Here is a 72,089-nt window from a genome sequence, read left to right as displayed (position 1 = left end):
TGCGCTCCTGGTCGCCTCCGCCATGCCGGAGCCCGTGAACAATACCTTCTATCCCTTCTTCCTGCACAGCCTCTGCTCGGGGCTAATTCCCCCTTCTCCCGCTTCTTCTATGTCGTCCTCCACCATTACGGCCTCCAGGCGCTCCACATCTATCCCAACTCTGTCCTCCTCTTATCCATCTTCGCCTTCTACTATGAGGCATTTGTGGGGGTGGTGCCCTTTGTCGCCATGCTCCGTCACTTCTGCTACCTCCGCCTGACTGGCGACCGGCCTGCAGGGTGTGTCGGCTTCGTTGGGACCCGGGGCGGTAACGCGATCTCCCGCGCCAGCAAGAAGGTAGAGGACGCCCGGAACAAGTGGGTCCCGATGGACGCCAAGTGCTCCCATGACCAGCTAGAGCTGCCAGCCGGGCTCTGATAACCCACAAGTATAGGGGATCGCAACAGTTTTCGAGGGTATTCAACTCAAATTTATTGATTCGACACAAGGGGAGCCAAAGGATATTCTCAAGTATTAGCAGTTGAGTTGTCAATTCAACCAAACTTGGATAACTTAGTATCTACAGCAAAGTATTTAGTTGCAAACTAGTATGATAGTAATGGTAACAGCGGCAAAAGTAAAGATAGCAGTTTTATAGTAATTGTAACAGTAGCAATGGAAAAGTAAATAAGCAGAGCACAATATGTGAAAAGCTCGTAAGCATTGGATCAGTGATGGATAATTATGTCGGATGCGATTTCACATGTAATAGCTATAACATAGGGTGACACAGAACTAGCTCCAGTTCATCTATGTAATGTAGGCATGTATTCCAAATATAGTCATACGTGCTTATGGAAAAGAACTTGCATGACATCTTTTGTCCTACCCTCCCGTGGCATCGGGGTCCTAATGGAAACTAAGAGATATTAAGGCCTCCTTTTAATAGAGTACCGGACCAAAGCATTAACACACAGTGAATACATGAACTCCTCAAACTATGGTCATCACCGAGAAGTATCCCGATTATTGTCACTTCGGGGTTGTCGGATCATAACACATAATAGGTGACCATAGACTTGCAAGATAGGATCAAGAACTCACATATATTCATGAAAACATAATAGGTTCAGATCTGAAATCATGGCACTCGGGCCCTAGTGACAAGCATTAAGCATAGCAAAGTCATAGCAACATCAATCTCAGAACATAGTGGATACTAGGGATCAAACCCTAACAAAACTAACTTGATTACATGGTAAATCTCATCCAACCCATCACCGTCCAGCAAGCCTACGATGGAATTACTCATGCATAGTGGTGAGCATCATGAAATTTGTGATGGAGGATGGCTGCTGATGACGACGGTGACGAATCCCCCGCTCTGGAGCCCGGAACGGACTCCAGATCAGCCCTCCCGAGAGAGATTAGGGCTTGGCAGCGGCTCCATATCGTAAAACGCGATGAAACTTTCTCTCTGATTTTTTCTCCGCGAAACGGAATATATGGAGTTGGAGTTGAGGTCGGTGGAGCATCAGGGGGCCCATGAGATAGGGGGGCGCGCCCAGGGGGGCGCGGCCCCCACCCTCGTGGACAGGGTGTGGGCCCCCTGGCCTTGATTCTTTCGCCAATATTTTTTATATTTTCCAAAAGTTATCTCCGTTGATTTTCAGGTCATTCCGAGAACTTTTGTTTCCTGCACAATAAACAACACCATGGCAGTTATGCTGAAAACAGCGTTAGTCCGGGTTAGTTTCATTCAAATCATGCAAGTTAGAGTCCAAAACAAGGGCAAAAGTGTTTGGAAAAGTAGATACGTTGGAGACATATCAACTCCCCCAAGCTTAAACCTTTGCTTGTGCTCAAGCAATTCAATTGTTAAATTGGAAGTGATAAAGAAAAACTTTTACAAACTCTGTTTGCTCTTGTTGTTGTAAATATGTAAAGCCAGCATTCAAGTTTTCAGCAAAGATTATGAACTAACCATATTCACAATAACACTTAGGTCTCATGTTTACTCATATCAATGGCATAATCAACTAGCGAGCAATAATAATAAAACTCGGATGACAATAGTTTCTCAAAACAATCATAATATGATATAACAAGATGGTATCTCGCTAGCCCTTTCTGAGACCGCAAAACATAAATGCAGAGCACCTTTAAAGATCAAGGACTGACTAAACATTGTAATTCATGGTAAAAGAGATCCAGTCAAATCATACCCAATATAAACTAATAGTAATGAATGCAAATGACAGTGTGCTCTCCAGCAGGTGCTTTTTAATAAGAAGGTGATGACTAAACATAAAAGTAAATAGGTAGGCCCTTCGCAGAGGGAAGCGGGATTTGTAGAGGTGCCATAGCTCGATTTTGAAATAGAGATAAATAACATTTTGAGCAGCATACTTTCACTGTGAACGCAAGAACTATGAGATCTCAATATCTTCCATGCTACATACATTATAGGCAGTTCCCAAACAGAATGGTAAAAGTTTATGCTCCCCACCACCAACAAGCACACTCCACGGCCATCCGAAACAACGGGGTACCTCCATACCAACAACAGTCCTGGGGGAGTTTTGTTTTAATTATTTTGATTTGCTTTAATCTTTTTGATCATTAGACTGGGCATCCTAGCTACCAGCCATTTTCTCGTGAATGTGGAGTGGAGTCCACTCCTCTTGAGAATAACCCACCTAGCATGGAAGATACAGACAGCCCTAGTTGAAACATGAGCTGCTCGAGCATACAAAACAGAATTTCATTCAAAGGTTTGGAGTTTGACACATACAAATTTATTTGGAACGGCAGGTAAATACCGCATATAGGAAGGTATGGTGGACTCATATGGAATAACTTTGGGGTTTATGGAGTTCGGATGCACAAGCAGTATTCCTGCTTAGTACAGGTGAAGGCTAGCAAAAGACTGGAAAGCGACCAACTAAGAGAGCGACAACAGTCATGAACATGCATTAAAATTAATCTACACCAAGTGCAAGCATGAGTAGGATATAATCCACCATGAACATAAATATCGTGAAGGCTATGTTCATTTGTTTCAACTACATGCGTGAACATGTGCCAAGTCAAGTCACTTGAATCATTCAAAGGAGGATACCACCCTATCATACCACATCACAACCATTTTAATAGCATGTTGGCATGAAAGGTAAACCATTATAAGCTCCTAGCTAATTAAGCATGGCATAAGCAACTATAATCTCTAATTGTCATTGCAAACATGTTTATTCATAATAGGCTGAATCAGGAACGATGAACTCATCATATTTACAAAAACAAAAGGGGTCAAGTTCATATCAGCTTCTCTCATCTCAATCAGTCCATCATATATCTTCATTATTGCCTTTCACTTGCACGACCGAACGGTGTGTATAATAATAATAGTGCACGTGCATTGGACTAAGCTGGAATCTGCAAGCATTCAATTCAAGGGAGAATACAACATAATGTGGGCTCTAGGTTAAATCAACAATCATGCATATTAGAGCCACTAAACATTTTCATTATGTTCTTCTACTCTTGACCCCCAAAGGAAATAAAAGAAATAAAACTATTTACACGGGAAAGCTCCCAACAAGCAAAATAAGAACGGGAAATATTTTTGCGTTATCATTTTAATTACTACTACAAGCACGGAAATTAAGCCAACTATTTTTTTTGTTTTTCATAAGGTTTATCAAACACACAAGAAGAAAGCTAGAAGAAGAAATTAAACTAGCATGGAAAGTACAATGGAAAAGTATGAACACCGACAACTAGAATAAGTGTGTGAACATGAATGCAATGTCGGTGAGAAATACGTACTCCCCCAAGCTTAGGCTTTTGGCCTAAGATGGTCTATTGTCATGGATAGCCTGGCTAATATTCGAAATCATAATTGGGGTCATACTGAGATGCAGCAGCCATTGCCTCCTGAGCTCTGGCATGGTGGCGAGCTGCCTCCGCTCTCCTCTTGTGTTCGGATGCCTGGGTGCTTCCTTTCTTGAAGAACCACCTTGGTACATTTTCCTATACATATTTCTTCCTCTGAAAAATTTCTGAAATTTTTAATAACTCAGAATAAAAGTGAATCAAACTTAATAAAACTAATAGCAACTACTCCCACAAGTGCCTAGAGCCTATATCATGCATTAGAATTACTTAGGACCTCATCAATTTGACATGCAAGCTCAAGAATGGGGTCACCTATGTAGCAAAAATTTGCAAGGAATAAAGCACTAGAACAAAAACTAATTGGACCATTGGAGGAGTCACATACCAAGCAACAATCTCCCAAAGCAGTTTTGCGAATGGAGCTTTGAGCAAGGAGATTGAAAATCGCAGCAAAATGAGCTAGAACTCGTGCTTCAGCTGGATGGGGATTTTTTTGAGAGGAAGATGAAGTGTGTGGGTGCAGGAATAAGTGGAGGGGGACCACCGTGGGCACACGAGGCAGGGGGGCGCGCCCAGGGGGAGTGGGCGCGCCCTCCACCCTCGTGGCCAGGTGCTTGCCCCCCTGCTGTGTTCTCAGTGCCTAAAATCCTCAAATATTCCATAAAGAATCATACTAAATTTGCAGGGCATTTGGAGCACTTTTATTTTCGGGATATTTTTTTATTGCATGGATAATTCAGAAAACAGACAGATAATACTATTTTTGCTTTATTTATTCTAAATAAGAGAAAGTAAAAAAAGAGTACAAAAGGTTGTGCCTTCTAGTTTCATCCATCTCATGATCATCAAAATGAATCCACTAACAAGGTTGATCAAGTCCTGTTAAAAACTCATTCCGAATAACATGGAACCGGAGAAATTTCGAATAACACTAGGTTACCTCAACGGCGATATGAACATCCCCAACAATAATAATATCATATTTTTTATTGACAGTAGGGCGGGGAAATTCAAAACCTCCAATAATGATAGTTGGAATTTTTCCAATAGAATGGATGTTATGAACTTGAGGTTGTTTCCTCGGAAAGTGTACCGTATGCTCATTACCATTAACATGAAAAGTGACATTGCCTTTGTTGCAATCAATAACAGCCACTGCAGTATTCAAAAAGGGTCTACCAAGGATAATCGACATACTATCGTCCGCAGGAATATCAAGAATAACAAAGTCCGTTAAGATAGTGACATTTGCAACCAGAACAGGCACATCCTCACAAATACCAACAGGTATAGCAGTTGATTTATCAGCCATTTGCAAAGATATTTCAGTAGGTGTCAACTTATTCAATTCAAGTCTACGATATAAAGAGAGACGCATAACACTAACACCGGCTCCAAGATCACACAAAGTAGTTTTAACATAATTTCTTTTAATGGAGCATGGTATAGTTGGTACTCCTGGATCTCCAAGTTTTTTTGGTATCTCACCTTTAAAAGTGTAATTATCAAGCATGGTGGAAATTTCAGCTTCTGGTATCTTTCTTTTATTTGTAATGATATCCTTCGTATATTTAGCTTAAGGATTTACTTTAAGCATATCAGTTAAGCGCATACGTAAGAAGATAGGTCTAATCATTTCAGCAAAGCGCTCAAAATCCTCATCATCCTTTGTCTCGGATGGTTTAGGAGGAAAAGGCATGGGTTTCTGAACCCACGGTTCTCTTTCCCTACCGTGCTTTCTAGCGACAAAGTCTCTCTTATCATAACGTTGATTCTTTGATTGTGGGTTATCAAGATCAGTAGCAGGTTCAATCTCTACATCATTATTATTGCTAGGTTGAGCATCAACATGAACATTATCATTAACATTATCACTAGGTTCATGTTCATCACCTGATTGTGTTTCAGCATCAGAAATAGAAATATCATTGGGATTCTCAGGTGTGTCTACAACAGGTTCACTAGAAGCATGCAAAGTCCTATCATTTTTTTTCTTTTTAGAAGGACTAGGTGCATCTAAATTATTTCTCTGAGAATCCTGCTCGATTCTCTTAGGGTGGCCTTCAGGATACAAAGGTTCCTGAGTCATTCTACTAGTTCTAGTAGCCACTCTGAGAGCAAAGTCATGTTTATTATTTAATTCATCGAGCAAATCACTTTGATAAGTACTTGTTCAGCTTGAGTGGTAACCATAGAAGCATATCTGCTAATGAGTTTAAATTCACCTCTAACTCTAGCCATATAATCACTCAGGCATCCTATCATGAAAGCATTATTCTTTAATTCTCTACCAACATAAGCATTAAAACTTTCTTGTCTAGCCATAAAGTCATCAAATTCATCTAAACATGGGCTATGAAATTTAGTGGACGAGATTTCAACTTTATCATATCTATAGAGAGAATTTACATTTACTACCTGTGTCAGGTTATCAAGTCAATGTGTTTCTTCAATAAGCGGTATATTAAGACCATGTATTTCTTCAATAGGAGGTAAATTCTTAACATCTTCAGCTTTAATACCCTTTTCTTTCACTGATTTCTTTACCTCTTGCATATCTTTAGGACTGAGAAATAGAACACCTCTCTTCTTCGGAGTTGGTTTAGGAATAGGCTCAGGAGCTGGCTCAGGAGTTGGCTCAATTGGCTCAGGAAGTGTCCAATTATTTTCATTAGTCAACATATTAGTCAATAGAAATTCAGCTTGGTCGACTGTTCTTTCCCTGAAAACACAACCAGCACAACTATCCAAGTAGTCCTTGGAAGCATCGGTTAGTCCATTATAAAAGATATCAAGTATTTCATTTTTCTTAAGAGGATGATCAGGAAAAGCATTAAGTAATCGGAGAAGCCTCCCCCAAGCTTGTGGGAGAATCTCTTCTTTGATTTGCACAAAATTATATATTTCCCGCAAGGCAGCTTGTTTCTTATGAGCAGGAAAATATTTAGCAGAGAAGTAATAAATCATATCATGGGGACTACGCACACAACCAGGATCAAGAGAATTAAACCAAGTTTTAGCATCACCCTTTAATGCGAACGGAAATATCTTAAGGATATAATAGTAGCGAGACTTCTCATCATTAGTGAATAGGGTGTCTATATCATTCAACTTGGCAAGATGTGCCACAACAGTTCCAGATTCATTGCCATAAAAAGGATCAGACTCAACCAAAGTAATGATCTCAAGATCAACAGAGAATTCATAATCCTTATCAGTAACAAAGATAGGTGAAGTAGTAAAAGCAGGGTCATATTTCATTCTAGCATTTAAAGTTTTATGTTTAAGTTTAGCTAGTAACTTCTTAAGATCAGATCTATCATTACAAGCAAAAAGATCTCTAGCAGTTTCTTCATCCATAACATAACCCTCAAGAACAACAGGCAATTCATACTTAGGGGGAGAACCTTCAACATCACTATCATCAATAATTTCATCTTCAATAATTTCATTCTCTCTAACCCTAGCAAGTTGTTCATCAAGAAATTCACCTAATGGCAACGTAGTATCAAGCACAGAAGTAGTTTCATCCTAAGTATCATGCATTGCAGAAGTGGCATCATCAATAACATGCGACATATCAGAATTCATAGCAGTAGCAGGTTTAGGTGTCGCAAGCTTTCTCAAAATAGAAGGAGAATCTAGTGCAGAGCTAGATGGCAGTTCCTTACCTCCCCTCGTAGTTGAGTGAAAAATCTTAGTTCTTTCGTCTTTCAAGTTCCTCATAGTGATCAGTAGATATAAATCCCAAGTGACTCAAAAATAGAGCTATGCTCCTCGGCAACGGTGCCAGAAAATAGTATTGATAACCCACAAGTATAGGGGATCGCAATAGTTTTCGAGGGTAGAGTATTCAACCCAAATTTATTGATTCGACACAAGGGGAGCCAAAGAATATTCTCATGTATTAGCAGTTGAGTTGTAAATTCAACCACACCTAGATAACTTAGTATCTGCAGCAAAGTATTTAGTAGCAAAGTAGTATGAGAGTAGTGTTAATAGTGGCAAAAGTAAAGATAGCAATTTTGTAGTAATTGTAACAGCAGCAACGGAAAAGTAAATAAGCAGAGCACAATATGTGAAAAGCTCGTAGGCATTGGATCAGTGATGGATAATTATGTCGGATGCGATTCCTCATGTAATAGCTATAACATAGGGTGACACAGAATTAGCTCCAGTTCATCAATGTAATGTAGGCATGTATTCCGAATATAGTCATACATGCTTATGGAAAAGAACTTGCATGACATCTTTTGTCCTACCCTCCCGTGGCAGTGGGGTCCTAATGGAAACTAAGGGATATTAAGGCCTCCTTTTAATAGAGTACCGGACAAAAGAATTAACACATAGTGAATACATGAACTCCTCAAACTACGGTCATCACCGAGAAGTATCCCGATTATTGTCACTTCGGGGTTGTCGGATCATAACACATAATAGGTGACTATAGACTTGAAAGATAGGATCAAGAACTCACATATATTCATGAAAACGAATAAGTTCAGATCTGAAATCAAGGCACTCAGGCCCTAGTGACAAGCATTAAGCATAGAAACTCATAGCAACATCAATCTCGGTACATAGTGGATACTAGGGATCAAACTCTAACAAAACTAACTTGATTACATGGTAAATCTCGTCCAACCCATCACCGTCCAGCAAGCCTACGATGGAATTACTCACGCACGACGGTGAGCATCATGAAATTGGTGATGGAGGATGGTTGATGATGACGACGGCGATGAATCCCCCTCTCCGGAGCCCCGAACGGACTCCAGATCAGCCCTCCCGAGAGAGATTAGGGCTTGCCGGCGGCTCCGTATCGCAAAACGCGGTGAAACTTTCTCTCTGATTTTTTTCTCCACGAAACAGAATATATGGAGTTGGAGCTGAGGTCGGTGGAGCATCAGGGGGCCCACGAGATAGGGCGCGCGCCCAGGGGGAGGGGGCGCGCCCCCCACCCTCGTGGACAGGGTGTGGGCCCCCTGGCCTTGATTCTTTCGCTAGTATTTTTATATTTTCCAAAAGTTATCTCTGTGGATTTTCAGGTTCGAGAACTTTTGTTTTCTGCACAATAAACAACACCATGGCAGTTCTACTGAAAACAATGTCAGTCCGGGTTAGTTTCATTCAAATCATGCAAGTTAGAGTCCAAAACAAGGGCAAAAGTGTTCGGAAAAGTAGATGCGTTGGAGACGTATCAGGCTCCCGACCTACGAGAAGGGGTGGTTTTCTGAGAAGATCACCGACCCCCATCTGAGGCCGTTGATGAGGAAGATGGAGGCCGACCTGAAGGCCGAGAAGCTGATGGGGGCCATGATCATCAAGGAGTTCCTGACGCAGTGCCTGGAGCTACTCCAGGATCGCTCCCGCCCCTTGTGGATGCTCGGGGGCACCGACGACATGATCCACCTGCATAAGGATGGCCTTCCTGAGGAGGAGCTGAGCAAGGTGCTGCTTTCCTTGACTAGGAAGGACTCGGGCATCCCTCCAAATGATTTTCCTCCCGCTATACCGCCGAGACGATGGAGAGAAATCGCCGCCGCCATGCCTGTCTTCGACGAGTTTGGGCCCGTGCCGATGGGGCCTCCCCCACCGGTCGCCTCCTTGGTGAACCTGTCCTGCGGTAACCGCTCCTCTGAGGCCACTAAGGAGGAGGAGAGGGGAGGAACCCTCCGCCCCGAAGCAGGGAGAGATCCTCCGCAACTTCTCTGACGATGATGATGAGGACGCGCATCTAGTGGTGGAGCTGGCTCGTCCTACCGGGGTCACCACGAGATCCAGGGTGGCCTCCTCGAGGCAGCCGAAGCGGACGATGGTGAGGAGGGGCAGGACTGCGCTGATACCTCTAGGGAGCACTCAACCTTCGCCGGCAGCATCCCTCGTGCTCTCTTGCTCCCAAGAGTGCAGCTCCATCTACCCCGGTGAAGCCCCCGCTGATGAGCCTAAAGAGGATCTATGTCGCTTCAGAATAGTAAGTGTTCTTTCTTGGCCTTGCTCTTCAATCTTGATGCGATGCTTAGTGTCTTCATTTGACGTTAGGCAGCAATCGTCATCAAAGAAGAAGAAGGAGAGCGCTGAGGTTGCCGTGGTCGAGCGTGCCGAGGTGGCTGCCGCAGCTTTGGTGAAGAGGGGCGCTCCGGCTCCTGCAACTCCAGCAGCGGCTTCGTCTTCTCAGGACTCGGAGGCCCAGCCTCAGGAGGAGCCAACGTCAGTGGCAGGGCTGACTCTGGCAGCGTCCGCCTCCGTCGCGGCTGCCAAGATCAGAAGGCCTCCGGAGCCCCCAGTCCTTCCTGTCACTGTAGCTTCACCTATCTTGGTGCCGAGAACATCTCCACCTCCACCCACCGTGCTGCTGGGTCGTGGCGCCCCTGCCACCTCTGGAGCCCTAGAGGAGGCCCGGGCCGCGCTGGACCATCTCCAGGGTGATCTTCATGCTCCGGACTGGCGCGCTGCATTGGGGTGCCTCGGGCTGATCTCAGGGTGGCTCCAGGGCGACGCATCTGTCCGGGCGGCCTCAAGTTCCGCGGAGGAGGCCTAGAAGGTGGCTAGAGTAGCTGCTGCCGAGCGTGACTTGGTGTAGAAGGAAGCCAAGGACACCCAGGAGTGGTGCCGCACAGTGGAAGCCGAGCTAAAGGCCCTCTAGGATCAGCAGGCTGCCCAGGCCAGTGAGCTCCATGAACGAGAGGAGAAGCTGAAGGCCCAGGAGGCTGACATCGTCAGTCGCGACGCCGAGCTGAACCAGGCAGCCCAGGAGCAGGCCACGGAGCATGACCGCTTGAAGAAGATGAAGGAGGAAGTGGAAGCAGCCCATGCGTCACTTATTGAGGCCAAGGTGGCGGCTGGCATGGAGCGCAGCACCCTCGGCTCCCTCGAGGCGAGGTTTCACAAGGCTCGGCAGGCACTCTTTGGGAGCGATCCCCTGGGGACAGTGGTGACCCCAAAGGAGAGCCCTGCAGCCCTGCTTCATGAGGTCGTCGATGGGCTCGAGGACGTCGTCGATGGGTTTGGCTCCATGGTGGAAGTTGAGGCTCGCTCGCTTTCTTCCTCGGCCCTGACGCGCGCCTTCAGCCATCTCTATCTTCGGGACACCAGCTTCGACTTCGCTACCTTCCTTGAGCCCGTGGACCCCGACTCCTGTGACACCGTTACTGGCGCCGTGGAGAGTTCGGTGAATGCCCTGCTGGACAAATTCCTCATCGTCGGCCCTGCGGCTGGAGCCGAGGGGAAGGGCAATGTTGCTGTTGACAAGGCTCCGTAGGCGGGCGACAGCGGCAGCCAGGGCTGAAGAGGTGGCTGAGCGGTGCTGCTCCTTCCTGTTTTTATCCTGTAGCATGTAGCATGCCTCGTGGAGGTGTTAAAATTGATGCTTGGAACAATATGTTTTGTGATAACTAGCTTTTGGTTCCCCGACCTTTTCCGTTTGCTTTGTTGTTCTGCGTCGGCAGGGCCCGACCCCGCGCGTGCCTCAGCCGCCACTGGGTCGTCCGGATTGCCAGGACGAGGCCAGGGGGTGAGGGGCTACGCAGCCATCTAGGCTCCTGAGATGTGATGCTCAGGAGTCCCCCTTGACGTGCGAACAACTCAGGAAAAGAGGAGTGAGGGCAAGCTTTGGTGTTCTGCGTCGGTAGGGCCCCACCCCGCGCGTACCTCATCCTCCGCTGGGTCATCCAGATCACCAGGACGAGCCCAAGGGGTGAGGGGCTATGTGGTCACTTAGGCTCCTGAGACGCGATGCTCAGGAGTCCCCCTTAACGTACAAATGGCTTGGGAAGGTGAGGGAGTCCCGGATTAGGAGGTCCTTGTATATCCGGAATATATACTTTGGCCGGACTGTTGGACTATGAAGATACAAGATTGAAGACTTCGTCTCGTGTCCAGGTGGGACTCTCCTTTGCTTAAAAGGCAAGGTTGGCAATTCGGATATGTAGATCTCCTTCTCTGTAACCGACTTCGTGTAACCCTAGCCCCCTCCGGTGTCTATATAAACCGGAGGGTTTAGTCCGTAGGACAAGAACAATGATAATCATAGGCTAGCTTCTAGGGTTTAGCCTCTACAATCTCGTGGTAGATCAACTCTTGTAATACTCATATCATCAAGAACAATCAAGCAGGAAGTAGGGTATTACCTCCATCGAGAGGGCCGAACCTGGGTAAACATCGTGTCCCCTGATGTCTACTACACAACCTTCTTATTGTAGACGTTGTTGGGCCTGCAAGTGCACAGGTTTGTAGGACAGTAGCAAATTTCCCTCAAGTGGATGACCTAAGGTTTATCAATCCGTGGGAGGCGTAGGAAGAAGATGGTCTCTCTCAAACAACCCTGCAACCAAATAACAAAGAGTCTCTTGTGTCCCCAACACACCCAATACAATGGTCAATTGTATAGGTGCACTAGTTCGGCGAAGAGATGGTGATACAAGTGCAATATTGATGTGTAACGCCCCAAGACCGTCAGCCTCCTCCCGATCACCTCACACCCGAGCACCCGAGGAGAGGAGCTCCTCAAGTGCATGAACCTGCCACCAGCAACCGAAGCCTCCTCCGCCACCTCCTCTGCTCCCGAGGCCCAAGCGTCCTGTCGTCCAGGAGCACGAGCCCCTCGTCACCATGGCCGTCCGGGGCCTTCTTCTGCCTCCATCCAGCTCCATCCACCGTGCCCGACGAGGTCTGCACCGCCGCGCGCCTACATCCGTGAGGGAGACGACGCCGATGCCTCCATGCTTTCTCTGCAATGTACCCCACTGTCCTGCGCCGTCATCGTTGACCACCAGATGAGCCTCGCGTCCATCTCTTCTCTTCTCCCTCCTTCCCTTCTTCCTTCTCCATCTCTTCCTCTAACCTGCAGTCTCTCTCCTTGTCCCAGACGCAGGTCGACCTCGCCGCCGTTCTGCTACCTCCGTCGCCTGGATCCCCTTGTCCATGTCCGGATCTGGCCTTGCCTGCGCCGCCACACCGGAGCTCCTTCCTCGACGCCCGTGCCCGAGCTCCTCGCTATCCTCACGTGCCTCTCGACCGACGGACCTCCTCAGCTCGCCGGAGGCCACCAGCGCCATCGCAGTCCCGTGCCTCTGCTTCCCCCTTCATCCCCTGCTTCGTCTGGATAGCGCGCCCAGCCTCCCGCTCGCGTTGACCGCGCCGTTGTCTCCCGATCAGCCCAGCCGCGCCCCTTCAGCCACCCCAGCCCACCAGATCCGATGGCCCAAGGCCCTCTGGTGAGCCTCAGCCCAGCCACTATTGCCCTGTGCATTGTTGGGCCAACTAGTTTTGGCCCGACTCATGTTTTTTCCCGCGGAGCGATTAACTAATTATCCAGAGATGTGCAGTTTGGCAGAAAAACCCCTAGGGTTCTTGCATATAATAACTAATTAATCATGCATCATATGTAAATATTTTATATATGTTAAATGCTTAGAATTTCATCTAGTTTCATAATATGCTGCTTTCATACATGTTTAAAATGTTTAACTTGTTGTTTGCTATTATTTTGCATAAATGCAATGTGAAAATGATTTATTTCATAACTAATTAACTGTAGCTCCGAATTTAATAAACTTTACATGTAAATGGGGTGGAAAAATGCATAGATTAACATGGTGCACTTTGCTTTATTGTATAACAACATTAAAATATGGTTTAGGGCAGAACAGTACCAAATTCATAATAAGCACATGAGGTTTTTCGGGAATTGTTGTTTGTTGTTCCCGGTCTCATTTAAACTTGCCTAGATAGGTAGTTTAATTATGCTTCACCTCTTGCCATGTTTAACAACATTTAATATTGTTTGGTAGCTTAAACGAGATTAAACTAAATATGTCAATGTGGTGTTTTGTCAATATGCAACTCGTTGCATATTGAGCTCCACTTAACTTGTAGTATTGTTTGTTGTACTTTGCCATGCCATGAATCATTAAACCGGACATGCATCATACTTGAATGTGCATCATGCCATGTTTATGCTTGTGCATTTACCATGTTGTTTGTTTCTTTCCGGTTTGCTTCTCTCGTTAGCTTCGGTTTCGTTCTGGAGTTGTGAGGATTCTTTCGACTATGTCTGTTTATCTTCTTCATGGACTCGTTCTTCTTCCTTGCAGGATCTCATGCAAGATGACCATTACCCTCGATATCACTTCTATCTTTGCTTGCTAGTTGCTTCGTTCTATCGCTATGTTGCGCTATCTATCACTTGTTTACCATGCCTCCCGTATTGCCATGTCACCCTCTAACCTTTTCACCCTTCCTAGCAACCGTTGTTTGGCTATGTTACCGCTTTGCTCAGCCCCTCTTACAGCGTTGTTAGTTGCAGGTGAAGTTGAAGATTGCTCCATGATGGACCGGATTATGTTGGGATATCACAATATCTCTTATTTAATTAATGCATCCATATACTTGGGAAAGGGTGGAAGGCTCGGCCTTATGCCTGGTGTTTTGTTCCACTCTTTGCGCCTTAGTTTTTGTCATACCGGTGTTATGGTCCTTGATTTTGCGTTCCTTACGCGGTTGGGTGATTTATGGGACCCCCTTGACAGTTCGCTTTGAATAAAACTCCTCCAGCAAGGCCCAACCTTGGTTTTAACATTTTCCACCTAAGCATTTTTCCCTTGGGTTCTGCAGACTCAAGGGTAATCTTTATCCCCCCCCCCGGGGGCCAGTGCTGCTCCAAGTGTTGGTCCGAACTAGAGCCACTTGCAGCGCCACCTCGGGGAAACTTGAGGGCTTGTTTTAGTTGTACGTAGTGTTCATCCGGTGTGCCCTGAGAACGAGATATGTGCAGCTCCTATCGGGATTTGTCGGCACATCGGGCGGCTTTGCTGGTCTTGTTTTACCATTGTCGAAATGTCTTGTAAACCGGGATTCCGAGACTGATCGGGTCTTCCTGGGAGAAGGAATATCCTTCGTTGACCGTGAGAGCTTGTGATGGGCTAAGTTAGGACACCCCTGCAGGGTATAAACTTTTGAGAGCCATGCCCGCGGTTAGGCGACAGATGGGAATTTGTTAATATCCGGTTGTAGAGAACTTGACACCAGATTCTATTTAAAACGCATCAATCGCGTATGTAGCCATGATGGTCTCTTCTCGGCGGAGTCCGGGAAGTGAACACGGTCTTGGTGTTATGATTGTGCGTATGCAGTTTCAGGATCACTTCTTGATCACTTCTAGCTTCACGACCGTTGTGTTGCTTCTCTTCTCGCTCTTATTTGCATATGTTAGCCACCATATTTGCTTGGTGCTTGCTGCAACTCCACCTCATTACCACTTCCTACCCTTAAGCCTAAATAGTCTTAATCTCGCGGGTTTTGAGATTGATGAGTCCTCGTGACTCAGCAGATACTATCACAATAGTTGCAGGTGCCTATGATACCAGTGCAGTTGATGCAACTGAGCTCAGATGGGAGCTCAACAAAGATCTTGGTCATTTCTATGTATCGTTTCATGTTGATGAGTAGTGGAGCCCAGTTGGGACGATCGGGGATCTCGCAGTTGGGATATCTTCTTTTCTTTTGGCTTCGTCCGTAGTCGGACTATGTGTGTACTCTGAATGATGTATAAATTATATGTTCATTGTGTGAAGTGGTGATTGTAAGCCAACTCTTTATCCCAATCTTGTTCATTACATGGGATTGTGTGAAGATGACCCTTCTTGCGACAAAACCACAATGCAGTTATGCGTCTAAGTCGTGCTTCGACACGTGGGAGATATAGCCGCATCGTGGGTGTTACAAGTTATGCGGTTATACCGGTGTTGTCATATTCTTTTGGTTCTTGAAGCTCTTATTTCATGTCTTTCAACCTACAAGGTTCTCGAATGTTCCTTGTTCCTCTTTGCTAACGGAGTTTTGGCAATCTCATTCACCTCCATTGTATTCTTTTTTTCGATTTGTTCAACCTTTCAAGGTTCGTGGTTTCACTCGTTTGTCAAAGAAGCAACTTAGTTTTACATCTACTCCCCATATTCCGATTTCCCTCCGGTGCCATCCTAGATCTCGGGACGAGATCCTCTTGTAGTGGTGGAGTGTTGTAACGCCCCAAGACTGGCACTCCAGATGCCTTCCATGTTTTCCGTGTCAGCTCTGTTATCTATTTGTTTGTTGCATTCATCATGTCATCATCTTCATTGCATTGGCACACCGTTGTCGTCATTTTTTTTCAAAACATGCATCCGCTCGTAGTTGTCGCTTCTTTCTTGTCTCTGTTGACCTTCTCTTCATTCAACCGGACCACTCTCTTCTTCTCCTCTCAGCCCATCAAACCCCTTTATCGCTATGACCTTTTGTCCGACCCCATCTTCCGTGCGTCCGAAAACTTCTCCGAACCCGACCCGTACTTTCTTTACCGATGGGTTCATATCATCCCCAAACATCTATAAAACATCTCTGTTTTCTTATTTGGACTTCCTAAGCCTATTTTTTCTCAGACCGTCTGATTTCGATCCGAGGGTCGAGATAGCCACTATCCTAAACCCACTGGATATATATATATATATATATATATATATATATATATATATATATATATATAGGGAAAATCCATCCTACCACCCGGTGGTAGTTACCCCACATGTCTCATATACTAGGATGTGGTACAATATATACTATTTTATTATTTTAAATATGTTAGTATACTATATCTAAGATATTTCAAAACAAGTTACATGAAAAAATTGCATATGAGCCCATAGTTTTTGTTATATTTGTGAAATACGTATATATTTGTACGTAAAAAGAGCATACTCAAAAAATGGTATATACTACCTAAAAATTTGTATATATACTACCTAATCATTGTTATATACTACATACTACACGTACATACTCTCGGTTTCGACAGGTACTACATACAACATACAAAACGCAAGTGGTGGTAACTACCACTGCTTGTAGCAAACATTTGTCCTATATATATATATATATATATATATATATATATATATATATATTGGTCCAACCCTAGCCCTAACAATCTATCCCATCCGTCCATTCCTCCCCGCCGCCATTTCCTCCACCCGGTCTCCCTCTCCCTCGGGATCTTCCCAGATCCTTCTCACAACCAGCCGACCAGCCTCCTTCCTCCTCGGATCAGCCGCAGCCGCCACCCATCAAATCCATCCATCCACATCGCCACCCCACTGTTGGGGAACGTTGCAGAAAATTAAAATTTTTCCTACGGTTTCACCAAGATCCATCTATGAGTTCATCTAAGCAACGAGTCAAGGGAGTGAGTTTGCATCTACATACCACTTGTAGATCACGAGCGGAAGCTTGCACGGTGATGGTGATGATGGAGTCGTACTCGACGTGATTCGGATCACCGATGACCAAGTGTTGAACGGACAGCACCTCCGCGTTCAACACACGTACGGGACGGACGACGTCTCCTCCTTCTTGATCCAGCAAGGGGAAGGAGAGGTTGAGGAAGATGGCTCCAGCAGCAGCACGACGGCGTGATGATGGTGGAGTGACAGTTCTCCGGCAGGGCTTCGCCAAGCACACGCGGAGGAGGAGAGGTGTTGGGGAGGGGAGGGGCTGCGCCTTCAATTGTGTGTTGCAGCCCTCCCCCCGCCCCTCTATTTATAGGGGGAAAGGGCAAGGGGGCCGGCCCATCTAGATGGGAATCTAGGAGGGCGGCGGCCAAGGGGAGGGGGGCTTGCCCCCCAAGCAAGGGGGGCGCCCCCTCTAGGGTTCCCCCCCAAACCCTAGGCGCAAGGGCCCAAGGAGGGGGGGGGCGCACCCAGCCAACTAGGGGCTGGCTCCTGCCCCGCGCAGCCCATGTGGTTCCCCGGGAGGGGTGGCCCCTCCCGGTGGACCTCCGGAACCCTTCCGGTGGCCCCGGTACAATACCGGTATGCCCCCGAAACTTTCCGGTGTCCATTTGACAACTTCCCATATATAAAACTTCACCTCCGGACCATTCCGGAACTCCTCGTGACGTCCGGGATCTCATCCGGGACTCCGAACAACATTCGGTAGTCACATACTAGTCTTCCTAATAACCCTAGCGTCACCGAACCTTAAGTGTGTAGACCCTACGGGTTCGGGAGACATGCAGACATGACCGAGACCACTCTCCGGTCAATAACCAACAGCGGGGTCTAGATACCCATGTCGGATCCCACATGCTACTCGATGATTTCATCGGTTGAACCACAATGTCGAGGATTCGATCAAACCCTGTATACAATTCCCTTTGTTAATCGGTACGTTACTTGCCCGAGACTCGATCGTCGGTATCCCAATACCTTGTTCAGTCTCGTTACCGGCAAGTCACTTTACTCATACCGTAATGCATGATCCCATGGGCAACACCTTGGTCACCTTGAGCTCATTATGATGATGCATTACCGAGTGGGCCCAGAGATACCTCTCCATCATACAGAGTGACAAATCCCAGTCTCGATCCGTGTCAACCCAACAGATACTTTCGGAGATACCTGTAGTGCACCTTTATAATCACCCAGTTACGTTGTGACGTTTGGTACACCCAAAGCACTCTTACGGTATCCGGGAGTTACATGATCTCATGGTCTAAGGAAGAGATACTTGACATTGGCAAAGCTCTAGCAAACGAACTACACGATCTTTGTGCTATGCTTAGGATTGGGTCTTGTCCATCACATCATTCTCCTAATGATGTGATCCCATTATCAACGACATCCAATGTCCATAGCCAAGAAACCATGACTATCTGTTGATCACAACGAGCTAGTCAACTAGAGGCTCACTAGGGACATATTGTGGTCTATGTGTTCACACGTGTATTACGATTTCCGGATAATACAGTTATAGCATGAACAAAAGACAATTATCATGAACAATGAAATATAATAATACTCTTATTATTGCCTCTAGGGCATATTTCCAACAGTCTCCCACTTGCACTAGAGTCACCAATCTAGTTACATTGTGATGAATCGAACACCCATAGAGTTCTTGTGTTGATCATGTTTTTCTCGCGAGAGAGGTTTAGTCAACGGATCTGCGACATTCAGATCCGTATGTACTTTGCAAATTTCTATGTCTCCATCTTGAACATTTTCACGGATGGAGTTGAAACGACGCTTGATGTGCCTGGTCTTCTTGTGAAACCTGGGCTCCTTGGCAAGGGCAATAGCTCCAGTGTTGTCACAGAAGAGTTTGATTGGCCCCGACGCATTGGGTATGACTCCTAGGTCGGTGATGAACTCCTTCACCCAAATCGCTTCATGCGCTGCCTCCGAGGCTGCCATGTACTCCGCCTCACACGTAGATCCCGCCACGACGCTCTGCTTGCAGCTGCACCAGCTTACTGCTCCACCATTCAACATATACATGTATCCGGTTTGTGACTTAGAGTCATCCAGATCTGAGTCGAAGCTAGCGTCGACGTAACCCTTTACGACGAGCTCTTCATCTCCTCCATAAACGAGAAACATGTCCTTTGTCCTTTTCAGGTACTTCAGGATATTCTTGACCGCTGTCCAGTGTTCATTGCCGGGATTACTTTATTATCTTGCTACCAAACTTACGGCAAGGTTTACATCAGGTCTGGTACACAGCATGGCATACATAATAGATCCTATGGATGAAGCATAGGGGATGACACTCATCTCTTCTTTATCTTTTGTCGTGGTCGGTGACTAAGCCGAGCTCAATCTCACACCTTGTAACATAGGCAAGAACCCTTTCTTGGACTGATCCATTTTGAACCTTTTCAAAATCTTATCAAGGTATGTGCTTTGTGAAAGACCTATGAGGCGTCTCGATCTATCTCTATAGATCTTGATGCCTAATATATAAGCAGCTTCTCCAAGGTCCTTCATTGAAAAACATTTGTTCAAGTAGGCCTTAATGCTGTCCAGAAATTCTATATTATTTCCCATCAAGAGTATGTCATCTACATATAATATGAGAAATGCTACAGAGCTCCCACTAACTTTCTTGTAAACGCAGGCTTCTCCATAAGTCTGCATAAACCCAAACGCTTTGATCATCTCATCAAAGCGAATATTCCAACTCCGAGATGCTTGCACCAGCCCATAAATGGATCGCTGGAGCTTGCATACTTTGTTAGCGTTCTTAGGACCGACAAAACCTTCCGGCTGCATCATATATAGTTCTTCCTTAAGATACCCGTTAAGGAATGCCGTTTTGACGTCCATCTTCCATATCTCATAATCATAGTATGCGGCAGTTGCTAACATGATTCGGACGGACTTCAGCTTCGCTACGGGAGAGAATGTCTCGTCGTAGTCAATCCCTTGAACTTGTCGATAACCCTTAGCGACAAGTCGAGCTTTGTAAATGGTAACATTGCCATCCGCATCCGTCTTCTTCTTAAAGATCCATTTGTTTTCTATCGCTCGCCGATCATCGGGCAAGTCTATCAAAGTCCATACTTTGTTTTCATACATGGATTCTATCTCGGATTTCATGGCTTCAAGCCATTTGTTGGAATCTGGGCCCGCCATTGCTTCTTCATAGTTCGAAGGTTCACCGTTGTCTAACAACATGATTTCCAGGACGGGGTTGTCGTACCACTCCGGTGCGGAACGTGTCCTTGTGGACCTACGAAGTTCAGTAGCAACTTGATCCGAAGTACCTTGATCATCATCATTGGTTTCCTCTTCAGTTGGTGTGGGCATCACAGGAACATTTTCCTGAGCTGCACCACTTTCCCGTTCGAGAGGTAGTACTTCATCGAGTTCTACTTTCCTCCCACTTACTTCTTTCGAGAGAAACTCTTTTTCCAGAAAGCATCCATTCTTGGCAACAAAGATCTTGCCCTCGGATCTTAAGTAGAAGGTATAGCCGACAGTTTCCTTAGGGTATCCTATGAAGACGCATTTTTCCGACTTGGGTTCGAGCTTTTCAGGTTGAAGTTTCTTGACATAACCATCGCATCCCCAAACTTTTAGAAACGACAGCTTAGGTTTCTTCCCAAACCATAATTCATACGGTGTCGTCTCAACGGATTTAGACGGTGCCCTATTTAAAGTGAATGTAGCTGTCTCTAGAGCGTATCCCCAAAATGATAGCGGTAAATCGGTAAGAGACATCATAGACCGCACCATATCCAATAGAGTGCGATTACGACGTTCGGACACACTGTTTCGCTGAGGTGTTCCAGGCGGCGTGAGTTGTGAAATGATTCCACATTTCCTTAAGTGTGTGCCAAATTCGTGACTTAAATATTCTCCTCCACGATCTGATCGTAGGAACTTTATTTTTCGGTCACGTTGATTCTCTACTTCATTCTGAAATTCCTTGAACTTTTCAAAGGTCTCAAACTTGTGTTTCATTAAGTAGACATACCCATATCTACTCAAGTCATCAGTGAGAGTGAGAACATAACGATATCCTCCGCGAGCCTCAACGCTCATTGGACCGCACACATCGGTATGTATGATTTCCAACAAGTTGGTTGCTCGCTCCATTGTTCCGGAGAACGGAGTCTTGGTCATTTTGCCCATGAGGCATGGTTCGCATGTGTCAAACGATTCATAATCAAGAGACTCCAAAAGTCCATCAGCATGGAGCTTCTTCATGCGCTTGACACCAATGTGACCAAGGCGGTAGTGCCACAAGTATGTGGGACTATCGTTATCAACTTTACATCTTTTGGCATCCACACTATGGACATGTGTAATATTACGCTCGAGATTCATTAAGAATAAACCATTGACCATCGGAGCATGACCATAAAACATATCTCTCATATAAATCGAACAACCATTATTCTCAGACTTAAATGAGTAGCCATCTCGTATCAAACAAGATCCAGATACAATGTTCATGCTCAAACTTGGCACCAAATAACAATTATTAAGGTTCAAAACTAATCCCGTAGGTAAATGTAGAGGTAGCGTGCCGACGGCGATCACATCGACTCTGGAACCATTCCCGACGCGCATCGTCACCTCGTCCTTCGCCAGTCTCCGCTTATTCCGCAGCTCCTGCTGTGAGTTACCAATATGAGCAACGGCACCAGTATCAAATACCCAGGAGTTACTACGAGTACGGGTAAGGTACACATCAATTACATGTATATCAAATATACCTTTGGTGTTGCCGGCCTTCTTATCCGCTAAGTATTTGGGGCAGTTCCGCTTCCAATGACCCTTCCCCTTGCAATAAAAGCACTCAGTCTCAGGCTTGGGTCCATTCTTTGACTTCTTCCCGGTAACTGGCTTACCGGGCACGGCAACATCCTTGCCGTCCTTCTTGAAGTTCTTCTTGCCCTTGCCCTTCTTGAACTTAGTGGTCTTATTGACCATCAACACTTGATGTTCTTTCTTGATTTCAGCCTTTGCTGACTTCAGCATAGAGAACAATTCAGGAATGGTCTTTTCCATCCCCTGCATGTTGTAGTTCATCACAAAGCTCTTGTAGCTTGGTGGGAGTGACTGGAGGATTCTGTCAATGACCGCCTCATCTGGGAGGTTAATATTCAGCTGGGTCATACGGTTGTGCAACCCAGACATCTTGAGTATGTGCTCACTGACAGAACTATTTTCCTCCATCTTACAACTGCAGAACTTGTCGGAGACATCATATCTGTCGACCCGGGCGTGAGCTTGAAAAACTAGTCTCAGCTCCTCAAACATCTCATATGCTCCGTGATGCTCAAAACGCTTTTGGATCCCCGGTTCTAAGTTGTAAAGCATGCCGCACTGAACGAGGGAGTAATCATCAGCACGAGTTTGCCAAGCATTCATAATGTCTTGGTTCTCTGGGACGGGAGCGTCACCTAGCGGTCCTTCTAGGACATATTATTTCCTAGCAGCTATGAGGATGATCCTCAGGTTCCGGACCCAGTCCGTATAGTTGCTGCCATCATCTTTCAGCTTGGTTTTCTCTAGGAACGCGTTGAAGTTCATGTTGACATGAACGTTGGCCATTTGATCTACAAGACATATTTGCAAAGGTTTTAGACTAAGTTCATGATAATTAAGTTCTAATCAAATTACGAACTCCCACTCAGATTAGACATCCCTCTAGTCATCTAAGTGTTACACGATCCGAGTCGACTAGCCCGTGTCCGATCATCACGTGAGACGGACTAGTCATCGTCGGTGAACATCTTCATGTTGATCGTATCTTTCATACGACTCGTGTTCGACCTTTCGGTCTCCATGTTCCGAGGCCATGTCTGCACATGCTAGGCTCGTCAAGTTAACCCTAAGTGTTTTTGCTGTGTAAAACTGTCTTACACCCGTTGTATGTGAACGTAAGGATCCATCCCACCCGATCATCACGTGGTGCTTAGAAACGACGAACTGTAGCAACGGTGCACAGTTAGGGGAGAACACTTCTTGAAATTTTTGTAAGGGATCATCTTATTTACTGCCGTCGTCCTAAGTAAACAAGATGCATAAACATAATAAACATCACATGCAATTATATAGTTGTGACATGATATGGCCAATATCATATTGCTCCATTGATCTCCATCTTCGGGCCTCCATGATCATCTTGTCACCGGCTTGACACCATGATCTCCATCATCGTGTCTTCATGAAGTTGTCACGCCAACGACTACTTCTACTTCTATGGCTAACGCGTTTAGCAATAAAGTAAAGTAAGTTACATGGCGTTCTTCAATGACACGCAGGTCATACAAAAAATAAAGAAAACTCCTATGGCTCCTGCCGGTTGTCATACTCATCGACATGTAAGTCGTGAATCCTATTACAAGAACATGATCTCATACATCACAATTCATCATTCATCACAACTTCTGGCCATATCACATCACATGATCAATTGCTGCAAAAACAAGTTAGACGTCCTCTAATTGTTGTTGCATCTTTTACGTGGCTGCAATTGGGTTCTAGCAAGAACGTTTTCTTACCTACGAATAACCACAACGTGATTTTGTGAACTTCTATTTACCCTTCATAAGGGCCCTTTTCATCGAATCCGCTCCAACTAAAGTGGGAGAGACAGACACCCGCCAGCCACCTTATGCAACTAGTGCATGCCAGTCGGTGGAACCGGTCTCACGTAAGCGTACGTGTAAGGTTGGTCCGGGCCGCTTCATCCCACAATACTGCTGAAGCAAGAAAAGACTAGTAGAGGCAAGCAAGTTGACAAGATCCACACCCACAACAAAATTGTGTTCTACTCGTGCAAAGAGAACTACGCATAGACCTAGCTCATGATGCCACTGTTGGGGAACGTTGCAGAAAATTAAAATTTTTCCTACGGTTTCACCAAGATCCATCTATGAGTTCATCTAAGCTATGAGTCAAGGGAGTGAGTTCGCATCTACATACCACTTGTAGATCACGAGCGGAAGCTTGCACGGTGATGGTGATGATGGAGTCGTACTCGACGTGATTCGGATCACCGATGACCAAGTGCTGAACGGACAGCACCTCCGCGTTCAACACGCGTACGGGACGGATGACGTCTCCTCCTTCTTGATCCAGCAAGGGGAAGGAGAGGTTGAGGAAGATGGCTCCAGCAGCAGCACGATGGCGTGATGATGGTGGAGTGACAGTTCTCCGGCAGGGCTTCGCCAAGCACACGCGGAGGAGGAGAGGTGTTGGGGAGGGGAGGGGCTGCGCCTTCAATTGTGTGTTGCAGCCCTCCCCTCGCCCCTCTATTTATAGGGGGAAAGGGCAAGGGGGCCGGCCCCTCTAGATGGGAATCTAGGGGGGGCGGCGGCCAAGGGGAGGGGGGCTTGCCCCCCAAGCAAGGGGGGCGCCCCCTCTAGGGTTCCCCCCCCCAAACCCTAGGTGCAAGGGCCCAAGGAGGGGGGGCGCACCCATCCCACTAGGGGCTGGCTCCTGCCCCACGCAGCCCATGTGGTCCCCCGGGAGGGGTGGCCCCTCCCGGTGGACCTCCGGAACCCTTCCGGTGGCCCCGGTACAATACCGGTATGCCCCCGAAACTTTCCGGTGTCCGTTTGACAACTTCCCATATATAAAACTTCACCTCCAAACCATTCCGGAACTCCTCATGACGTCCGGGATCTCATCCGGGACTCCGAACAACATTCGGTAGTCACATACTAGTCTTCCTAATAACCCTAGCGTCACCAAACCTTAAGTGTGTAGACCCTACGGGTTCGGGAGACATGCAGACATGACCGAGACCACTCTCCGGTCAATAACCAACAGCGGGGTCTGGATACCCATGTTGGCTCCCACATGCTCCTCGATGATTTCATCGGTTGAACCACGACGTCGAGGATTCGATCAAACCCTGTATACAATTCCCTTTGTTAATCGATACGTTACTTGCCCGAGACTCGATCGTCGGTATCCCAATACCTTGTTCAGTCTCGTTACCGGCAAGTCACTTTACTCGTACCGTAATGCATGATCCCATGGCCAACACCTTGGTCACCTTGAGCTCATTATGATGATGCATTACCGAGTGGGCCCAGAGATACCTCTCCATCATACGGAGTGACAAATCCCAGTCTCGATCCGTGTCAACCCAACAGATACTTTCGGAGATACCTGTAGTGCACCTTTATAATCACCCAGTTACGTTGTGACGTTTGGTACACCCAAAGCACTCTTACGGTATCCGGGAGTTACACGATCTCATGGTCTAAGGAAGAGATACTTGACATTGGCAAAGCTCTAGCAAACAAACTACACGATCTTTGTGCTATGCTTAGGATTGGGTCTTGTCCATCACATCATTCTCCTAATGATGTGATCCCGTTATCAACGACATCCAATGTCCATAGCCAGGAAACCATGACTATCTGTTGATCACAACAAGCTAGTCAACTAGAGGCTCACTAGGGACATATTGTGGTCTATGTGTTCACACGTGTATTACGATTTCCGGATAATACAGTTATAGCATGAACAAAAGACAATTATCATGAACAATGAAATATAATAATACTTTTATTATTGCCTCTAGGGCATATTTCCAACACCCACCTCCCTTGTTTTCTTCACCACCCCAACCGTCAGCCTCCTCCCGATCACCTCACACCCGAGCGCCCGAGGAAAAGAGCTCCTCGAGTGCATGAACCTGCCACTAGCAACCGAAGCCTCCTCCGCCACCTCCTCTGCTCCCGAGGCCCGAGCGTCCTCTCGTCCAAGAGCACGAGCCCCTCGTCACCATGGCCGCCCGGGGCCTTCTTCTGCCTCAATCCAGCTACATCCTTCGTGCCCGACGAGGTCTGCACCGCCGTGCGCCTGCATCCGCGGGGGAGACGACGCCGATGCCTCCATGCTTTCTCTGCAACGAACCCCGTGCCTGACGCTGTCCTGCGCTGTCGTCGTTGACCACCAGATGAGCCTCACGTCCATCTCTTCTGTTCTCACTCCTTCCCTTCTTCCTTCTCCATCTCTCCCTCTAACCTACAGTCTCTCTCCTTGTCCCGGACGCAGGCCGACCTCGCTGCCGTTATGCTACCTCCGCCGCCTGGATCCCCCTCCCCATGTCCGGATCTGGCCTTGCATGCGCTGCCACACCGGAGCTCCTTCCTCGACGCCCGTTCCCGAGCTCCTCGCTATCCTCACGCGCCTCTCAACCGCCGGACCTCCTCAGCTCGCCGAAGGCCACTAGTGCCATCGCAGTCCCACGCCTCTGCTTCCCCCTTCGTCCCCTGCTTCATCTGGACAGCACGCCCAGCCTCCCGCTCGCGTTGACCGCGCCATTGTCTCCAGATCAGGCCCAGCCGCGCCCCTTCAACCACCCCAGCCTGCCAGATCCGCTGGCCCAAGGCCGTCTTGTGAGCCTCAGCCCAGCCACTGTTGCCCTTTGCATTGTTGGGCCAACCAGTTTCGGCCCGACTCATCTTTTTTTCCCGCGGAGCGATTTACTAATTATCCAAAGATGTGCAGTTTGGCAGAATAACCCCTAGTGTTCTTGCATACAATAACTAATTAATCATGCATCATATGTAAATAATTTATACATGTTAAGTGCTTAGAATTTCATGTAGTTTCATAATATGTTGCTTTCATACATGTTTAAAATGTTTAACTTGTTGTTTGCTATTATTTTGCATAAATGCCATGTTAAAATGATTTATTTCATAACTAATTAACTGTAGCTCCGAATTTAATAAACTTTACATGTATATGGGGTGGAAAAATGCATAGATTAAAATGGTGCACTTTGCTTTATTGTTTAACAAAATTAAAATATGGTTTAGGGCAGAACAGTACCAAATTCATAATAAGCACATGAGGTTTTTCCGAAATTGTTGTTTGTTGTTGCCGGTCTCATTTAAACTTGCCTAGGTAGGTAGTTTAATTATGCTTCACCTCTTGCCATGTTTCACAACATTTGATATTGTTTGGTAGCTTAAACGAGATTAAACTAAATATGTCAATGTGGTGTTTTGTCAATATGCAACTCGTTGCATATTGAGCTCCACTTAACTTGTAGTATTGTTTGTTGTACTTTGCCATGCCATGAATCATTAAACCGAACATGCATCATGCCATGTTTATGCTTGTGCATTTACCATGTTGTTTGTTTCTTTCCGGTTTGCTGCTCTCATTAGCTTCGGTTTCGTTCTAGAGTTGTGAGGATTCTTTCGAGTACGTCTGTTTGTCTTCTTCATGGACTCGTTCTTCTTCCTTGTGGGATCTAAGGCAAGATGACCATTACCCTTGATGTCACTTCTATCTTTGCTTGCTAGTTGCTTCGTTCTATTGCTATGCTGTGCTATCTATCACTTGTTTACCATGCCTCCCATATTGCCATGTCAGCCTCTAACCTTTTCACCCTTCCTAGCAACCGTTGTTTGGCTATCTTACCGCTTTGCTCAGCCCCTCTTATAGCGTTATTAGTTGCAGGTGAAGTTGAAGATTGCTCCATGATGGACATGATTCTGTTGGGATATCACAATATCTCTAATTTAATTAATGCATCTATATACTTGGTAAAGGGTGGAAGGCTCGGCCTTATGCCTGGTGTTTTGTTCCACTCTTGTCGCCTTAGTTTTCATCATACCGGTGTTATGTTCCTTGATTTTGCGTTCCTTACGCGGTTGGGTGATTTATGGGACCCCCTTGATAGTTCGCTTTGAATAAAACTCCTCCAGCAAGGCCCAACCTTGGTTTTAACATTTGCCACCTAAGCCTTTTTCCCTTGGGTTCTGCAGACTCAAGGGTCATTTTTATTTACCCCCCCCCCACCGGGCCAGTGCTCCTCCGAGTGTTGGTCTGAAATAAAGCCACTTGCAGCGCCACCTCGGGGACACTTGAGGGCTGGTTTTAGTTGTATGTAGTGTTCATCCGGTGTGCCCTGAGAACGAGATATGTGCAGCTCCTATCGGGATTTGTCGGCACATCGGGCGGCTTTGCTGGTCTTGTTTTACCATTGCCGAAATGTCTTTTAAACCGGGATTCTGAAACTGATCGGGTCTTCCTGGGAGAAGGAATATCCTTCGTTGACCATGAGAGCTTGTGATGGGCTAAGTTGGGACACCCTGTAGGGTATAAACTTTCGAGAGCCGTGCCCGCAGTTATGTGACATATGGGAATTTGTTAATATCCGGTTGTAGAGAACTTGACACCAGATTCGATCATCAACTACGTGTGTAGCCGTAATGGTCTCTTCTCGGCGGAGTCCGGGAAGAGAACATGATCTAGGTGTTATGATTGTGCGTAAGCAGTTTCAGGATCACTTCTTGATCACTTCTAGCTACACGATCGTTCCATTGCTTCTCTTCTCGCTCTTTTTTGTGTATGTTAGCCACCATATTTGCTTAGTGCTTGCTGCAACTCCACCTCATTACCACTTCCAACCCTTAAGCTTAAATAGTCTTGATCTCGCGGGTTTTGAGATTGCTGAGTCCTCGTGACTCATCAGATACTATCACAACAGTTGCTGGTGCCGATGATACTAGTGCAGTTGATGCAACTAAGCTCAAATGGGAGCTCAACAAAGATCTTGGTCGTTGCTATGTTTCATTTCATGTTGATCAGTAGTGGAGCCCAGTTGGGACGATCGGGGATCTAGCAGTTGGGTTATCTTCTTTTCTTTTGGCTTCGTCTATACTCGGACTATGTGTGTACTCTGAATGATGTATAAATTATATGTTCATTGTGTGAAGTGCCGATTGTAAGCCAACTCTTTATCCCATTCTTGTTCATTACATGGGATTGTGTGAAGATGACCCTTCTTGCGACAAAACCACAATGCGGTTATGCCTCTAAGTCCTGCTTCGACACGTGGGAGATATAGCCGCATCGTGGGTGTTACGGGATGGTAGATAATGATTTTTGTAATCTGAAATAAGAAAAATAGCAAGGTACCTAATGACAAAAGTGAGCGTAAACGGTATTGCAATGATAGGAAACAAGGCATAAGATTCATACTTTCACTATTGCAAGTTCTCTCAACAATAATAACATAGATAGATCATATAACAATCCCTCAACATGCAACAAAGAGTCACTCCAAAGCCACCAATAGCGGAGAACAAACGAAGAGATTATGGTAGGGTACGAAACCACCTCAAAGTTATTCTTTCGGATCAATCTATTCAAGAGTTCATACTAGAATAACACCTTAAGACACAAATCAACCAAAACCCTAATGTCACCTAGATACTCCATTCTCACCTCAAGTATCCGTGGGCATGATTATACGATATGCATCACGCATTCTTAGATTCATCTATTCAACCAACACAAAGTACTTCAAAGAGCGCCCCAAAGTTTCTACCAGAGAGTCAAGACGAAAATGTGTGCCAACCCCTATGCATAGGTTCATGGGTGGAACCCGCAAGTTGATCAACAAAACATACATCAAGTGGCACGTGATATCCCATTGTCACCAGAGATAAGCACGACAAGACATACATCAAGTGTTCTCAAATCCTTAAAGACTAAATTCGATAAGATAACTTCAAGAGGAAAACTCAATTCATCACAAGAGAGTAGAGGGGGGAGAAACATCATAAGATCCAACTATAATAGCAAAGCTCGCAATACATCAAGATCGTGCCATAGAGAGAACACGAGAGAGAGAGATCAAACACATAGCTACTGGTACATACCCTCAGCCCCGAGGGTGAACTACTCCCTCCTCGTCATGGATAGCGTCGAGATGATGAAGATGGCCACCGGTGAGGGATTCCCCATCCGGAAGGGTGCCGGAACGGGCTCCCGAGAGGTTTTTGGTGGCTACAGAGGCTTGCGGCGGCGGAACTCCCGATCTATCTTGATATTCGATGTTTTCAGGGTATGTAGGCTTATATAGCCGAAAGAAGTCGGTCAGGGGAGCCTCGAGGGGCCCATGAGAGGGTAGGGCCTGCCCAGGGGGGTGGGCGCGCCCCCTGTCTCGTGGCTTCCATGATGCTCCCTTTACTTCAACTCCAAGTCTCCTGGGTCATAATCTTCCCAAAAATCACGATGTAGAAGGTTTCATTCCGTTTGGACTCCGTTTGATATTCCTTTTCTTCGAAATACGGAGAGAGGCAATAAAACAACAATATGGGCTGGGCCTCCGGTTAATAGGTTAGTCCCAAAAGTAATATAAAAGTGTATAATAAAGCCCGTAATCGTTCAAAACAGATAATAAAATAGCATGAATGCTTCATAAATTATAGATGCATTGGAGACGTATCAGCATCCCCAAGCTTAATTCCTGCTCGTCCTCGAGTAGGTAAATGATAAAAGAAAGATTTTATGAAGTGTGAATGCTAGAAGGTGCACACATTTGATCAATGATAATTTCAATCACCTTTTCTAGCATGATAATATGTCATAACAGTAGTTCATCTCATAAAACTTCTCACGAACAAGTAACAAGCAATTCACATGTCAAAGCATAGACCATAAACTTTCTTGAAAACTAGCAAACTTCATTCTTAGTCATCAAACAATTGCAATTCATCTTATTTTCAGGAATAGCAAACTCCACATACTCAACTATCATATAGTCTTCTACAATTGCTAACACTCACGCAATACTAATGGTTATGGAGTTTTAATCGGACACTGAGAATGATAGGGGCTTATAGTGTTGCCTCCCAATGTATTCACCTTTGGGTGATGTCAACAATAATAGTTCATGCTAACTTACATCCAATTGGATATATATATATATATATATATATATATATATATATCAGGATCTTTCCAACACGAGGTGCTTGCCAAAGGATAAAATGAAAAAGGGAAAGGTGAAGATCACCTTGACTCTTGCATAAAGTAAAAGACATAAAGTAAAAGATAGGCCCTTCGCAGAGGGAAGCAGAGGTTGTCATGCGCTTTTAGGGTTGGATGCACAAAGTCTTAATGCGAATGAACGTCACTTTATATTGCCACTTGTATATGGACCTTTATTATGCAGTCCGTCGCTTTTATTACTTCTATAACAAGATCGTATAAAGCTATTTTCTTCACACCAAAAGATCATACTTGAAGGATCTTACTCAATCCATAGGTAGGTATGGTGGACTCTCATGGAAAAACTGGGTTTAAGGATATTTGGAAGCACAAGTAGTATCTCTACTTGGTGCAAGAAATTTTGGCTAGCATGAGGGGGAAAGGTAAGCTCAACATGTTTGAATGATCCATGACAATATACTTTAACTGAGATGTCGGAAAACATAAACCATTACATTGTCTTCCTTGTCCAAGATCAACTCTTTAGCATGTCATACTTAATGAGTTCTCACAATTCTAAAAGATGTCTAGGATAGTATATTTATATGTGAAATCTCTCTTCCTTCAATATTCTTTCATGAATTGTTCAAATGACCAATACAATGCTTGCTAACCTTCAATAAATTTACAACCTCAACTTCTTAGATGTGAAGTCATTACTCCCCATGGGATAAGCAAATGAGACATAAAATTTCAGATTTATGACATTCAACTCATTCAACCATTTACTCATAGTATATAACTGAAGCACACGAGTAAATGACAAACTACTCCAAAAAGATATAAGTGAAGAACAATGAGTAGCTAAATAATTATGTAGCTATCTGAAGACTCTCTCTCATTTAAGAATTTCAGATCTTAAGTACTTTATTCAAGCATCAAGCAAAGCAAGATAAAATGACAATGCAAGGATAGCACAACTCATTTGAAGAAGCAAAAATTTAGGCTCAACCGATACTAACCGATAGTTGTTGAAGAAGAAAGGTGGGATGCCTACCGGGGCATCCCCAAGCTTAGATGCTTGAGACTTCCTGAAATATTATCTTGGGGTGCCTTGGGCATCCCCAAGCTTGAACTTTTGTGTCTCCTTAATTCCTCTCATATCATGGTTTCTCTCTTTCTCAAAAGCTTCATCCACAAGAAACTCAACAAGAACTCGTGAGATAGGTTAGTATAAACCAATGCAAAACTTATCATGTTCTACTGCAACAAATCACTAAAATTATTATTCAACATTACATACTAAATGCCTCTGCATATTTATTACTCCTATTCTCAAATAGAATCATTAAACAAGCAAACATATGCAAACAATGCAAACATAACAACAATCTGTCAAAACAGTACAGTCTGTAAACAATGCAAGAGTATCAATACTTCCCTAACTCTAAAAATCATGATAAAAATACTACGATGTAGAAGATTTATCAGATCTCAGTATGCAAAAAGTTTCAACATTATATCGTTCTCTGAATTTTCTAGGGAATTTTTGCAACAGCGGTAAACTTTCTGTTTTCAAACAGCAACATGTATACTAGCAAAATAAGCATGGCAAAGGCTATCCTTGACTTTTTTTTATTGAAACTAAAGATGCAAAACATTATTCTAAATAACATCAAGAAAATACTAACAAAAGAAAATGAAGCTCCAAGAAAAACACATATCATGTGGCGAATAAAAATATAGCTCCAAGTAAAGTTACCGATGAACGAAGACGAAAGAGAGGATGCCATCCGGGGCATCCCCAAGCTTAGGCTCTTGCTTGTCCTTGAATATTACCTTGGGGTGCCTTGGGCATTCCCAAGCTTAGGATCTTGCTACTCCTTATTCCATAGTCCATCAAATCTTTACCGAAAACTTGAAAACTTCAACCACACAAAACTGAACACAAAACTCGTAAGCTCCGTTAGTATAAGAAAATAAAACCACCACTTAGGTACTGTAATGAACTCATTATAAATTCATATGGATGTAATATCTACTGTATTCCAACTTCTCTATGGTTCATACCTTCCGATACTACTCATAGATTCATCAAAATAAGCAAACAACACATAGAAAACAGAATCTGTCAAAAACAGAACAGTCTGTAGTAATCTGTATCAAACGTATACTTATGTAACTCCAAAAATTATACCAAATTATGAAGTCCTAAGAAATTTGTGTACAAATACTGATCAAAAAGAATAAGATCAGAAGCAGGTCACTGTGAAGTAACAAAACTAATTTACTGGATGCAAAAGTTTCTGATTTTTAGCAGGATCAACACAACTATCACTATAAGCTATCCTAAAGGTCTTACTTGGAACTTTATTGAAACAAAAGCTATAAAACATGATTACAACAGTAGCATAATCATTTGGAAACACAAAAATAATAAGGGTAAATATTTGTTTGTCTCCCAGCAAGCGTTTTTCTTTAATGCCTTTCTAGCTAGGCATGATGATGACAATGATGGTCACATAAAAGATAAGAATTGAAACATAACGAGAGCATCATCAAGCATATGACTAGCACATTTAAGCCTAACCCACTTCCTATGCATAGGGATTTTGTGAGCAAACAACTTATGGGAACAATAATCAACTAGCATAGGAAGGTAAAACAAGCATAGCTTCAAAATTTTCAACGCAAAGAGAGGAAACTTGATATTATTGCAATTCCTACAAGCATATATTCCTCCCTCATAATAATTTTCATTAGCATAATGAATGAATTAAACAATATAACCATCACCTAAAGCATTCTTTTAATGATCTATAAGCATAGAAAATTTACTACTCTCCACATAAGCAAAATTCTTCTCATTCGGAATAGTGGGAGTATCATAAGAGACTTGAACACTAAAAATTGTTTCCACATTAAAAGAGTAATGTTCAGAAAAAAGGGTAATCATAATGATGACAAGTTTTATAAATATAATCATCACTACTTTTTATAGCATTAGTTTCATCACAATAATCATCATAAGTAGCAACTTCGTTGTCATCATAATCGATTGAAACCTCTTCCAAATAGTGGAGTCATCACTAAATAAAGTTGACACTCTTCCAAATCCACTTTCATAAATATTATAAGATTCCACATCCTCCAAAATAGTGGGATCACTACTTCCTAAAGTTGACACTCTTCCAAACCCACTTTCATCAATGTAATCATCATAGGTAAGAGGCATGCTATTATAACAACTTTGCATATCAAAACTTGGGATGCTAAAAATATCATCTTCATTAAACATAGCTTCCCCAAGCTTGGGCCCTTTCAGCAAATATATTCTCATATATTTCAGAAAATATATTCTCAGCAAATATATTCTCATATATTTCATCCTCATCAAACATAGCTTCCCCAAGCTTGGGCCCTTTCATATCATAAGCATAATGACTCTCATCGTTAAAAATATGGATAGCACCAATAGTAAAGCAATTATCATCATCACAATGATTAGTAGGAGCAACATGATTTGGGAGGGATAACTTTCTACCTTTGTTGCTCCTTCTTTTCTTTTTCTTCTTCACATTATGTGTGGGTTTAACCTTCCTTTTTGAGCTCCTTATAGATGAGATTGGTTGAATAGAAAGCTCCTCCTCGATACCTGATTCATCATAAAAAATAATAGGAGGATATTGGGAAGTCTCTTCCCTTTCATTAGTATTCTCTTCATCTTCAATTTGCTTTCTTTTCTTTAGGTAATTGGCAATATAAGGATTTTCAATGCAATTCACCGCACAATACAAATAAATCTTCTCTAGATCAATATCAAGGAATTTCTTATGGGCAAATTCTGGAAGGTCCTTAATTAAACGTTTCAATTCTTCATAACCAAAAAGCAAACTAAGTTCATTGTAATGAGCAAGGGAGATAAAATCATCACAATTTTTGGACACGATTCGATCATGAAACAATTTGCATCGAAGATGTAAATGACCACGTTCATTCTAAAGTTCACAAGTATGGCAAAGGAAATTTAAATTTTCAGCACTCACATTTAGCATTTCTTGCAACCATTTAGTTTCTAAATGCTTATGCCTCTTGCAATATCTATCTTCCCTATTTGGTGTCTACTTGCAAACCCAATCTACTCCACAAAAATCGACATGCTTATAGGAGACATTTTCATCATAACAAGTGCAATCATCATTAGTTCTATGGATATTAAAAGAGTTCATACTAACAACATTGCAATCATGCTCATCATTCAAAGATTTAGTACCAAGAACTTTAATGCATTGTTCTTCTAGCACTTGAGCACAATTTTCCTTTTCATCATTCTCACGAAAGATATTAAAAAGATGAAGCGTATGAGACAAACTCAATTCCATTTTTTGTAGTTTTCTTTTATAAACTAAACTAGTGATAAAACAAGAAACAAAAAAGATTCGATTGCAAGATCTAAAGATATACCTTCAAGCACTAACCTCCCCGGCAACAGCGCCAGAAAAGAGCTTGATATCTACTACACAACCTTCTTCTTGTAGACGTTGTTGGGCCTACAAGTGCACAGGTTTGTAGGACAGTAGCAAATTTCCCTCAAGTGGATGACCTAAGGTTTATCAATCCATGGGAGGCGTAGGATGAAGATGGTCTCTCTCAAACAACCCTACAACCAAATAACAAAGTGTAGCGACCAGACCTCAAACAGTCTAATCTCTGTGCTCAGTGTCATCCCTGGATCAGTAATGCTGACACCACGCAGTACTTGGAGGATTTATAACAGAGTAGCAATCACACACTTATTACATCGAATGTCTCAAAAGAGAACTTATTGAAATAAATATGGCTTAAGGCCATCTAATATCGATAACAGTGGAAGGCTTGGAAGATAAGTGAGTCCATCAACTCCAACGGCATCACTGAGTATAGAACCACGACCTAAAAGCATCTTACTCGTCGTCTGAAAAGTCTGCAACATGAAACGTTGCAGCCCGAAAACGGGTCAGAACATGGAATATGCTGGCAATGTAACACATAGAGAATAACAATGGAATAAGCTATACTACATGCATATTTGGCTGGTGGAAAAGCTCTATGGTTATAGTTTTTGCATAAAGCCAATTTTCCCTACTGCAAAGGAATAAAGTTATTTAACTATCATGGTGGTTGTTAAACATTGAGAATGGTTGACAGCATTCTCAATCCCAATTAAAAGTACTCATTAAAACCCAACAATATTGATTATAGTAACATGATGAGATTCACATGATATCCAGGTACTGGATACTCAAGATGTCCATAACCGGGGACACAACTAACCATGATTAGTTTATACACTCTGCAGAGGTTTGCGCACTTTTCCCCACATGACTCGATCGCCTCCGCTTGGTTTCTCGCACTACATGGTGTTTGAGAAACGGATGACCGAGACATAGTCTTTCAGAAGCACTTGCACCTTACATAAGGGGTAGACCATACCAACCTACATCCCCTACATCTGCTAGTCCACCCCTTAAGAGTTCGCACAACTTAGTCAAGTATGCTAGAGCCCATAATAGCATGTGGCTGCACACGGGAGTTTCTAGTTTGAATAATCTCATGATCCCTTTGAGCCTGGATGGCGGTCCGAAGAAATACAGGCAAGTCCTGATAGAAACCAGGTGCCTCAATCCACCCAGATGTGTATTCAAGTTGCCACCTTAAATAACCATTAATTTAACAATCTCACATCTGTCATGGATACACTCACCCAATCCACGTCTACTAGCATAGCCTGGCATAATAAGCAAACATAGAAGTAACTCCCAAAGGTTTGATAATAAAACAGGTAATAGGTACTACCTCATCTACTTCCCATCCCACAATTTACTTAGATCCTAATCATGCAATGTTTGAGGATTAATCTAATGCATAAAAACTGGGTAGTAGAAAGGTATGATCAAGTGTTACTTGCCTTGCTGATGATCCGCGAGACCTAGAGACTCGAAGTAACAGGCGGCACACTCCGGGTATTCTATCGCAGACAAACAAACAAGCATACAATAAGTACTCATCTAATGCACAGGTAAAACTCGAGTAAAAGACCTAACCAGAATGTTCAACTTAAGAACTCCGGTTTGAAAAAAGAATCAAATCAAATAAAGCAACGAAAGTCAAACGGCGAAAGAAAACAGCTTCGTTTTACTAATCTGGATCTAAGTCAAATTTTACAGAAGCAAGAACTTGTTTAAGTAGATTATTCGGAAAGAGGGTTTCGAGACGAAACTCCAGGCGCTTGAATCGCCTGATTTCGATAAACGAGTGAAAAGTTAAACTAAAACAAAAATCGGATCAGGAATCGTGATCAGAAAAATCGCGGATTAAATCCGAGAAAAAGAAAAACGATGAACGGGTCAACGAACGAACGTTCGTTAACTAAACTAATCTGACGAACACGTTTGTTGAAACGAATGAACGAGCGAACGCTCGCTAATTAAACTAAACCGAAAATAAAACCGATGTAACGAAAAAACCGAAAAAAAAACCGAAGAAAAACCAGCTCGGTTTTCTAAAAAAACGGCACGGAAAATGAGGCGGCGGCGAACCTCAGCGAGCGTGCGGTCGGCGGGGTCCGGCGACGGCGGCGGCAGCGGCGGCTGGCGGCTAGGGTTAGGGTTTGCGCGGGTGGGTCGGCGGTGGCTGGCGGGCTGGCGGGGCGGGGCGGCTGGGCCTGGGGCGCCGGGGCGGCGCTATATATAGTGCCCCCGAGCGGAGTCCCGCTCGGGCACGGCCCGTAGGTCGGTTGCGGTTTTTTTAAATAATTTCGCGCAGAAGAAAAATAAAAAGAAATACTAAACGGACTCCAAAATTTCCGAAATAAATTTCCCCGGCTTCTAAAATCAAGCTGGACAAGATGAACATTTATTTGGGGCCTAAATGCAATTTTGAAAAACGCGCATTTTTCCTAAATTCAAATAAACGGCGAAAAACTCCAAAATAAATCTTATTTGATTTTTTTATTAAATCTTCTTTATTTCTTTATTTTGGGAAAGTCATTTTATTCCCTCTCTGAATTTTTGGTAGTAGAAATAACTGAAGATAAAATAAATAAAATCAATGATCCTATTTTCAAAATTTGAGAAAACCCCAAATAAGAAAATAACGAAACCCCAACTCTCTCCGTGGGTCCTTGAGTTGTGTAGAATTTCTAGGATCGAGCCAACAATGCAACAAAAATATGATATGCAATGATGATCTATGTATAACATTCCAAATTGAAAATTTGGGATGTTACAAACCTACCCCCCTTAAGATGAATCTCGCCCTCGAGATTCGGGTTGGGTAGCAAATAGGTGAGGGTGGTCCTTGAGCAGATCTTCCTCTCGCTCCCAGGTGGCTTCCTCCTCGGTGTGGTGGCTCCACTGAACTTTGCAAAACTTGATAACTTTACTGCGGGTAACTCTGCTGGCATACTCCAGAATCTTAACTGGTTTCTCTTCATAGGTCAAATCTTCTTTCAACTAAATCGCTTCTAGTGGCAGAGTATCTCTCAGTGGTATATCAGCCATCTCTGCGTGACACTTCTTCAACTGTGAAACATGGAACACATCGTGAACTCCTGACAATCCTTCAGGTAATTCCAACTTGTACGCTACTTCTCCCATGCGTTCCAAAACTTTGTATGTCCCCACAAAACGTGGCGCTAACTTTCCTTTAACTCCAAAACGCTTAACTCCTCGAAGTGGAGATACTCGAAGATAAACTCTGTCCCCGACTTCATATTCTGTCCCCTTGCATTTTGAATCTGCATAGCTCTTCTGCCTTGAATGAGCTACCTTGAGCCTGTCGCGAATCAACTTTACTTTCTGTTCAGACTCCTTAATCAAATCTGGTCCAAACAACTGGCGATCTCCTACCTCATCCCACAACAACGGGGTTCTGCACCTCCTTCCGTACAAGGCTTCGAAAGGGGCCATCTTCAAACTGGATTGATAACTGTTGTTGTAAGAAAACTCTGCGTATGGCAAGTTGTCATCCCAACTTGATCCATATTCCAAAACACAAGCTCTAAGCATATCCTCCAAAATCTGATTGACTCTCTCGGTCTGTCCATCTGTCTGTGGGTGGAAAGCTGTGCTAAACTCCATCCTGGTTCCCAATGTTTCGTGCAACTGCTTCTAGAACTTCAAGGTGAATTGGGTTCCTCTATCTGATATGATACTCCTCGGAACTCCATGCAAACATACAATCCTTGTCATGTATATCTTAGCCAATTTGGCACTGCTGTAGGTAATCTTTACTGGAATGAAATGAGCTACCTTCATCAAACGATCGACTACAACCCAAATCGAGTCATAGCCTGAACGAGTCCTGGGCAATCCCGTGATGAAATCCATGCCTAGTTTATCCCACTTCCATTCGGGTATAGGCAATGGCTGTAACAATCCCGCTGGCTTCTGATGTTCTGCCTTCACCCTCTGACATACATCACAAACTGCTACATACTCTGCAATATCCTTCTTCATTCCGGTCCACCAGAAAGTTTCCTTCAAATCCAAATACATCTTCGTATTTCCGGGGTGAATCAAATATGGTGAATCATGTGCCTCTTGCAGAATCAACTTCCTTATTTCCGGGTCATTGGGCACATAAACACGGTCCTCAAACCATAAGGTATCGTGCTCATCCTCACGAAATCCTTTAGCCTTTCCCCTGCTCATCCTTTCCTTAATGGAAGCAATTTCCTTATCTGCCTTTTAGGCTTCTCTGATTTTATCCATCAACGTAGACTGAATCTCCAATGCTGCTACATAGCCTCTCGGAACTATTTCCAAACTTAGATCATGAAGATCCTCGGCTAAATCCTTGGGTATTCCTCCCGTCATTAGTGTATTGACGTGGCTCTTGCGGCTCAACGCGTCTGCTACAACGTTAGCCTTCCCGGGGTGATAATGCAATCTCATATCATAATCCTTAATACGCTCCAACCATCTCCTCTGCCTGAGATTTAACTCCTTCTGTGTGAAGATATACTTCAAACTCTTGTGATCCATGTACACCTCACAATGATTTCCAATGAGAAAATGTCTCCATGTTTTTAGTGCGTGCACTACGACTGCTAACTCCAAATCTTGAGTAGCATAATGCAACTCATGAGGCTTAAGCTGTCGTGAAGCATGCGAAACAACTCTTCCCTCCTGCATAAGCACTGCTCCAAGTCCTCGACATGAAGCGTCCCAATACACTTCATAATCCTTAGTCTGATCTGGCAGAATTAATACTGGTGAGGTAACCAAACGTTGCTTCAACTCTTGGAAACTAGCCTCACACTCCTCAGTCCAAATGAACTTAGTATCCTTCTTCAACAACTCTGTCATAGGCTTCGCAATCTTCGAGAAATTTTCAATGAGTCTCCGGTAGTATCCTGCGAGTCCAAGGAAACTCCTGATCTCTCCAACTGTTGTTGGTGCTTCCCAGTTTGTCACAGTGACAACTTTAGTGGGGACTACTGCGATACCTTCTCCGGATATAACATGTACGAGAAATCCAACTTCCTTCAACCAAAACTCACACTTGCTGAACTTGGCGTATAGTTGATGTTCTCTGAGCTTCTCGAGTACCAAATGCAAGTGCTCCTTATGTTCCTCTTCATTTTTCGAGTACACCAAAATATCATCAATGAACACCACGACGAACTTATCCAAAAACTCCATAAACACTTTGTTCATCATGTTCATAAAATAGGCTGGGGCATTAGTCAGACCAAATGACATAACGGTATACTCATACAGCCCATACCTGGTGGTAAAAGACGTCTTTGGTATATCTTGCTCCCGAATCTTCAACTGATGGTATCCTGATCGCAAATCGATCTTGGAAAACACCTTAGCTCCTTGCAACCGATCAAACAGATCATTGATCATTGGTAGTGGGTACTTGTTCTTGATTGTTACTTCATTCAATCCGCGATAATCAACAACCATTCTTAACGATCCATCCTTCTTCTCCACCAGAAGTACTGGTGATCCCCAAGGCGAAGAACTTGGGCGAATAAAACCTTTGTCCAACAACTCCTTAATCTGCTTCTTAATTTCCTCCAAATCTTGGGCTGGCATCCTGTACGGTCTCTTGGATATAGGCCCAGTGCCTGGCAGTAGTTCAATTAAGAACTCAATGTCTCTATCCGGTGGCATGCCTGGCAACTCTTCTGGAAATACATCGGGGAAATCCCTTACCACTGGTACTTCCTCCTTCACAACTCCCGATAAGGAATTTACATGTGCTCTTCTCGGCTCATGCCGTGATACATACTTGATTCTTCTTCCTTCAAGGGTGGTAAGCAAAATCGACTTACTGGCGCAATCAATATTCCCTCCATACTTCGATAACCAATCCATGCCTAATATCACATCCAAACCTTGCGATTCCAAAACTATTAGGTCCGAGGGAAATACATGGTGTCCAATCCTTAATGGCAGTCGATCACACCATATACTAGCCGTATACTCTGCTCCGGGTGAGGTTACTAGCATGGGTGACCTAAGTGCTTGGGTCGGTAGTTTATATTTATCCACAAATCCCCTTGATATGTATGAATGCGATGCACCAGTATCGAAAAGAACAACTGTAGTAAATGTCTTAACCAAAAACTTACCTATTACTACGTCTGGCTGAGCTTCAACCTCCTCCACGGTAACGTGGTTCACTTGCCCCCTGTTGAAAGGGTTCGGCTTCTTTCCTGAGCTTCCATTGCCATTTCCATTTTGGGCTTCTGGGCAATCATTTGCATAATGCCCAGTCTTACGGCACTTATAACAAGTCATATGGCTTAGGTCTGCCTTGGATGGTGTTGACGGGTTGGTGCGGCTTTGTCCATTGCTTCCTCCATTCCCGTTTCCATTCTTTGCGCCGTTATGATTGTGTGAGCTGCCTCCTCCGTGAGTATGCTAAAAATGTCCTCCTGACTTTGGGGTAAAGCGTGGCTTCTGCTGAGCTCCAGAATTGTACTTCCCCTATGCATACTTCCTCTTACGATTGTCAATCTGCTGCTACTTCCCCTCAATCATAAGAGCATGATCTACTAACTCCTGGTAGTTATTGAAAGTGGCTACCATCAACTGCATGCTCAGCTCATCATTCAGTCCTTCTAGAAACTTCTCCTGCTTAGCTGCATCCGTAGCAACGTCATCTGGGGCATAACGTGCTAGCTTACTGAAATCATCCACATACTGGCCAACTGTCCGTCCTCCTTGGCGTAAGTTGCGAAACTCACGCTTCTTCATGGCCATAGCTCCTGCTGAAACATGGGCAGTATGAAAAGCTTGCTGAAACTAATTCCATGTGACAGTGTCTATAGGGTAAGTGGCTATAAAATTCTCCCACCATGCTGCTGCGGGTCCGTCAAGCTGATGTGCGGCAAACTTCACCTTTTCTCCATCTGTGCATCCTGCAGTGGTCAACTCCCTCCTTATCTCACGGAGCCAATCATATGCTACTATCGGCTCGGTGCTACTGGAAAACACCGGCGGATTGAACCTTAAGAAACGTGCCACATGGTCAACAGGTGGTGGTGGTGGGTTGTTGTTGTTGTTGTTGCCTTGGTTCTGTACCAATGTTTGAATCAAGGTATTCTGCTACTGAATCAACTGGGTGATCTCTGGCGGGAAAACAAACTCGGGGTCGCATCTCAGAGGCATCTGAGGGTTTAAAGGGGAGAGTTAAGAATAGAATGAGGTCTAGTGAGATAACACTACCCATATGCACATGAGACAAAAACACACAATATCATTCCAATCAATTCAAACAAGGGCATACAACGGTCTAACTATCGTTACAAATGTGCTTGGACTAAAACTAATTAAATGGTGGAAAATTCTACTACTGTTATGGTGGTCAACTAGAAAAACTGCTCCGATGTAGATTCCATGATATTTGCTCCAGCTTCATCAACATAGTCATCATCGCTGTCGTCGGGATCCGAGTCGGTGTCGTCGATGATGATATAATTATCTGGACAAGTAGGTTCATCCTCTTCCTCTCTGGGTGCTGATCCTCCCATAAATACTCCAATCTTCTCCTTAAGGTCACCGTTCTGTCTTACTAGAGCGACGATTTCTTCCATATAGTCCTTACGTGTAGCCTTGAGTTCTGCTTCTAGCTCCTTGATCCTGGTCATAGCCTTCTGTAGTTCCTCCATATCTGCGCACATCTGATTCTCCTGGCGTCGGATGTGTTGGTTTAACTCCTGAATGTAAGCTGCGATTGATCTGTCCTTCCTGGTGGTGATCATCTCCCAATGCTCATATCGGCGCCCACAAATCTGGTAGATAGTATTCTTGAGGTCGTTGTGGTAAACTTCTCCAACTCGTCCCATGGCGATGTGAGCTGCCATGCTTTTTCCTAGGCTCCATGTTGGTACATCAAAGGTAAACTCTATTGGCTCCGTGACTGGTGCAAACGTCCTTCCTGGAATGTAGACTTGAATTCTCCAACGCTCCTCTTAGGGTAAAGTGGCATTGAAAGTCCCGGTGAAGCTTGGTACTCCTATGTTCAAGTATCTAGTGGCTTCCTTCAAGTGATATCCAAAAGGTGAATTCTCATCTGGTTGCGCGAACTTGATCCTTGCATCTGCCATCCTAAAGAATAGAAAAGATGAGGAGTCAGAAATGAGAAGAAAGAGTAGTGATCTAGGGTTTAAGCTTAGTGGTCGTGTCCTACAGTCAGTGTGTGCTCTGATACCACCTTTGTAGCGACCAGACCTCAAACAGTCTGATCTCTGTGCTCAGTGTCATCCCTGGATCAGTAATGCTGACACCACACAGTACTTGGAGGATTTATAACAGAGTAGCAATCACACACTTATTACATCGAATGTCTCAAAAGAGAACTTATTGAAATAAATATGGCTTAAGGCCATCTAAAATCGATAACAGCGGAAGGCTTGGAAGATAAGTGAGTCCATCAACTCCAACGGCATCACTGAGTATAGAACCACGACCTAAAAGCATCTTACTAGTCGTCTGAAAAGTCTGCAACATGAAACGTTGCAGCCCGAAAACAGGTCAGCACATGGAATATGCTGGCAATGTAACACATAGAGAATAACAATGGAATAAGCTATACTACATGCATATTTGGCTGGTGGAAAAGCTCTATGGTTACAATTTTTGCATAAAGCAAATTTTTCCCTACTCCAAAGGAATAAAGTTATTTAACTATCATGGTGGTTGTCAAACATTGAGAATGGTTGACAGCATTCTCAATCCCAATTAAAAGTACTCATTAAAACCCAACAATATTGACTATAGTAACATGATGAGATTCACATGATATCCAGGTACTAGATACTCAAGATGTCCATAACCGGGGACACGGCTAACCATGATTAGTTTATACACTCTGCAGAGGTTTGCGCACTTTTCCCCACATGACTCGATCGCCTCCGCTTGGTTTCTCGCACTACATGGTGTTTGAGAAACAGATGACCGAGACATAGTCTTTCAGAAGCACTTGCACCTTACATAATGTCGGTGTACTAGAGTAGGGGTACCCTAGTATCCCGAACTTGTGCACGGGCAGTCACAGCACCCCGCGGCAAGGTTTGCCGGGTGACCGCCAAGATCCTCCATGGCTCCTTAAGAGACAAGGCCCCGGCAAGAGGAGCTTGCCGGGAAGCCATTCAAGAACAAAGTATTTAAGCCAAGGAGACAAGGCCCCAGCAAGAGGAGCTTGCCGGGAAGGCCAACCAAGGCATCTCAAGGAACTTGCCGCGACGCGCCATGCTTCCCGGCAAGCCCCGGTGAGCGACAAGCTTCCGGACGCGACAAGATAACGACCGCGGCAAGACGCTTGCCGCTGGAAGCCATCACTCTGTACTAGCGCTCCAGCACATCCACCAACGTGTCGCCCTGGGGCATTTCCAGGCGCGCGTGGCGGAAGGCTGTGCAGCCAGCGGTGCGTGGTGGCGAGCAGCGCTGACAAGATTGCCATCGTGGCAAGCGGTGGCGTCCCTGACGGTCCCTTTCTGCATTGTTTGGGCAACATAGACGGGCATTTATTGCCTTTGTCCCCTGCCGTCAGGGTTAGGTATGATACACTGTACATGGTAGTTGTACCTACCGCTAGTCCTTTTCCATTTTTACCCTTGTCTATGTTGCCACCTGTTGGTGACCCCTTGAGCATATAAAAGGAGGCCCATGCGCAACGTAGAAGGGGTTCGAGGAATTCGAAGCTAGAAACACTCTCATGCTCGGTCTCGTAGCTCTACACGCTCTCGAGCAAGAACTCAATATACACCTACATGTAGCAGTAGGAGTATTATCTCTCCGGAGAGCTCCGAAGCTGGGTAAACTGCTCGTGTGCTTCGCCTCGATCTGCTCTTCGTGCGACCTCCGCCCCCCGCTGAACCGAAAGGGGCTCGGTCCACCGGTCCCATAGGTGTTCGTGGATCAGTTTCCCTGACATCTTTGGCGCGCCAGGTAGGGGGCGTCGAGGTTGTGTGAATCTGATCCGGCATTCACATGAGCTAGATCTTCATCATCTCCATCGACATGCCACCGAAGAAGAAGGCTTTGGAGGCTGCCGTTCCGTCTGCATCGATCCCACCACCACCGGAGCAAACGGGTGGTGGGGTAGACGCCAGCGGAAGAACGGGCGTCGACGAGGGTGCTCATAGTGCTGCCAGGTCCAAGGACAAGGCTGCGCAGACCTCGGCGTCCATACGCGCACCGCGCCCATCTCAGGAGGCGCGGGACCAAGAGCGTCATCGTATTCGCAGTACCATGCGTTCGTTGGAACAAGATTGAGCTGGTGGGTCTCGCGGTGCTCAAGACCGGCATGCATGCCAACATGCTGGCCCGAGCGAGGCACGGTCACCCGGACGGGATACTGCTCCTTCTAACATAGTTAGAAGTCCGAGCATATCCCGCTCCTCGCACCGTTCGCCACTACCGCCGACCACTCCAGCAGAAGCTTTGGCGCGAGCTCAACTGCTCCTGGATTACCCTCCAACGACAGACAAGATCAACAAATTTAGGGCCACCATTCAGAGTCTCATCGGCTTCACCAACGGCGACACTCCGCGGCAGCCGAGTGCCTCGCTGCCGCGGCAGGACTGCCAGGCGCGAGACGATGGCGACAAGACCGGTGGGGGTGCAACCACCATGCACTCCCCACCCCGAAGGCAAGATTGCCGACTCGTCGGATCCACCTCGACAGTGACTCCACCGCGTCATCAGATCCACGAGCTCGTCGCGATCAGCGCCAAGTTCTTCACGAATGACAACAAGAAGATGCTCGTACTCGCATCGAGCGCCGAAGAGAAGCGCGGCGTCAATCAGACCAGCGAGCTGGGCCCACTGTCGACATGCATGCGCCAGGGGAACCAGGTGACTTGCCGTACGCGGTAGGTTGCCCTGCGTTCACTCGTGAGCTGCGGCAAGTCCAGTGGTCCAGCACGAAGAATTTCAAGCCAGATGTACAAGAGAAGTACGACGACAAGTCGCATCCTTCGGAGTTCCTCAGCATCTACACCATCGCGGTGCAGGCTGCCGGGGGGCGAGACGACAAGATCCTTGCCAACTACTTCCCGATGGTGCTCAAGCCCAATGTCAGATCCTGGCTCATGCACTTGCCAGACAACTCCATATCTTCCTGGGCGGATCTATGCCATCAGTTTGTCGGCGCCTTTACAGGCGGCCACAAGCCTCATGGCCAAGAGAGCGATCTTCATCTGCTCGCCCAGAAGGAAGGAGAGCCCCTGCGCAAGTATATTCAGAGATTCAGCCGTGTACAGCACAACATCCCAGATGTCCACCCTGCCGCGGTAATCAGCGCGTTCCATCAGAACATGCGAAACCGCAGGATGCGGGAGGAGATGGCAATGTGCAAGATCAGAGACGTCAGTGAGCTATATGCCCTGGCCGATAAGTGTGCACGTGCTGAGGAAGGGAGGAGACTCCCCGGAGAGAACACAGGAGCAGGAGGATCTGACAGTGAGGATGCTGCCCCGGCAAAGAAAGGTCGGCGGCAGAACAACAGGAAGAAGAAAGGCAAAGAAGTGCTAGTTGTTGAGCAGTCCGGCGACGGAGGTGGCGCCAAGAAAGCCAAAGCTGGTAGCTCCGGCAAGGAGATTGCCGCGGGCACCAACTACCAGGCTGTGGCAGTCGCCGACAAGCAGGACGGCACCAACAAGCAGTACTGCAAGATCCACCGCACCAAGGGCCATGACCTCCAGAGCTGCAAGAAGGTCGAGCAGCTCGTCGAGCAGCAAAACGCTGAATACGAGCGACGCGACAAGGAGAAGGCCCAGGAAGGTGCTGGAGGAGCCGGCAAGAAACGTCCCGGCAGAGGAGGACGCCGCGGCAAGGCCAAGCAGCGGCAAGGAGACAGGCCTCCCCGCGGCCGCGACAAGGATGAAGATGACAACGACGATGAAGATGTGGATGATGATGAGACCGATGAGCAGGAGTTCCAGAAAGCCACAGAGGTCCTCTACATTGACGGCGGTGCTTCTCTGCTTACTTCACACCGCCAGCTCAAGCAGTGGGTGCGGGAAGTCAATGCAGCAGAACCACCCGTCGAGTCACGCAAGCCTCTGAAATGGTCCAGCACGCCTATCATCTTTGATATTGAGGACCACCCTGATCGCATAACTGCGGTCGGTTGCTTGCTGATGTTGGTTTCACCAACTATCCGCAACCTCAAGGTCACTAAGATGCTAGTTGACGGCGGGGCCGGCTTGAACCTGATCTCCTCCGCGGTACTACAGAAACTCCAGATCCCTGACAGCGAGCTCGAAGAGACCGGCACATTCCAAGGAACCAATCCGGGAAGGAGCAAGCCGAAGGGAAAGATCACGTTGCCAGTGACATTTGGCAGCGAGTTGAACTTCAGGACTGAGAGGGTCACTTTTGACGTTGCTGACTTTCCATTGCCCTACAATGGGATACTCGGCCGTCCAGCACTCGCCAAGTTCATGGCAGCCTCTCACTATGCATACAACATGTTGAAGATGCCAGGCCCGGTAAGTGTCATCTCTGTCCCTGGCGACAAGAAGGATGCTCTTATCTGCGCCGACAAGATCTACCGGGAAGCAGCAGCCGCAACAGATCGCAAGTCACTTGCCGTTGAAGCTCCCGGGGGGAAGAAGAAGACCAAGTCCGGCAAGAGCTCTGATGCCCACTCCGGCAAGCGCACCTCTTCGGAGTGCTGCGCTACCGTCGAGGACGCACCATCGAGCTCCACCGGCAAGTGTAAGAAGACGATGGCAGCTCCACAAGAGACCAAGAAGGTGTCCACCAAGGAGGACGGCACTAGTGGTACCTTCACCATCAGTGCCACTCTCGACCCTAAATAGGAAAGAGCGCTCGTTGCTTTCCTATGGGCGAACGTCGACGTGTTTGCGTGGCAACCGTCTGACATCCCCGGTGTTCCCAGGAAAGTAATCGAGCACCATCTTGCCGTCTGCCCTCATGCGCGGCCCGTCAAGCAGAAAGTCAGGAAACAAGTAGTGGAGCACCAAGAATTCATCGCAGAAGAAATCAAGAAATTGGAAGCAGCAGGCCTTGTCAGAGGAGTGCTCCATCCTACATGGTTGGCCAATCCTGTAGTCGTGCGCAAGGCAAACGGGAAATGGAGGCTTTGTATCGACTTTACCAATGTCAATAAAGCTTGTCCCAAAGACCCATTTCCCTTGCCGCGCATCAACCAGATTGTTGACTCCACGGCAGGATGTGATTTGCTTTCATTTCTTGACGCATACTCAGGATACCATCAGATCTTCATGGCAGAAGAGGATGAGGAGAAAACCGCATTCATCACTCCATGTGGCACATACTGTTTCGTACGGATGCCTTTCGGTTTAAAGAATGCTGGTTCAACATTTGCAAGGGTAGTCCATGTCGCTTTTGAGCCACAAATACACAGAAATGTAGAAGCCTACATGGATGACATAGTGGTCAAGAGCAAGGACAAGGCTACTCTGATTCAAGATTTAGATGAAACCTTTGCAAATCTGCGCAAGATCAACCTCAAGCTTAACCCCGAGAAGTGCGTGTTCGAAGTTCCCTCCGGCAAGCTTCTCGGGTTCTTCGTGTCTCAGCGAGGAATTGAAGCCAATCCCGACAAGATCAAGGCCATTGAGAAGATGAAAGCACCAAAGCGCATTAAGGATGTACGAAGACTTGCCGGTTGCGTGGCTGCTCTCAGCAGGTTCATCTCTAGGTCTGCTGAGCGCGCCCTGCCATTTTTCAAAATATTGAAAAGGGCAGGTCCAATGAAATGGACTCCGGAGGCGGAGGCTGCGCTGCAGGACTTGAAGAGATACCTGTCCTCCACTCCAATACTTGTCGCACCTAAGCCACAAGAGAAGTTGCTGTTGTATCTAGCGGCAACCAATCAAGTTGTTAGTGCTGCATTAGTGGCGGAGAGGGAGGCGGATGATGAGCTAGCAACCACGGCAGATGCATCCAGCGACAAAAAGGCGGCTTCACCGACAAGCTCTGGTCCCAACAAAGATGGATCTGCGCAGGCGTGTAAGGAGATGCAGAAGAGAATGGTGCAGCGCCCAGTTTACTTTGTCAGCTCCCTTCTGCAGGGGGCTAGGTCAAGGTACTTTGGTGTGCAGAAATTGCTTTTCGGCCTTCTCATGGCCTCGAGAAAGCTGCGCCATTACTTCCAAGCACATGAGATCACAGTTGTCACTTGTTTTCCGCTGAAGAGGATACTACAGAATCCAGAAGCAACAGGCAGGATTGTCGAGTGGGCACTGGAACTGTCAAGCTTTGGCCTCAAGTTTGAAAGCACTTCAACTATCCAAACAGAGCATTGGCAGAGTTCATAGCAGAGTGGACGCCAACACAAGATGAAGAAATTCCAGAAACGAGCATCCCCGTCAAGGAAGCAAGCAAAGAGTGGCTGATGTACTTTGATGGTGCCTTCTCGCTGCAAGGCGCCGGTGCGGGAGTGCTACTTGTTGCACCCACTGGAGAGCACCTCAAGTACGTAGTCCAGATGCACTTTCCCAAGGAGCAAGCAACGAACAATATCGCAGAGTATGAAGGTTTGCTTGCCGGTCTCAGGATCGCAGCAGACCTTGGGATCAAGAAGCTCATTGTCAGGGGTGACTCACAGCTTGTCGTCCGCCAAGTGAACAAGAATTATCAGAGTCCATTGATGGAAGCTTACGTCGATGAAGTGAGAAAGCTAGAAGAGCACTTTGACGGCCTGCAAATGGAACATGTTCCAAGAGCTCAGAACGACATTGCTGATGGTCTGTCAAAGTGCTCCGCACTAAAGTTACCTGTGGAACCAGGGATCTTTGTGCTCAAGTTGACTCAAACGTCTGTAACACCATCAACTGGACAGAGCAAGAAGAGGAAGTTGGTTTCTGGTGACTATTTTCCGGCAGAGCTCCCCGAAGCCGCCGCCAAGAAGGTCCCCGAGATCAACACCAAGAGTGCTGAGGAGCAGTCTGCTCTGGCAAGCCCTAGGGTTTGTTTCGTTGAAGCAGACGCTCCCAACAAGTTTTGCTCCGGCAAGCTTGCCGGGGGATATCAAGCTCCGGCTAAAACGCAGGTTCTCGCCATCGAAGTGGATGTTCCCGCAGCAGCAGATGTGCCTTTAGTCCTTGTTGTCGAGCCGCAAGCTCCAGCATGGGCACAGCAGATTGTCCGTTTCCTCCAGACAGGAGAACTTCCTGAAGAGCAAGAAGAAGTGGAAAGAGTAGCCCGGCAGTCAAGTATGTACAAGTTTGTCGACAACACACTGTACAGAATAAGGCTCAAAAGTTTGAAATTGAAGTGTATTCACCGGGAAGACGGACAAAAGCTGTTGGCAGAGATACATGGAGGCATATGTGGTCACCACATTGGCGCACGAGCACTTGCCTGCAAAGCGTTCCGGCAAGGTTTCTTTTGGCCGACAGTCCTCCAGGATGCAACTGCACAAGTAACCAAGTGTGAAGCGTGCCAGTTCCATTCCAAGCAGATACACCAGCCAGCTCAAGCTCTCCAGACGATCCCTTTATCCTGGCCATTTTCGGTCTGGGGGCTCGATATCCTCGGCCCCTTTCCCCGAGCTGTCGGGGGCTTTGAGTACTTGTACGTTGCAATCGACAAGTTCACAAAGTGGCCGGAAGTGGAGCCAGTGAGGAAGGTGACAGCACAGTCAGCAGTCAAGTTCTTCAGGTCGATTGTTTGCCGTTTCGGGATCCCTAACAGGATCATCACCGACAACGGCACACAATTCACGAGCCGCACCTTCATGCAGTACGTCCAAGATCTTGGCGCCAAGGATTGCTTCGCTTCTGTTGCTCATCCAAGAAGCAACGGTCAAGCGGAGAGGGCAAATGCTGAAGTGTTGTGCGGTCTCAAGACCAGAACTTTCGACAGGCTGCACAAGTGCGGAAAGAACTGGATTGAGGAGCTGCCGGTGGTTCTTTGGTCGATCAGGACGACGCCAAATCGAGCCACTGGCCAGACACCTTTCGCTCTAGTCTATGGAGCAGAGGCAGTTCTCCCCACGGAACTCGTATACGGATCGCCTCGAGTGCTCGCTTATGATGAGCTTGAGCAAGAGCAGCTGCGACAAGATGACGCGCTGCTCCTTGAGGAAGACCGTCTTCAGGCTGCTGTACGAGCTGCTCGATACCAGCAAGCTTTGCGCCACTACCATAGCCGCAAAGTTAAGGCCAGAAGTATCGAGGAAGGCGACCTTGTTCTTCGGTCCGTTCATTCCGCCAAGAATTCCAACAAGTTGACGCCGAAGTGGGAAGGCCCTTATCGGGCGAGACAAGTCACTAGGCCTGGAGCTGTCCGCCTTGAGACCAAAGATGGCATTCCGGTGAGCAACTCCTGGAACATTGAGCATCTTCGTAAGTTTTACCCGTAGGGAGCGGTTGCCGGAACCTGTTCCGGCAACCACCTTTTGTACAAGTCTTGCCGATGTTGCATGTAATCCTTCGTACAAAGCTGGGCGCAGACCCCGTGCATAAATAAAGCTCATGTGCCCCGCACATCTTGTCAATTCCATGCTTTCTGCTTTTTTGCATGTATTTTCTGACACTTTGTGCAGCACCAACCCCCGGAAGCAATAACAAGCTGTAAGGCTCCATATCTTTATTTTCTCTTCTTTCTCTTTCTCAAAGGAAGGAAGGTTCCCTCGCACACAAGTTTGCCGGGGGGGAAGGAGAAGATAATGATGTGGACCAGGCGTCGTTCAAGGTGTTCTCGTCTTGCCGGGAAGCGAACGACAGAAAAGCTAAGTTGCCAAAGTTTGAGCAATCAGTTTTTAAATTTTTTAAGTTATCTTCCTCGAACGACCGCGCTTTGTATGGAAAACCTGTGCGCGGAGGAACCAACTCGTAGCTAGTTGCGCCCTTACTTTGTTTCGAGTCCGCTCAACAACTTAAGTGAGCTGCCACTAGTTGCGACAAGGTTTCTTATCGGTAGCGGCACTGCCAGCAGGCTGCTGACGTCCCGCACTCAGCGCTCGTGGCTCAGGTGCCTGCGCCGACAAGTTCCCTAAAAGCGTAGGGCAAAAACATACAAAGGAAGGAATCAAGTAAAGGAAATAACATAGCGATAGATACCCAAAATTGAGTTATATTACAAGATAGCTTGTCGCAGCTCTAACAGATTGTTTTCATAACATGACCAGCAACGACAAAGAGAAAATGGGCGGCCTAATCTACGCGATTGCCCTCAACCCTCTTGATCCCGCTCACCTTGTCCACAATGGGTGCGACAAGGGCCTTGAGCGCTTCCAGATCAACATCCGGTGGCAACGACCTAAGGACGTTGGTGAGGTTGAGGCCTGGGTTGCGGAAGGCCACCTTCACCAGCACCTTCTGAAGAGCTCTCGCGCAGATCTTGCGCGACTCGTCGGCCAGCTGCTTTGGGATCCTCTCCCGGAGTCGCTGGAGGGCCGTCGCGACGCCTTTGAAGAACAAGCTGAGCTTGGCGCTGGGTGGGAGGTGCTCATCGGAGGAGTACCTGAGATCCTCCATCCCCAGTTGCGGCTGCTCCCCGTCGATGGTGGCGGCAACATCCACTAGACCCTCCGTCCAGTGCTCCACATTCTCCCTGAAGGTGTTCTGGGCGGCAGCAGCACTCGCCAGCAGCGCCTCGTTGGCCTTGATCTCCTTCTTCAAGGCCGCCTCCTGCTTCCTGACGCCGTCCAGCGTCTGGGTCAAGGTAGCCAGCTTCAGCTCGAGATCTGCATTAGAGTCCTTGGCGGCGCTAAGCTCCTGGCCCCTCTCGGCGAGATGACCCTGCAGCTCGCCAAGGGTGAGGGCGTCCATCTCACGCTCACGCTTGAGCGCAGCAAGCTCCTCGCCACTCGCTTTGAGACCAGCCTCCAGCTGCGCCACCTTCGTCTCCAGCTCCTTCTTGACGGCCTCGGCAGCTGCGGCAGCATCCTTTGCTTCCTTGAGAGCCCCGCCAATTGATTGCTCACGCGCGGCAAGTTCCTCCTCGTGGCTGTCAAGGTTAACCTTCCGCTGCGCCAGCTCACCTTCTTGCGCAAACAGCTTCTCGGCGGCAAGTCGCTGTTGCTCCTCAGCTTCGGCCTTCTCGAGGAGGAAGGCTTTCCACTCCTCGGCAAGTTTCTCCCGCTCCTCTGCCAAGGCCCAGAGAGCTTCCTGGCGAAGACCCCGGAGCTCCTCCACGCGCTTCTCGATGTCCACTCCCGCCTTCGCGAACGAGCGCCTCTCGGGACTCCAGCTTGGCTTGTCGGGCGCGGTAGAGCAACATCAGCCTCCGCAGCAGCCGCTCCACCTCAGGCTCATCGCTGCTGCTGCTCGGCGCGTCGACAAGCGTCAGCCCAGCGGAGGCAAGCACTTCTCCATCCAGGATTTCTCCTTCAACCGGCGCCCTGGAGCTCGACACCCAGGGGAGCTTGATGAAGATGCCATCACCGGCCTTCAAATAGGCGTTGGGCTGGGGCTCTTCGGAGCTGGCGCTGCAGCAGCGGCGGAGGGATCGGCGGTCGGCGTAGCGCCTGGCGCTCCTGCGGCCTTAGGGCCGTCAGTGAGATCGCCGGACCCCTCACCAGTTTCTGCGGCGGCAGCCTTGGCGGCCTCTTCGCCGGCGGGATCATCAGCGCCGGCTCCTTCTTCGGTGGCAACGGCGTCGTCGGTGTCGCCGCGCGCGTCCTCCTCGCCGGCGACCTCGGTCTCCATTTGCTCCGTGACAGATGGATCAGAAGACCGGAGGAGGGAGAAAAGTCAAGCGAATATTCAAAAATAAAATTAGGAGAAGAAGAACTCAAGGGCAGTTTTCAAGCAAGAAGGATTACCAGCACTAGGATCTGCGGTCGTGGTCTCAACCACCGGAGGGTCGCTGGTGATGTCCCTTGCTGGAGAACTGTCCCTTCCCGGGGAATCCTCCCTTGGCGGTGTAGTCGAAGCAGATGACGCGTCGGGAGCGGCTTCCGGCACTCTTGGTGAGGCTGCTCTGCTCCTACACAAACCAGCAGTCAGATACCAGCAAAGAAAGAGCAACCATGCGCGCCTAACAACAGGAAGTAAACCATATACGTACGATGGGGGTTGCGCTGGGGGCTGCTTTGAGGAGTAGTTGCCGGGTCCGGCAAGGTGGTCTCGGGCACGTCCCCTGTTGTCACGGTGGGTTCGTCCTCGATGACAATCACCGGGGCCTTGGCTCTCTTCGCTGCTCTCTGGGCCAGAGTCCTGAAAAGGAAAGGGTTCAGAGTAAAGCAAATCAGATACAAGATAAAACAGCAACAATTGAAGAACTACAAGTACAACAGAGAATCTTACTCTTCTTCTTCTTCCTCGTCGGAGCTGAGCGCAGAGAGGTCGAAGTCCGGCCCACCTTCGGCGCGACGAGGCGGAGGAGTAGTTTCCCTTGGGCGCTTGGCGGGAGCTGGAGCAGTGGATCGGGAAGACCCCGCTCCAGTTGCCACAGCAGCGTGAGGTGCTCCCGCGGCAACGGTGCTTGCCGCGGTGGAGCGCATCGCGCGGTGCGGCGGCTGTTGTGTGGGGACCCCGACTCATAAGTCGTGATCACCGAATGCACGTGTACAGTGATCCCAGAGATCAATGCTCACTGAACACACAGAAGCTGAATAACAAGAGTCTTACACCCATACATACCGTATTACACAAGTAGGACCATTATGTTTGAGCCTTGAGTATAACATCGCAGCGGAAATCTTCGTCGATAACTTGGACCCATGCCATCTGCCTTAACCCTACAGGCATTCTGACTGGGAAACGTCCTAGCTCGCATATTCGTCGCCGAAGTATTCTTCATCATATCCTATTCTTTCATGCCTGGCCAATAAAATAACCAATGGCAAGCCAATGAGTACTTTGAATGTACTCGCAAGCAACCCATGTTTTGGTTCAAGATACAACAATGCATGATATAGGTAAATTTTTGCAGAAAGCTAGTTTTGAGTGCAATGACATGTTCAACAACTTGTAAGACATGCATCAGGAGAATTCAAGTAACCATGAGGACAGGTTACAAATATCAACATAAATAGAGTGGGCACCAACCCAACTCAATCATGTCAAGTCCTTTGACTTGACCCAAGTAGTTTTATCAACTCACACACACACGATTGTAAAACTCTGGACATAGTTTAAGCAGCACCGCCCAACCGTCCTTGACCGTGGACACGGCTATTCGAATAGTTTTACACTCTGCAGAGGTTGCACACTATACCCACAAGATCCAGGGAACTTCCGTGTCATCCATGACCCGCGATACCTCAAGTACCCGGGGTAAGCACCCGATCACTACCTTTCCCTAGACGACACTAACATGGAGTCCACTCGATTGGTAGTAACCCCCGTGCCCAACATTTCACATCATAAAGTTGTGGAGCCTCGCTCCCATATTCATCACATACCACAAGCACGAGGTACCAACGGTGTGTCCGGTGCCCTGTGAAAACAGTCATGGCCGCCCTACCTGGCATGACCCCGTCCCGAGAGAGAGCACCAACTCTCCCCCATCACTAGTATTGCAGGCTCAAAGCTAGTATCGGCCTAGGTAATCAATAATGCCCTTTCCCATATAAGGGTAGAGTGGTTGCGCATGTAAGGTTGGGACAATCATCAAATCTTAAATTTAATCCGTTTTCGAAAACAACACACACACTTGCCTCGGTACACCACTTTGTCATCAAGTGGTTACCCATCTCATCATCTCCCTCGGGCATAAGTGGCACCCGACGGGGTTTTCAAAAAAGTCTTTTGAAAATACTTTGTCTCCATCACCATGCATATTCCCGTCCCTTTTTGCATAGCACTACTTTAGCATCCTATCTACTCCCACCGGCATAACCCTCATAAGAAGGTAGGGTCACGCACAGTGCAAGTATCAACGAGGAAGTAATAGAGGCAACCAACCCACGTGGTTCACCATCTCATCATGATGCTGATGCAACAATAATAAAGAGCTATATGACATGCATAAAAAGGGTTTCATAGACATGGTCAAAGGGCTGCTTGCCTGTTTCATCAGAGTCTTGAAATCTTCTGGTCCTTCTCCAAGTACTCCGTCTACTTCATCAACTAACGTTGGAAACAAACACAATGAGCAACACAACAAGGCAGGAAATAAAAGTGCTCTAAAAATATGAGTTGGACTTTTCTGGGATACCTCTGGTCATATGAGGGATGACCAAAGTGGTTTCATTAGGATTTGATCAATGGACATCTCTGAACATTTCAATATGATGGAATCAAGGGATTAATGGGTTTGCAAGAAGTGTACAGAAATATATTTTTGAAAAATGAGCAAAGGCACCCATTTAACAAAGGATGATTTTAGAAGCATCTAGGAATTGGTTTCTCTCGATTTGGAGTTCAAATGAATATCCTATGATTTTGCAAAGTTGGCTATATATAAAGAAATAGACCATTATTTGAGGTGATACAGAAAGTATTAGTAAAAATGTTCAAAAACTAAGTTTTGAACTTATAGACATGTAGGATTTTGAATCATGGAGTTTGGATAAAAAATGGGCTCTCTATGATTTTCTAAAGTTCATCATAGAAATAGGAAAAATAGGGTTTGGTAAATATTTGTGAAGAAAAGTTCTCTGGAAAAATGTGCATGTTGCATCACCAGGTAGATCTTGATTTATAGTGTCATTAGAAATTTGAATCATCAAATTTGGAGTCCATTTGAATTGTTTATGGATTTTACAAGTCTATAGAAAAAGAAAAAGGAAAGGGGAAAGGGTTGTACCCTTATCCAGCGCACTGGGCACAGTTTAGCAGTGGGCCGGCCCAGTGGCTCGGCTGGACGGCAGAGGAGGCGACGTCGATGGCGGTTTTTCGGAAGTATGCCAACGCGCGAGGAAAGCGGATCCGGCCGAAGCCGTCTCCACTTAAACGAGCGGGGCCCAGCCGCTGGGTCGCTGACACGCGGGCCCCCACGCCAGCTGGCGGGGTGGTCGTCCTCTACCTCCTGCTCGAGACAGAGCAGGGGAGGCAGAGAGCATGCTGGCGCTTGTCCGGCGATAGCCGGCGCCTCCGGCCGTCTCCCACGGCGCTCTCCCTATGGGCGAGCTCAGCGCGGAGCGGCGCATCCGCTGGTGCAGGTCACGACCGCCGGAGGGGGCCGAGGTGGCCGCAACTTTGACGGTGGCGGGGGGAGGTCATCGGCCATCTGTCGTTCTCGGCGATCGAGCATCCCTGCGACGGTTCGAGGAGGTTGGGAGGTTGGCCGGACCACGGGGAGCCTTTGTGTGGAGAAAAGGGAGGGAGGTGAGCTCGGCGTTGCTCCAATTTGAGCGAGCTGAAGCGGCGGCCGTGCGGTGGTAGGAGGAGAAGGGAGGCACGGGAGGAGGAGTGGGTTGGTCCGGGGGTGCAAGGGAGGGAGATAGAGCCAAAGGAGTGGAGAAGGGACTCCGGGGTGACCTTAAATATGAGGGGGCGAGGTGCACCGTGGCTCGTGCGCTGGCGAGCTCCTAGCCATTGCTGGAGGCCACGGGGGCGCGCGTGGGCGTGTCTAGGGTGTTCGTGGGGTTGGTCTAGGCTAGAGGAGGGGAGAGAAGGAGCTGGGAAGGGCCAGGGTGCCACGCGTGTGAGGCCGCCCATTGGAGCTCTCGGGCGGCCGGCGCGCGTGTCAGCAGAGGCAGCAGGAGGGAGAAGGAGGAGGGGGACCAGGCCGTGGCGTGTCATGGACGCCGAGGCGCGTCGACTGGCGCGCTTGGGCTGCCCGAGGTAGACGGGAGTGCGGCGGCAGGGCTCGGCCGCTACTGTAGCGCGCTCCAGAGCAGGCTTTTGGCCGGCATGACCGCGTTTTGCGCGCTCTGCCGTGTCCACTTGCGTCTGGAGTGTGCTGGGTGATGGGCTAAAGCCTGGGGAGATCCTTGGATGCTCTGGAATGCCAAGGAGGGAGAGAGAGGCTGAGAGAGAGGGAGAATGTTGTTGCCCAGAGAAGAAAAATGGGGTTCTAACCCCCTTAATCATGGATCCTCGGGCAGGGAAAGATGCAGGTGGTAGAGGGGGACCAGATGAGGCTGTGGGAAAAAGTTGAGCTCACGGAGATTAGTGGAAATGGCCAAAACAGGCATTTTATGTTTCTGCCAGAAGGTGTTTGATGGTGGTTTGGGAAAGCAGATGATCTCCATTTGCCATGAGACTCCACAGGGTGAAATGTCACATATAAATAGGGCCTCCCACCAATTTTGAGCTCATTTGGGCAAAGTTGCCAATGCAACTTTGTAAACCCTAAAAATCAACAGAAATGGACTTCCCAAGATTTAGTCATGCAAACCTATTCTCCTTGATGCACCACTTGGTGTAGTGTCATCACATGTGGTTTTGAACATGTCCACAAAAGTTGAGATCAAAAGGAGAAACTTTCCAATGTAGAGTTGTTCAAATTTGGTTCTGGACAGGAAGGGTTTTGGGGCACTTTGATCAAGTTAACTTGTTCTCCAACTTGTGCCATTTGGTATAGATTAATTATTAGACCATTTGAGCATGTTCACAAGGTTTGAGAACATTTGGACATGTTTGGCAATGTAAAGTTGCTCAAATTTCAAAATGGACAGAAATGGTTTTGAGGGGATTTCATGGAGTTATACTATTCTCCATGACATGAGATTTGGCAATATCATCTAATATGTCATATGTGACATGCTAGAATTTTCTTGGAATTTTTGGAGAATATTTCCTTTGTAAATATTTCAAAATCTTGAAATATCCAGAAAGGGTTTTTGAGGGATTTGACCAACATTTTGAACATGACCATGTGTTGAAACTCTTATATATGGACAATATATGTCCACTGATTTTCCCTAGATTTTTGTCAAATATTTTTGAAACAATAAAATATTTTTTCCCTATTAAAGACCATTTCTGGCCTTAAGAAAAAGATTTTAAATAAAATAGGAAAATAACTTTTAAAATTATATTTTTATGGTTTCTGGGTAACCTATATCTAATAGGAGTCAAATATATTTTTGGAAAGATTTTTGCTGCCCTTAATTAAGTACTTGCAGTGCAAACCTCAATTCAGGGGTTTTTGGAAAACTAATTTGTGAAAATACTTTTTGGCCAAATTATTTTTGTAAGAAAATACTATATTGCTCTATACACATGGCATGATCATTGGGAAAAGGTTTTGGATCAAGGAGATGAAGTATAGGAGTTGGAGGATTTATTTGATTTTTAGAGCACTTGCAAACAGCAAACAAAAATCCCATCAAGCAAAGTCCAAAACACTCAAAAGTTTTTGCCAAAACACATTTTATCATGATTCATTAGCTTAAGTGTTGTGGCATGAAAATCAGGGTGTGACAGAGCTACCCCCCTTACAAGAATCTCGTCCCAGAGATTCCCAAACTAGGCGCGGAAAGGAGTATGGAAACTTGGATTCGGGGTAGTCTTCACGTCCTCATACTGCTTCTGCTTCTGTTTAGTGCTCCATTGAACTTGAAGTACTTGATGGTGTGGCTTCGTGTATGACGTTCTTCTCAATCCAAGTTCCTAAGGGGTTTCTTGCGGTGGTCATATTGGGCTAGAGGTCGATGGCTCGGTGATCGATGTCCTTGTAGAGACCGGGCTAGTTAGGAAGTTGGAAACACCTCTGGGGTTGTGATGCATGGAAAGCGTTGTGCACATCAGGCAACTCAGGTGGCAACTCCAGCTAGTAACTGTCTTCTCTTCATCTTGTAGTGATCTCGGAGGGGGTTGTTAAATTTTGGAGTGATCTCGAAGGGGGCCGATGAATCTTGGTGTGGGTCTCCTTGTCATGGAAATGCTTGGTTCCTTAGAGAGAAGTGGCCCGTAGATATGCCTGGTCTTCGACGCGGAAGTATACTCCTTGAAGATGGTGGTTGGTGTAGTTCTTCCTCCTTGGCATGGCGGTCTTCAAATGTTCCTTGACCAGTTGAACGACTCTTCTTCCGTCTTTGGTAGACAAGTAGGACAACTATCTTGTCTAAGTACTCCATGAAGACGTTGTTCATGGGGTACATAAAATAGGCTGGGGAATTAGTGGTGGTCACGCTTGAGTATGGTCCAAGGTGTTCTTGATCTAGAGTCATGACCCACGGTCATGGTCCGACCATGTTGTAGCTTGGTAGGGCTTAAGGGTTCCAAGGATTCTAGGGTGCGAGTGAACGTTCATCCTTGAGCACAATTCCTGAGATGCCAATTGTTCTACCTAGTCCTCCAAACAGATCACCTTATACTGCTGAAAGCATCATCTCGTGTAGGTCAACTCCAATCATCACTCATGCTATTCATATCCTCATGACTCTTGAGAGGAGGTCTAACAAAATCATATATGTCCATGATCCCCAAACTCATATGTATGGCTACCCCTAAAAATCCATGGGTAGAGCATATAAGCTGCTAAGCTTGAATTTAATCACCACAATCCAAGTGCTCAGTCTATTGACCCAAGGTCCATGATAAAGCATCTCTATCCTAAGGAAACACATCGTAAGCCACTCCAAGATCTTGTTTCCTTCCTATGAATCAACTCCAATAGCCCATCACTACACAATCCATTAATTCTACAAATCCAATGTTTATGGTGTTCCACATGATCTGCTAAAGTCCTTTAGTCCCCAAATACTTGAAAGGGCTTCCTTGCTATAGTCAGTCCACCAATTTCCATTATCATGGTCATGTAACCTCCAACCTCAAGCTTATATAGATCCCTAAATCATCCCCGACACTTAATCCAATCTCTTAATTTATTGTCCACCGAGAAACATGGTATCATGATCAAGATCATCAATCTAAATCCAATTTACTCCGAACCATGTAGACTTACTCAGCATCTATACTCAACTAGGATCACCTATTTAAATCCAAATCTCTTGTCCAACGAGGGATCCTACATGTTTCCCTCAAGTTATTTACGTAATATCAACTATCTCCTATCAATACCATCAAGTCAAATCCTTGCACTTCCAGGAGTTCAGCTTGCGATCATAATTGTCCTATAAATCCAATTTACTCAGGGGTAATGAAAGCTATGCTACTCTATATTAATGATCCCACCAAGTTCATCTACCAACATGAAAGCCTCATAATCCACCAAATAGTCTCGGACGATTCCTCAAAGTCATTGATATAAACTCACCAAGTCATTTGTCCTCTGCTCCTATATCCTCAGATTGGTCTTCCCTATGGCATCGTCAGTTTTGGTGCTATCTTAGGATGATAATGTGCTCGTTCGCTATGTCCACTAGTTCCCTAATGAACCCAGTGATAAGCAAGGTTACGGAGGCTTAACAGGTTCTCTTGCACTTCTGTGGGTTAAGCACATGGTTAAGGATTCGAGCTGGGGTATCTTATGAAGTCTCGAAGGGTCTAGGAATGGGTTTCTAGTCTTGAGGTGTAAATATACGGGGTTGTACTTGGTCGAGGAGGTTGTAGCAAAAGTCTTCAGTGCTTGTTGGTCGCCGAGGTGGAATCCTTGGTGCATATTGTCTTGCTTGTCTTCAGTTGAGGAGAGAGATGAGAGGGAAAAGTAGCATAGAGGAGGGGAATGCCTAAAGGGGGTTCTATAGTGCAAGTGCAACAAACAGGTGCAAAAAGGGCCAAACAGAAAAAGCAAGGTAAGGAAGGTGATATAGTCGCATACTTTTCGCTTAGGGCAAAAGTGCGACCTATATCAAAACACAAACAAATAAAAACAAGCAACACTTAACATGGTTCTATTCGAACTACCATACGGACTCGACTGCGCATAGGGGGTACACGACTCATCCTACCCTAGGGGTTCTCGGACTCAGTAGTCGTGCCTTGTGCCTCATGCAGTCTTCTGAGTTTTCCTCAGGTGTTGCTACGTCTCTTGTAGTTGTTCGATGAAACAATCTGGGTTGAGCCTGAAGATTCTTCAACAACTTCTCGCCTGTTGAAGGGATGGGGTGAAGGTGGCTCCTCGTAACTGGCATTGACTTGGTCTTCTATTGTCTTCTTAATCACGACGATCCCTTTTTGCATTCTAAGGCATCAGCAGTTCTGGGTGGCACTCCTTTATGCAATGTCATTAACAAGGCGTAATAGAGGCCCAATCTGTCGGACACATTGTTGACAATATCGTCACCGAGAACAGGGGATGAAGAGAACCATTTTCCTGCTCACTATAGTGAGGCGGACCAAATGCCTAGGTTCTCATCCACCGGTGGTTGCCGATACAACAACGGTAGTGACAGGGTTACTATATTAGTGATGTATATCATGATCTTGCATATCCTATGCCCTGATCATCGTAGGCTAAGGTTGCATCATCTTGGGGTAGTGTCAAGGGTGTCACCATCTCCTGCGTCTTCAGGTCCTCATTCCTCGAGGATATATCTTCTGTTAGTATCGTCTTGTTGTGATGTCGCCAATCTTGTGTTTAGGAGATGTGGGTGAATGTCTGGCAAGGCATCTTCCTTCTAGATTATCCACGAGGATTACAAGGAATCCAGTGTTCAGGGGCATAAGGGTTCTAGCGACAAAAGGTTTTGAAGGGGAAGAGATCAATAAGGAAAGTATACCTTAGTTTTCGAAAAACTGAGAAGGGAAGAGAAGTATGGATAGTTTTGAAAACTAGTAATAGTTTTTGGAAATAGCTTTACCCTAACTAACAACCATGCTAACTAAGGCTTCCTACAGTTAGGATGGCTCTGATACCAGCTCTGTGGGGACCCCGACTCATAAGTCGCGATCACCGAATGCACGTGTACAGTGATCCCAGAGATCAATGCTCACTGAACACACAGAAGCTGAATAACAAGAGTCTTACACCCATACATACCGTATTACACAAGTAGGACCATTATGGTCGAGCCTTGAGTATAACATCGCAGCGGAAATCTTTGTCGATAACTTGGACCCATGCCATCTGCCTTAACCCTATAGGCATTCTGACTGGGAAACGTCCTAGCTCGCATGTTCGTCGCTGAAGTATTCTTCATCATATCCTGTTCTTTCATGCCTGGCCAATAAAATAACCAGTGGCAAGCCAATGAGTACTTTGAATGTACTCGCAAGCAACCCATGTTTTGGTTCAAGATACAACAATGCATTATATAGGTAAATTTTTGCAGAAAGCTAGTTTTGAGTGCCATGACATGTTCAACAACTTGTAAGACATGCATCAGGAGAATTCAAGTAACCATGAGGACAGGTTACAGATATCAACATAAATAGAGTGGGCACCAACCCAACTCAATCATGTCAAGTCCTTTGACTTGACCCAAGTAGTTTTATCAACTCACACACACACGATTGTAAAACTCTGGACATAGTTTAAGCAGCACCGCCCAACCGTCCTTGACCGTGGACACGGCTATTCGAATAGTTTTACACTCTGCAGAGGTTGCACACTGTACCCACAAGATCCGGGGAACTTCCGTGTCATCCACGACCCGCGATACCTCAAGTACCCGGGGTAAGCACCCGATCACTACCTTTCCCTAGACGACACTAACATGGAGTCCACTCGATTGGTAGTAACCCCCGTGCCCAACATTTCACATCATAAAGTTGTGGAGCCTCGCTCCCATATTCATCACATACCACAAGCACGGGGTACCAACGGTGTGTCCGGTGCCCTGTGAAAACAGTCATGGCCGCCCTACCTGGCACGACCCCGTCCCGAGAGAGAGCACCAACTCTCCCCCGTCACTAGTAATGGGGGCTCAAAGCTAGTATCGACCTAGGTAATCAATAATGCCCTTTCCCATATAAGGGTAGAGTGGTTGCGCATGTAAGGTTGGGACAGTCATCAAATCTTAAATCTAATCCGTTTTCGAAAACAACACACACACTTGCCTCGGTAGACCACTTCGTCATCAAGTGGTTACCCATCTCATCATCTCCCTCGGGCATAAGTGGCACCCGACGGGGTTTTCGAAAAAGTCTTTTGAAAATACTTTGTCTCCATCACCATGCATATTCCCGTCCCTTTTTGCGTAGCACTACTTTAGCATCCTATCTACTGCCACCGGCATAACCCTCATAAGAAGGTAGGGTCACGCACAATGCAAGTATCAACGAGGAAGTAACAGAGGCAACCAACCCACGTGGTTCACCATCTCATCATGATTCCGATGCAACAATAATAAAGAGCTATATGACATGCATAAAAAGGGTTTCATAGACATGGTCAAAGGGCTGCTTGACTGGTTCATCAGAGTCTTGAAATCTTCTGTCCTTCTCCAAGTACTCCGTCTACTTCGTCAACTAACATCGGAAACAAACACAATGAGCAACACAACAAGGCAGGAAATAAAAGTGCTCTAAAAATATGAGTTGGACTTTTCTGGGATACCTCTGGTCATATGAGGGATGACCAAAGTGGTTTCATTAGGATTTGATCAATGGACATCTCTGAACATTTCAATATGATGGAATCAAGGGATTAATGGGTTTGCAAGAAGTGTACAGAAATATATTTGTGAAAAATGTGCAAAGGCACCCATTTAACAAAGGATGATTTTAGAAGCATCTAGGAATTGGTTTCTCTCGATTTGGAGTTCAAATGAATATCCTATGATTTTGCAAAGTTGGCTATATATAAAGAAATAGACCATTATTTGAGGTGATACAGAAAGTATTAGTAAAAATGTTCAAAAACTATGTTTTGAACTTATAGACATCTAGGATTTTGAATCATGGAGTTTGGATCAAAAATGGGCTCTCTGTGATTTTCTAAAGTTCATCACAGAAATAGGAAAAATAGGGTTTGGTAAATATTTGTGAAGAAAAGTTCTCTGGAAAAATGTGCATGTTGCATCACCAGGTAGATCATGATTTATAGTGTCATTAGAAATTTGAATCATCAAATTTGGAGTCCATTTGAATTGTTTATGGATTTTACAAGTCTATAGAAAAAGAAAAAGGAAAGGGGAAACGGTTGTACCCTTATCCAGCGCACTGGGCGCAGTTTAGCAGTGGGCTGGCCCAGTGGCTCGGCTGGACGGCAGAGGAGGCGACGTCGATGGCGGTTTTTCAAAAGTACGCCAACGCGCAAGGAAAGCGGATCCGGCCGAAGCCGTCTCCACTTAAACGGGCGGGGCCCAGCCGCTGGGTCGCCGACACGTGGGCCCCCACGCCAGCTGGCGGGGCGGTCGTCCTCTACCTCCTGCTCGAGACAGACCAGGGGAGGCAGAGCGCACGCCGGCGCTCGTCCGGCGATAGCCGGCGCCTCCGGCCGTCTCCCGCGGCGCTCTGCCTATGGGCGAGCTCAGCGTGGAGCGGCGCATCCGCTGGTGCAGGTCACGGCCGCCGGAGGGGGCCGAGGTGGCCGCAACTTTGACGGTGGTGGGGGGAGGTCGTCGGCCATCCGTGGTTCTCGGCGATTGAGCATCCCTGCGAGGCAGCAGGAGGGAGGGAGGCCGCCCATTGGAGCTCTCGGGCGGCCGACGCGCGTGTGAGCAGAGGCAGCAGGAGGGAGAAGGAGGAGGGGGACCAGGCCGTGGCATGTCGCGGACGCCGAGGCACGTCGACTGGCACGCTTGGGCGGCCCGAGCTGGACGGGAGTGCGGCAGCAGGGCTCGGCCGCTACTGTAGTGCACTCCAGAGCAGGCTTTTGGCCGGCATGAGCGCGTTTTGCGCGCTCTGCCGTGTCCACTTGCGTCTGGAGTGTGCTGGGTGATGGGCTAAATCCTGGGGAGAGCCTTGGATGCTCTGGAATGCCAAGGAGGGAGAGAGAAGCTGAGAGAGAGGGAGAATGTTGTTGCCCAGAGAAGAAAAATGGGGTTCTAACCCCCTTAATCATGGCTCGTCGGGCAGGGAAAGATGTAGGTGGTAGAGGGGGACCAGATGAGGCTGTGGCAAAAAGGTGAGCTCACAGAGATTAGTGGAAATGGCCGAAACAGGCATTTTAAGTTTCTGCCAGAAGGTGTTTGATGGTGGTTTTGGCAAGCAGATGATCTCCATTTGCCATGAGACTCCACAGGGTGAAATGTCACATATAAATAGGGCCTCCCACCAATTTTGAGCTCATTTGGGCAAAGTTGCCAATGCAACTTTTGTAAACCCTAAAAATCAACAAAAATGGACTTCCCAAGATTTAGTCATGCAAACCTATTCTCCTAGATGCACCACTTGGTGTAGTGTCATCACTTGTGGTTTTGAACATGTCCACAAAAGTTGGGATCAAAAGGAGAAAGTTTCCAATGTAGAGTTGTTCAAATTTGGTTCTGGACAGGAAGGGTTTTGGGGCACTTTGATCAAGTTAACTTGTTCTCCAACTTGTGCCATTTGGTCTAGATTAATTATTAGACCATTTGAGCATGTTCACAAGGTTTGCGAACATTTGGACATGTTTGGCAATGTAAAGTTGCTCAATCTTCAAAATGGACAGAAATGGTTTTGAGGGGATTTCATGGAGTTATACTATTCTGCATGACTTGAGACTTGGCAAGATCATCTAATATGTCATATGTGACATGCTAGAATTTTCTTGGAATTTTTGGAGAATATTTCCTTTGTAAATATTTCAAAATCTTGAAATATCCAGAAAGGGTTTTTGAGGGATTTGACCAACATTTTGAACATGACCATGTGTTGAAACTCTTATATATGGACAATATATGTCCACTGAGTTTCCCTAGATTTTTGTCAAATATTTTTGAAACAATAAAATAATTTTTCCCTATTAAAGACCATTTCTGGCCTTAAGAAAAAGATTTTAAATAAAATAGGAAAATAACTTTTAAAATTATATTTTTGTGGTTTCTGGGTATCCTATATCTAATAGGAGTCAAATATATTTTTGTAAAGATTTTTGCTGCCCTTAATTAAGTACTTGCAGTGCAAACCTCAATTCAGGGGTTTTTGGAAAACTAATTTGTGAAAATACTTTTTGGCCAAATTATTTTTGTAAGAAAATACTATATTGCTCTATACACATGGCATGATCATTGGGAAAAGGTTTTGGATCAAGGAGATGAAGTATAGGAGTTGGAGGATTTATTTGATTTTTAGAGCACTTGCACACAGCAAACAAAAATCCAATCAAGCAAAGTCCAAAACACTCAAAAGTTTTTGCCAAAACACATTTTATCATGATTCATTAGCTTAAGTGTTGTGGCATGAAAATCAGGGTGTGACATGTTGACTCGTCTACCGCCCCGCCACATCCCTGGCCTTGCGAAGACGCCTTCTTGGTGGAGCTGGGGGCTCCGCTTGCGGTGAGCTGGCTGAAGGTGGGGAGGAGGAGGAGCCGATCGCGCCCTCGGCGGGCTCGCTCGACTCAGCTTCAGGCCCAGCAAGCTCTTCCTCGCCGGCAAGTTCTTCCTCGCCGGGAAACTCCTCTCGCTCGGCAAGGCTTGCCGCCTCTGCTGCCTCCGCCTCCTCAATGGTGAATCCAAACACGCCCGCGGCTGCGGCTGCCACCGCCTCTTCTAGCCTGGTGGCGATGCGCTGCATCTCATCGTCGGTGGTGTCGCGGGTGAGGCTCTTCTGTTCATCAGCACGGACCGCCACTTCCACCAGGCTATCGAAGAACTCCTGCACGATGTCGTCGGCAGGCTCTTGCCAGGTTGGGACAATCCCATGCGAGTCGCACAGCAGCATCATTGCACGGATGCGGTCGAGCGATGAGTTGTTGCACAGCGGCAAAATGTTCCTCGGCAACCTGAACGCTCCGGGATGTTCAGGATCATGCTTGAACAGCTCTAGGAGCATTGCGTCCAGTTCCAGGACGGTGAAGTTGAAGTTGAGGCCCGGGCGCAGCCTCATGATATCCGTCGCGTTTTAGAACTCCCAAGCGGGTCTCCTCCTCTCCTGCAGGGGGGCGATGCGGCAGCGAAGGAAATCTGCGCCAACGGCGCCTACAGTCAGCCTGGCAAGCCTGAGGCGTAGGATCCTGGTGATGGCAATCTTCAGCCTAGCGTCCTCCAGGGCCACGCTGCTCCAATCGTTGTCGCGCACTACTGGGGCTTGGCGCTCGGCGGTGAATGGCTGCGGGTTCTCCTCGACAATCCAGCACCAATCTACTCTCCACTCGTCCCACTTGCTGCGGAGCTCGCCCTCCAGATAAGCGTCCTACTTGCCGAGTCTCGAGATCCAGGCGATTCCGCCAGACAAGGGCTCTCCTCTCTCGACTCGGGGTATGAAGAAGTGGCGGAAGAGGGCTACATTTGGATGGACTCCGACAAAGTTTTCGCAGAGATGCGCGAAAACTGCCATGGTCAGGACAGCATTGGGGGTGAAGTCAAGGAGGTGGAGCCCGTATGTGTTCATGATATCGCAAAAGAATTCAGAGAAAGGCGGGCAGAGCCCGCAGTAGAAGAACAGCACGAAGAAAGGGTATCCGGTCGGAGCCAGTTTCGAGGCGGCGGCTGAGAGTACCTTCGTGCGCGGATGCACTCGCGTCTCCGTCGACCAGAAGAGGTAGTAGTACTCCCTTAGCTCCTTCGCAGCAAGCTGGGGGGGAGGTTGCCCGCTCCTTCGGCAGCGTCGCGAGCTGCTGCGCCTTGGCCGACTTCACGCCCTTCCCCTTGTCGGCTTTCGGAGCCATGGCGGAGGTGGTGGGGGAGATCGACGGCATTGGCGGTGCTAGTGGCGATGGGGGGCAGAGCGCTGCCCTCTTTCAGCTTTGGGAAGAAGGAGGGAGCGGTGGAGATTTCTGAGAATGGAGTAGCAACCGGCGAGATGGGCGAACTGCCCCTGTTTCCCCAGCTTATAAAGGGGGAGGGGGCGGACGTTCCGCTTTTCCGAATAAAGAAACCACCCACGATCTCTCCCACGACGCCGCATTCAACGCGTGCCGTTAGGGGAGGGCGCGGTGGATACGGAGTAAGATACGGCGTAACCCAGGCCGCGCGTGCCCGTGCCCTGTTTTGGGCCTGGCCCAACAGCGCTCGGCACCATGTGTGGACCAGGCCCGGGGGCTCCTGTCGGTGTACTAGAGTAGGGGTACCCTAGTATCCCGAACTTGTGCACAGGCAGTCGCAGCACCCCGCGGCAAGGTTTGCCGGGTGACCGCCAAGATCCTCCGTGGCTCCTTAAGAGACAAGGCCTCGGCAAGAGGAGCTTGCCGGTAAGCCATTCAAGAACAAAGTATTTAAGCCAAGGAGACAAGTCCCCGGCAAGAGGAGCTTGCCGGGAAGGCCAACCAAGGCATCTCAAGGAACTTGCCGTGACGCGCCACGTGTCCCGGCAAGGCCCGGTGAGCGACAAGCTTCCGGACGCGACAAGACAACGACCGCGGCAAGACGCTTGCCGCGGGAAGCCATCACTCTGTACCAGCGCTCCAGCACATCCACCAACGTGTTGCCCTGGGGCCTTTCCAGGCGCGCGTGGCGGAAGGCTGTGCAGCCAGCGGTGCGTGGTGGCGAGCGGCGCTGACAAGATTGCCATCGTGGCAAGCGGTGGCGTCCCTGGCGGTCCCTTTCTGCACTGTTTGGGAGACACAGACGGGCATTTATTGCCTTTGTCCCCTGCCGTCAGGGTTAGGTATGATACACTGTACATGGTAGTTGTACCTACCGCTAGTCCTTTTCCATTTTTACCCTTGTCTATGTTGCCATCTGTTGGTGACCCCTTGAGCATATAAAAGGAGGCCCATGCGCAACGTAGAAGGGGTTCGAGGAATTCGAAGCTAGAAACACTCTCATGCTCGGTCTCGTAGCTCTACAGGCTCTCGAGCAAGAACTCAATATACACCTACATGCAGCAGTAGGAGTATTATCTCTCCGGGGAGCTCCGAAGCTGGGTAAACTGCTCGTGTGCTTCGCCTCGATCTGCTCTTCGTGCGACCTCCGCCCCTCGCCGAACCGAAAGGGGCTCGGTCCGCCGGTCCCATAGGTGTTCGTGGATCAGTTTCCCCGACACATAAGGAGTAGACTGTACCAACCTACATCCCCTACATCTGCTAGTCCACCCCGTAAGAGTTCGCACAACTTAGTCAACTATGCTAGAGCCCATAATAGCATGTGGCTGCACACGGAAGTTTCTAGTTTGAATAATCTCATGATCCCTTTGAGCCTGGGTGGCGGTCCGAAGAAATACAGGCAAGTCCTGATAGAAACCAAGTGCCTCAATCCACCCAGATGTGTATTCAAGTTGCCACCTTAAATAAACCATTAATTTAACAATCTCACATCTGTCATGGATACACTCACCCAATCCACGTCTACTATCATAGCATGGCATAATAAGCAAACGTAGAAGTAACTCCCAAAGGTTTGATAATAAAACAGGTAATAGGTACTACCTCATCTACTTCCCATCCCACAATTTACTTAGATCCTAATCATGCAATGTTTGAGGATTGATCTAATGCATAAAAACTGGGTAGTAGAAAGGTATGATCAAGTGTTACTTGCCTTGCTGATGATCCGTGAGACCTAGAGACTCGAAGTAACAGGCGGCGCACTCCGGGTGTTCTATTGCAGACAAACAAACAAGCATACAATAAGTACTCATCTAATGCACAGGTAAAACTCAAGTAAAAGACCTAACCAGAATGTTCAACTTAAGAACTCCGGTTTGCAAAAAGAATCAAATCAAATAAAGCAACGAAAGTCAAACGGCGAAAGAAAACAGCTTCGTTTTACTAATCTGGATGTAAGTCAAATTTTACAGAAGCGAAAACTTGTTTAAGTAGATTATTCGCAAAGAGGGTTTCGAGACGAAACTCTAGGCACTTGAATCGCCTGATTCCGATAAACGAGCAAAAAGTTAAACTAAAACGAAAATCGGATCAGGAATCGCGATCACAAAAATCGTGGATTAAATCCGAGAAAAAGAAAAACGACGAACGGGTCAACAAACGAACGTTCGTTAACTAAACTAATCTGACGAACACGCTTGTTAAAACGAACGAACGAGCGAAAGCTCGCTAATTAAACTAAACCGAAAATAAAACCGATCTAATGAAAAACCAAAGAAAAACCCGCTCGGTTTTCTAAAAAAACCGGCACGGAAAACGAGGCGGCAACGAACCTCGGCGAGCGTGCGGGCGGCGGGGTCGGCGGGGTCTGGCGGCGGTGCCGGCGGCGGCGGCTGGCGGCTAGGGTTAGGGTTTGTGCGGGTGGGCCGGCGGCGGCTGGCGGGCTGGCGGGGCGGGGCGGCTGGGCCTGGGGCGCTGGGGCGGCGCTATATATAGTGCCCCCCGAGCGGAGTCCCGCTCGGGCACGGCCCGTAGGTCGGTTGCGTTTTTTTAAATAATTTCGTGCAGAAGAAAAATAAAAAGAAATACTAAACAGACTCCAAAATTCCCGAAATAAATTTTCCCCGGCTTCTAAAATCAAGCCGGACAAGATGAACATTTATGTGGGGCCTAAATTCAATTTTGAAAAACGCGCATTTTTCCTAAATTCAAATAAAAGGCGAAAAACTCCAAAATAAATCTTATTTGATTTTTTTTATTAAATCTTCTTTATTTCTTTATTTTGGGAAAGTCATTTTATTCCCTCTCTGAATTTTTGGTAGTAAAAATAATTGAAGATAAAATAAATAAAATCAATGATCCTATTTTCAAAATTTGAGAAAACCCCAAATAAGAAAATAACGAAACCCCAACTCTCTCCGTGGGTCCTTGAGTTGTGTAGAATTTCTAGGATCGAGCCAACAATGCAACAAAAATATGATATGCAATGATGATCTATGTATAACATTCCAAATTGAAAATTTGGGATGTTACACAAAGAGTCTCTTGTGTCCCCAACACACCTAATACAATGGTAAATTGTATAGGTGCACTAGTTCGGCGAAGAGGTGGTGATAAAAGTGCAATATGGATGGTAGATAAAGGTTTTTGTAAT

Source organism: Triticum aestivum, chromosome 5B (genome assembly GCF_018294505.1).
Source record: "Triticum aestivum cultivar Chinese Spring chromosome 5B, IWGSC CS RefSeq v2.1, whole genome shotgun sequence".
In the NCBI taxonomy this organism is placed as follows: Eukaryota; Viridiplantae; Streptophyta; class Magnoliopsida; order Poales; family Poaceae; genus Triticum; species Triticum aestivum.
This window is presented reverse-complemented; position numbering follows the sequence as displayed.